The 72,089-nt window shown below is 37.6% G+C and overlaps 4 protein-coding genes across 5 annotated transcripts; 1 reads left to right on the forward strand and 3 right to left on the reverse strand.

Annotated features, from left to right (window-relative positions):
• Positions 1-4,661: 4,661 nt before the first annotated feature.
• Positions 4,662-11,452, reverse strand: si:ch211-153b23.4 (uncharacterized protein LOC335392 homolog). Its single transcript, XM_066648717.1, has 9 exons — positions 11,269-11,452; positions 9,731-9,844; positions 7,814-9,493; positions 7,613-7,712; positions 6,405-6,553; positions 6,199-6,311; positions 5,986-6,075; positions 5,610-5,732; positions 4,662-5,521 (listed from the first exon to the last, which is right to left on the reverse strand). The coding sequence occupies exons 1-9, from the start codon at positions 11,450-11,452 to the stop codon at positions 5,294-5,296; spliced, it is 2,781 nt and encodes a 926-aa protein (XP_066504814.1). The 3' UTR covers positions 4,662-5,293.
• A 1,002-nt stretch (positions 11,453-12,454) lies between these two features.
• On the forward strand, positions 12,455-16,050 carry si:ch211-153b23.5 (uncharacterized protein LOC321177 homolog). The gene is made up of 5 exons (XM_066649685.1): positions 12,455-12,573; positions 14,049-14,161; positions 14,572-14,743; positions 14,917-15,118; positions 15,746-16,050. The coding sequence occupies exons 2-5, from the start codon at positions 14,054-14,056 to the stop codon at positions 15,936-15,938; spliced, it is 675 nt and encodes a 224-aa protein (XP_066505782.1). The 5' UTR covers positions 12,455-12,573; positions 14,049-14,053; the 3' UTR covers positions 15,939-16,050.
• Positions 16,051-18,851: 2,801 nt separating this feature from the next.
• Positions 18,852-24,225, reverse strand: zgc:174917 (uncharacterized protein LOC565650 homolog). 2 transcript variants are annotated; one of them, XM_066648424.1, is made up of 7 exons: positions 24,143-24,225; positions 22,347-22,617; positions 20,889-21,144; positions 20,510-20,601; positions 20,090-20,229; positions 19,221-19,325; positions 18,852-19,120 (listed from the first exon to the last, which is right to left on the reverse strand). In XM_066648424.1, exons 2-7 carry the CDS (start codon positions 22,477-22,479, stop codon positions 19,028-19,030), a joined length of 819 nt encoding a protein of 272 aa, XP_066504521.1. In that variant the 5' UTR covers positions 22,480-22,617; positions 24,143-24,225; the 3' UTR covers positions 18,852-19,027. The 2 variants fall into 2 exon arrangements, with proteins under 2 accessions (XP_066504521.1, XP_066504522.1); XM_066648425.1 differs by having other exon boundaries at positions 22,347-22,517; positions 24,143-24,179.
• A 7,926-nt stretch (positions 24,226-32,151) lies between these two features.
• Positions 32,152-49,767, reverse strand: si:ch211-153b23.7 (TNFAIP3-interacting protein 1). Its single transcript, XM_066649856.1, has 7 exons — positions 49,399-49,767; positions 41,692-41,842; positions 40,405-40,548; positions 38,501-38,635; positions 37,781-38,011; positions 34,459-34,584; positions 32,152-33,548 (listed from the first exon to the last, which is right to left on the reverse strand). Exons 1-7 carry the CDS (start codon positions 49,500-49,502, stop codon positions 33,339-33,341), a joined length of 1,101 nt encoding a protein of 366 aa, XP_066505953.1. The 5' UTR covers positions 49,503-49,767; the 3' UTR covers positions 32,152-33,338.
• Between the last annotated feature and the right edge of the window lie 22,322 nt (positions 49,768-72,089).

Below are 72,089 nucleotides of genomic sequence, written 5' to 3' on the forward strand. Positions count from 1 at the left end.
CAAATTATTTATTATTTAGCATTTATTAGCTTGATAGCAGAAGGAATAAAAGACTTTGAGTAGCAATTTATTCTTCTGTACAAAGTTACCCTGACCTGATGGCATTACCACAAATTTAGATAGATAGCTATTTAGATAGATAGCTAGACTTTAAAACCACTGCTGCACATTTAAAAAAGACATTTACACACTTTATAGCTTTAGTAAACAATAATTTTCCTGTTCAGGATTCTACTCTGACAGTGTATATTATAAATAACAATGCTAATGTATCATATTTGAAAATAACCTCATTAGATTGAATGTGAATTCAACCAAAATGATAACATACAGCCATTGTTTTCATGATCAGTGTTATTATTTTTGTATGTGTAATGGTTGATCTCTTTTAATATATACAGTAGAGATTGTGATTGAATTGAAGTGATTGATTATGATTTTTTTTTCAAATTGAGGAGCAAGTATAATGGATTTTTAAAATAATTTATTTATTTATTTATTTATTTTGCTACAACTATAAACGGGTGACTACTATTCTAAAATGATCCAAAAAACAAACAATAAATTGGTACCACTTTAAAATAAGACTACACTTAAAAATGTTTATAAAGGTTTTAAAAACCTGTTTATTACACTGCTATTGATTAGGTTGTAAACACCTTATAGTAATTAAAGTAATTAACTTTCATTTGTAACACAGAGATAGCAAGGGTGACAATGACTCTTTTTGCCTAATAGTCTCAGAGAACTTTCTGAAAATGTCAAGGTAAAGAATAGACAACGACCTGAGAATGTGAAATTAGTTGTTCACATGTTAAGGCACACACCACATTATCATTATTGTATAAAAAGTCATCCTTTTGGTGGCTTATTAATTAAATGGTTAAACTTATTAACAAGTATGTGATGAAGTTGTCAGGCTTAATGTTGACTGATGGGGAAGACAAAGTAAAACAAAGTCCCATGTCCAGTGACTGTCTGTTTGGTTTCCCCATCCACACAAACCAAACAGACAGACACTGGACATGGGGCTATTACTGGATCAGCTGAGTCAAAGTAATAAGTCTTACTGACAACTGTGTTGTACCCCAAGAAAAGCAATAGAGTGTGTAGGGCCCCTACATCAAAGGGTTCTGGTAGATCCATTATGCTGATTCTTAACAAAGAGCAAATGCATGGGTTCTCATCCTGAATTAAAGTTTCGCACTCTATCTGGGTCACTGAATGGCTTTATAAGTACGACAATGATGTAGGTCATATGCTGTGGCCTTTGCTGCCGCCCAACTGTGTACGTGTGTGTGTGTGTGTGTGTGTGTGTGTGTGTGTGTGTAGAATAGTCATACAAAAACAGAAAATTCAACAAATGAGCAAATATTTTGCTCATTGCAATTTTATAGAAAAGGACATTTTACAACAAAAGGCTCTTGTTCTTGTGAATACTTTCAAAATTCCAGCTATTAAAAAAATAAAACTCATGTTTTGAGAACAGATAAGATGGATGCTGAAATGCTAAATGATAAAAATGGATTTCAACAGGTCTACATATCCTAAGCCTACATAGCTCAGGTACACAATGCTGTTCCAGGAAACTGAGCCACCCATTTTTACAGTGTCCTGGTGGAGGAAATGGTGATAAAATGTAATCAGCAATACCTGCTCTGTTGTAGTATCCCATTACCTCTCAATGCACTTCCTTACAGAAAACTACATTATTTCCAAAGGAAACCATTGTAATCTAATTAGTCAACCTGGGCTGATGAGAAAGATGTACGTTTCTAAATAATTTGCTTTTATATAACTTTTATTTTCAAAATCATGTTACCTAAGAGTTATCTAACTTTAATCAAAATCAAAAGTTCACCATGACAATATGATTATGTAAGAGAAAACCTGTTCATGAGTAACACATGCACAAACGAAACAAATGGATCGAATATCATGCAATGATTATATTAAGGGTGAATCCCATTTTACCGCTTAGCCCTGCGACTTTAACTAAGGGTAGGGGTGTCTTAATTCTTGTTGGGAAAAGTGGTAGAGCTACATGGCCCTTTAAATTACAGATTTTCAGCACCCTTCAAACAAAAGGCTATGAATGCCTTGTGAATCATGAGCAAGATTGAGGCGCAAGCAACCAAATAAAGACACAAATGTCAGTAATTTCTCCTTTAAAAACAATGATAAACATTATATTATCTAATTTAATGTAGTTGCAATTTATTATGACCCTTCATTACATTGTCACTTCAAAACAAGAACATTGCCAGCAGTACCCTGATGTCTTGGTAGTTGACTAGTAAATTTTCTGTTCCCCATTATATGGTGAAACAAACACATTAGAGTGAATCATGGGATGGGCTCAATGAGTAACCGTAGTTGTGAAGTTTGTATGACGTATTATGTGTGTATGGCATGTATGTGTTTATTATATTATTATATTATATATATGGGGGCGGCACGGTGGCGCAGCAGGTAGTGTCACACAGCTCCAGGGGCCTGGAGGTTGTGGGTTCGATTCCCACTCCGGGTGACTGTCTGTGAGGAGTTGGTGTGTTCTCCCCGTGTCTGCGTGGGTTTCCTCCGGGTGCTCCGGTTTCCTCCCACAGTCCAAAAACACACGTTGGTAGGTGGATTGGCGACTCGAAAGTGTCCGTAGGTGTGAGTGTGTGAGTGTGTGAGTGAATGTGTGTGTGTCTGTGTTGCCCTGTGAAGGACTGGCGTCCCCTCCAGGGTGTATTCCCGCCTTGCGCACGATGATTCCAGGTAGGCTCTGGACCCCCCACGACCCTAAATTGGATAAGCGGTTACAGATAATGGATGGATGGATGGATTATATATATGTGTTTATTATATTATATGTGTATGGCGTAGTGGAGTATTATGTAGGATGATTCCCTAAATTTAACTTAAATTTAAAATCTAACAGCTGTCCTCTGATATCACTGCAGACTGACAGCAGAGCACCACTGAAGCTTGTGGTGTTATGATTCAGGCTCTTGAAGGGTTGTTTTTAACTACTACACCCTGTAACTCAGCTCCAAGATTGTACACATAAAGAAGGTATAGTGGTAACATTAAAAAATCGGTTTCACCCTAAATATTAAGGGCAAACTAAATTATTCCTATGCCCAAAATATTAGGTATAAGCCACCAGAACTGATTCTGCGGACCTTGGTGTAGATTTGCAAATATCTGGAAATATAAATTAAATAAATATTTTGTGCAACATGATCAGAGTCATGGTCGGTCTGAAGTCTACCTGAAATCATTGGGCAATATGCAGGAATACACCTATATATTATATATATATTATACCCTATATATGTATATCAGCTGGCAATGTGCTCGGTGTTAGGGGAGAGGGATTTTTAGGTAAGTATTAAAATAGGTCGGCAAATAAAGATTGAATACAATGTTGTGCTTGTTCTATGGTTTTGGACCATTTTCAAAGTGAGTGACAAAAATAATCCAATAATCTCTAAAGAATTTGGAGAAGGTAAAGCATTTAGGGATGTACTGTTCTTTATGTGTAAGTCTCAAAATATCTTGAATGCAAATTGAAGTGCTGTCAAAAGCCAGGTTAAATAAACAGATAAACCTGTCACTCAGGACACGTTTAAGCCACTCAGTCAGTTCCATGGAAGTCTTTTTGTGTTAGGTTCCTTTTGGTCACACTTATTTCTAGATTTCTACCTGAGCTTCCTTATAGCGCCCTGAAACAAGATGAATCGTATTAACTTTTCATTTATTCATTCATTCATTCATTCATTCATTATCTGTAAGCTTATCCAGTTCAGGGTCGCGGTGGGTCCAGAGCCTACCTGGAATCATTGGGCGCAAGGTGGGAATACACCCTGGAGGGGGCGGCAGTCCTTCACAGGGCAACACAGACACACACACATTCACTCACACCTATGGACACATTTGAGTCGCCAATCCACCTACCTACGTGTGTTTTGGACTGTGGGAGGAAACCGGGGCACCCGGAGGAAACCCACGCGGACACGAGGGAGAACACACCAACTCAGGCTCCTGGAGCTGTGTGAGCCCTGTGCCCATATTAATTATATTATATTTTATTATACATGGCCTCACCAAAGATATCACTGTAATATTGTAGTATACATATTCAAACATTTGGCTGGTACTGTATATATTATTATTTATTATTATTATTATTATTATTTGACTCATTACTGTATTGTTTAATTTAGATTTAGATTTTAATTAATGTTATTAATAAATAAACTGCCCTGTGATGGTCCAGGTTGTGTTCCTGTCTTGTGCAGGTTAATTCTACCTTTTGATGATAAGCTGTTACAGATAATGAATGAATCATTTAATTTATTTAACAATATTAATTATATATGTAATAATATTTTATGTATATGTAATTATATGTTTCTAGAAAACTTTGCTGTTTATCAAATTCTACTGCTTCTGTACCATTTTTGAGCAGGACAGGTGTGTTGTGAAACACAAATGAACATAAAAGTTTGAAATATTTTGGTTTAATATAAATGTTTCATCACATTGATTAATCAGTTTACTCAGCCTTTAGCAGGAATTTCATCGTTTGTAAAGAGGCCAGCTGTTGAGTTCCATCTAATGAAGATGGAACTAAACAAACATTATGTATTATATATTTATTCAGACGTGTTTATGGGGGGGTATGCATTCATTTTAATGAGGAGACATTAAACTTTATTGTAAAACACATACATTAAAATTAAAATAAACAATGTACAGTACAGGACATAACAAAACCGATCAAATATGTTCCAGTGAGGCAGGCAAAAAGCATGAGAAAAAGAATTAAGCCATGTACTTTGTCATCTCTACATTATAAACAATGTATTCAACTACACATGAGTATTTTACACAAAGTGCAATATACAAACCAAACATATACAACATAACATTAGAATAAATACAAATATAATATCTGTCCTTGCATTGAATCACAAAATTGTCATTAACATAACATTGATATAATTCACTGAAAGACTTTGTTGCAGAGATATTTGTTTAAGTTTAAACTATTCATTCATTCATTCATTCATTCATTCATTCATTCATTCGTTTGTTCGTTCGTTCATTCAAATGTGCACATGCCAAGTATCATTTTCCCAGGTGCATAAGACGTCTTGCACAATCCTTTGTAGTGTAAATAATATACAATTCCTTTAATTTTAATGTGATTTATTATCTTCTAACAGTTATAGGGATTGTACAGTAGCAAATAAATTGCATAGATTTTATTGCAGCTATTATGGTTACTGTTTGACATCATTTATAAGGATTCATCCCCACTGTCTCTGTTGCTGTGTTGGCTGAGGTCCAGCGAGCTCAGAGACTCGGCAGGAGTTGGCTGGCTTAGACCGGAGTCTGTTTCAGGATCTGATAATTGTGTCTGAGATTCAGCAGGGTCTCCTTCATGTTCTGTGATGTCTGTTTCAAAACCACCATTGACCTGTCCGTTCCGATGTCTCCTCTGAATCTCCTCAAAGATTTGTAGGACCTTGAAAAGATCACAGAATAAATGAAGGTGTTTGGACACAACTAAACTAAAAGGTCTGAGATTTGTACTTGGACAGAATAAGCATTACCTGTGACTTTGGTATTAGTCCTACTCTGAAAAAGCCGATTTGGCCGCTGTCAATCTTAGTGCAGTCCACAACAGTGGAGGCAATGTTTTCTGGGGAAGGCCCATCACACAGCACTCCATCAACCTGAACAGAAATATACACAGTGACTTTTATAGCTTTTTGGTACCCAATTTATAGTTTTTAAGTCTTGTTACAGAATGCACTGTTAGACATCTCACAGATCATGTTGGTATAAGCATTGTATTTCTACACAAGCTGGGAACTGAAGCTGATCTATTACGCAATATCAACTGCTATAATATTGAATATGATACTCATTGCTTAATATATTCATTTCATTACATTTATTTAATCTACTAATCACGATGAATATTACCTTATCTCCAAGCTTGGCATAGACCTGGTTATGATGTGTTGTATCTGCTTCACCTGTGGGGTTGGCTGATGTAACAGCAATAGGACCGACCTAAAATGCACAAGGGAAATAACACAATAATAAACAGTCAAGTAGCTGGCAGTGCGTTTATTAATCAAATCCCAGTTCTCTTAGCTCCACAAGTCGACAAAAGCAACAAAATAAATAACATACCATACTAATAAGATGTGTGGCAACAGTGCAGTCTGGATTTCTGATGGCTATGCTTTGGGGCGTGCCGATATATTTGGACGAATCCCCCAGACCAAAGAATTCCATCCATGGTGCTGAGGAACAGATGTATATTCCGTTCAAATAAGGCTTTTTTTTTAGCTTTTGTGATGACAAACACAACATTAAAGACTACAAAGAAAACCCACCTCTTGGAATGACCAGACTAATGGATGAGGGCCAAGCAGCCTCCATGAAGTCCCAGAGCACTGGATTTATCTGTTGTCTGACTGGCTCTAACTGCTTAATGGAAGAGATCCATAATGACATGGGGCGCTCTTGGGCCTGCTTCTTCACCCTACAAAAATATGTCCAAAATCAGAAGAGAAACAGGTTGATTTTTTTCCCAATGGAAGAGTTCATTCAAAATGTGGGCATGGCTAACAATGACTAATGATCTTAAAGAAACACTAGATTTGTTCAAATTTTTTATTTTTTGCCCCTGGGCTCCCCCTGATGACTGTAGAGTGTCCTGAAATTAAGGGGGAGGTGGGGAGGAAGGGGTTTGTTTATCTATCCTCATCTAAACATTACATACTGAGCCTGGAGAAGCAATGATTGTAGGTTTCCATCCACCAATTTTTGCAGTTATGAAAATGTGCATAAATAAACCTGAATGGAATAGACCCAAAATATCGCTAAATATTTTTATGCTTGGATCAGATGGAAACGTTAATTATGGCCTCGGCACCACACAGCACTGGACTGCACAACCACTGGCTTTTAAGGGACAGCCCCAATTTTCTTTCCTCTTCTCTCCTACCCATGCTTTAAAACCACTCAGTTTTCATACCAGCACCAACCAAACTTTTTATTTTAGTATATGTATATTATTTTTCACATATTCGGCACTGTGCAAAAGTCAGAGACCACACAGAATTTATATTTTCCTCTCAAAACATTAAGAACAAGTTCAAGATCAAAGCAAAAGCCTACTCAAATCTTTCCATATTGCTCACAGGAGCCTACGTCATGTGAAGTTTACTTGCAAAAGTGTATTGGATGGTAACACAAATAATTTCACAATGGTTTTCTGCTGATATTTCTTTATTGTGCATAACATTTGTAACATTTTTGGTTGAAAACCTAACAAGAGGCTTTATTCTTCCTCTTGCAATTCATTAAAGCATCACAATGATTTTGAAGCTGTTATTTTAAAGTAAAAATACTACATACTTGTCCTTTATTCTGATTATATGGCCATTAAATGTCCAGGACACTTCTATAACTTATTAAAATTCTATATAAGTAGTTAATGTATCTGGGAATTAAAGGGTTTATCCTTATTCTGTTGTGTTTACATTGTTTTTGTCAGTGTTCACATTTCTTCTCATGTTAAAATGGGAATAAGTCTTACTTATAAGCTTTCTCCACTGCCTCTGGCCGATTGCAGGCTGCCACAAGCACGTAGACTGTGTCAGTGGGCATTCCGCATATTCCTCCATTCTTCATGATCTCTAGAAATACATAAAAAATGTTGTCAAAATGTGCCCAACCACTGACTGTCAGCTATTTCAGACTTTAATATGAATTCTTGCTTCTGTGATGAGCATCTCACCTGCAATCTGCTGCACAGATGTCGCCTTCCTCGCTGGAAGATGAGGACAGCTGTCCCTGCCTCCTCCAAACCCACTCAGCTTGATCAGAGGATCGCCAAATGGAAGTTGAGGAGTCTGGAAAGTGCAGTTGAATATTTTGGCCAGGAAGAAGTAGAAGCTGACCAAGCCAAAGATTATGGTGACGCCAATGTCATAGCCGTAGGGCAGTGTTCCTACTGCATCCAGCAAGAAGCTGATGAGAATGAGCTCAAATGACAGTGCATATATGAACCATGCTTTATTGAGGAACAGGGCTCCTGCTGTCACTAGAACGTTAAAAAGCATGAAGCTGATGATCCCCACAGATACGTGGAATCCTCGGGCATCGCCATAGAGGCCGCCGAAACGGGTCAGGCCCCAAACTGTCCACATAACCCCATAGAGAATGAAGGCCGTGCTTTCTAGAGTCTTACCTCGAGCAAAGGCCACTGATCCACACAGAAGCTGTAGCAGACCTCCGGAAACTACAGCCCATGGCAGAATCAGGATTGCCAAGGGAGCTTGACTGGTTGTACTAGCTGTTATTGCAAAGGCAGCCAGAACACTACAGCCATGTCCTAACACTTCGGCATCTGCATATTTGGAGTATCCCAAATAGGGAGCGTGGAGATCTTTGTCCTGTGTTCGTAATGTGAATTTGGCATTGTGACTAAAAAGTTTTTTGAGCACACTCGCACCCGTGGGTATCTTCTTTTGGGATACCTGGTTGTAGAGGGTTACAAAGATCACAAGGGTAGATGCCACAAATATTGCTCCTTGGACACCTTGCGTGCCCCCCTGGAAGAAACCCCTGGGTTGGGCAGCGATTGCTATACAATATGCTACAAAGAAGAGCAAGTAAAAGCCATCAAGTAAACTCCTGTGGCAGCTAAACAAAGCCAGGACAAAAAAGAGCACTGCAAATACAGTAGGAAAAGGTACAGGGGAATAGGGTTCTTGGTCTGTTAAGTCCCTCACTAGGACACTGTACCCTTCCGCAAACTTCAAAATGGCTGTGAAGCCATAAAAGGTGGCAGCCAGAGTGTCTAGGGCTCTGTAGGACAGAATGCAGACCCCCAGCTGAAAGACCCCAGCTGTCCACAGCCATGGAACGTGGCCAGAAAAGAGTTGAGGGACCACTCCAAGCAGGGGACAAGCTAACACACTGGCTGACAACAGGTTCATCACCAAGCCTACAGCACCTACATCATTTGTTTCTTGACCTGTTGTTGAATTGAAGCTGGTCTTATTCTTTAGACCTGTACCTGGGGGTTGGATCTTACCGTGGGTGATATAGGACAACAAACGTCCACCCCCAAAGTAAGCAGACACAAAACAGACCAAAAGGTAACAGGCAGCAGTGGCTGACTGACCAAAGCTTAAATTAGCAAGACCAGCAATCTGATGGGCACAAGCCAAACATATGGAGAGTGCAATGAAGGAGAGGACAACCTCCCTCTGCAGGGCAGCTGCTACAGAAATGATAAGAAATGCTAATGTAAAAGCAGCAAGCCCTGGCACCATTGCATTCCTCAGCTCATTTGGGCTGATTACCCCTTGCCCTGTAAGAATATGAACCAGCCCAGAACCACACCACAGAGCTGACACTGTCAGACACAAACTGGCAAAGAGGGAGCTGTGAGACAAACTCCTCCGAACTCCTGCAACACATGAGAAAGAGAAGGAAAAATTGTGCTTTTTATTACCACAAAAAATTTCATTGACACTAAGAAAAAGTGCCAAAATAATACACACAATTATTTACTACTTTAACAAAGGTAAACATAAATGACTGATTGCACATTTAATCAATGAGTGTACTGTGTATCTGTGTATTTCTCATCCACCTCCTATTTTTAGCTCTATGTATCATCATATATACTTTTAAAGGAGCTTACCTGCATATGCCAACAAGGCGGCGATGATGAGGAGCTGAATCCCCAGAGCAGTATCAGGGATCAGGGGTTTGCCTGGAGAGCTGCCATAGTTATTGACCACCAGTAGCAAAGAACCTGTTTTTAGAGATGTACATGTTGTAAAGCATTATTTTTTTATTTTTGACCAGTGATGTTTATATTTAAAAAACCCATAATTCATCATCATTGTTGTTTTACCATTTCCAAATAAGAATTGAAATATAATTATATGCTTTAAAGTAGCTCCCAATGATCTATTCAATATCGTTTTTTTTTCACATGTTTTTTTCACATGTCTACGTGGTGTTTTTGGTTCTTCTTCTTTTTTTTTCTTTTTTTTTAGTTGTTCATGAGTGAAACAACCAGTCAACACCATGGCTGAGCATTTCCAGTGAGCGTCTCAAATTGGCAAAATCAGCCAGCCAATGTTTCTGATGTCATAGACCTAGGGAACCTATCTTGTGAGCTTGTTGGGCGGGGTTTTCAAGTTGCAGGCCAGCGGTGGAGCAGAGCTGAGATTGAGGTGAGTGCATATGGCACATTCACAAATCCATACATAGGCAGAGATGTAGAGTTATATCTAAGCCACTTTTACAGCATTAGGGTATAACTCTAAATTTTCAAAACATTTGACCACTTAAATCTCTTAATTTAATTTAATTTAATTTAATGCGATTTAATTTAATTTAAGGATTGAATTAAGGACCAAACTGGACTTTTTTGTTCTAAATAAAAGCATTGTTTTTTTAATCTATTTATATTTTTGTTATAGAAATGTATTTATATTTTTGGACTATTTCCTTTACCAACAAACACAAACCAGAATTCTATAAAAATGGGATCTATATTTATATCGTTTACATAAACGTTATATGACCATGTAACTTTCTGACTGACTAACCTGTTTCTTACATGTGGTAGAGTGTTGTTAAGCGCCCTCTTTTGGTGAGATTTATGCGAGGCATGTAATAAAATGATTGTTATGGTGTGCTTTTTACAATTATTTTGAAAACATAAATAACATTATAAAAAAAAATAAAGTAGATTCATTATAACCCCGCCCCCCCCCAAAAGATAAATAAATAAAAAAGAACAAACAACACCAGCAATATCAATGTGATTGTTGCTTTTCAGATTTGCCCAATGGACAGCATCGCCTTATTTTTACATTCATCATTACCATATACTCTTTTAGCATAACTCACTATTATAATAAGAGATAAGCAAAATAATTTACATTCAAGTAAAACTAAAAGCTAGTTCTGAGCGGAGTGAATGCAAATGCCTGGAAGTACATAGAAAGAACATGTAAAATTAAACTAAAACTTAATCTAACACTTGCCTTACTTAACAGCTACTGGCGATATTTAAATATAGCATTATATATTATACTGATTTGATTTATTTGAGTCTTTAATGTTCTCAGTTTTTATGTTTATATATTTTTTTATACTTTATGTTTTACAAAATTGACTTTTTCTGGAGTCTGCAATTTTCTCAAAAAGTTATTTGAAACCTACCTCCAGAGACCCCCAACACCCCCACAGAGAAGTGCAGAGAGTCAGCTTCACACGGAGCAGCTGCCATGGTAACAGCACCAAGACTGCGCGCGACCTGCATTTTATACGCGCGCTGTCGGGCTACGTCACCGCCTCTCCAGCCGCTCGCGCCTCTCGCTGTACTTCCTCTCTGGAACTTCCCCATAGTCCTCAGAATAGAGACCTGGCGCAAATGTACACAACTCAGGAGGTGTGAGATGCTGCAAGACTTCCTTACATAAGCGCATGAATACACTCTACGCCGAACTTTTTTTTGCTTCGAAGGCTCATTCGTATCCTCTCAATCCCCACTCCCTTCATAGTGAAACTCTGCGGGGAATGATATGACAAAATAAATACTCTTCGCCCAAGCAGAAGAGAAAAAGTCTACCAGAAAGCCTTTTATATTAAACTGCAAGCTGCAACCACCCAATTTTAACGTCTAGTGCTTTGTTTTGGAAACAGAAGTAATGACGCGACTTATGCAGTGCAACAAAGCATTGGGAGAAATTTCAAACTCTTTCTGAAGTAGAAAGCGAAAAGAGGGTGGCCGTGAACAAAATTCACAAACGTGTCCAGTTGACTCGTCTTTAACGCTGCTTAAAAACACACATTTCTTATTTAAACGGACGAGCACTGTTAAATGTTTTTGCAAATTTGGCAAGTAATCAAGAAAAAAAACAAGAATAGGCTTAACATTCCCTCAATTTGATAGCCTTTATTTAATATACAGGGTCCCTAATTTAATCATTCATTTTCCCAATCGAGTATAGGTTTACATCAGTTTAACTGTGTGATTCCAAAATGTCATAAACTATTCCAGCAGTTAAATGTTACTTAAGATTGTTAAATTGTTCTCTCATTTTAACAAAGCAGAACAGGTCCCCATTCCACCTGGGAGGGGTTATTTATAATTCACGAGCTTTTTAATTCCTACCACATTTTCAAAATAAAGGTTCTAACATGGTTAAACACTGTGTTGGATCACGTTACTCTTAAAATAATAATAATAATAAAAAATCCACAGTCATTATTAATACAGTCAGATTGTTGTCGTGACTAAGCTTTTTCCCGGTGAACTGAGGTCATTTCTATTCTGTTTCCTTCATGGTATTTCTAGCATGGGACTCACCCAAAAGAGGTGTGTCTACACTGGTCCTTGGGGGAGGTACCACAAACCTGAGAGAATATAAAGGACCTGGCCGTCTGTTGAGTGGTGTGGTAACCAAGAGTCTTCAAGGCTTCAGGGTGCAGTTCTGTGACCTCATATTCTTCCTCTTACTTACGGTGAGTAATATATTCCCTGTGAACAGAACTCAGAATGCTGTAGTTTGCAGAGAATTAACCTTAGTTAAGCTTAGATGTGTTTTTATCTTAGATTACATTTGTCTAGAATAACTACCACTATGTTTCAAAACGTCTCAATAGTCAAACATACTGTTTTAGGGACATATATACATTCGACATGATGACAGAGTGAATTGTGATATCTTGTGGTGGGTGTACGTGGCCACAGCACACCTGTGTTGAACTTGTTTACGTGAGCCACCTGGATACCGGAATTGTTAGACGTTACCTAGATGTTCTCCAGAGTCTGCCAGCTCTATTTGAATATTTAATATTATAAAATGCTGAGTCATGGCAGCTGTTGTTTGCCTTTGTCTCGTGTCTTGTCTGTTGGCCTTTGTTTTAGCCTTATATTAAGCAAATAAAGAACAAAATGAAATCAACATTTGAGTAACAACATACAGTTGATGGGATACCCTTTTTTGCATAGTGTTTTTTTTTCTAAGTGAAAATATACACATTTTTTTCCTTTCCTGGTTTTAGTTAATATTTTATATTCCTATTTTATATTTAGAAAAAAAAAAATTAATAAATAATTAAAAACAAATATTTTGCAGTGACCATGTCTTATGTTCTTTATTGAGGATATTGTCTTTTATCGTTTAGGAAAGCCACATGTGAACTGACCAGAGGTGCCTAAACTTTTAGCAGTAACATTGATGCAATTCTGCATGCAAGCAGATATCATAGTCATTGTAATATATTATGTTTAGCTTTATAATATTGTGAGGGCGGCACGGTGGCGCAGCAGGTAGTGTCACAGTCACACAGCTCCAGGGGCCTGAAGGTTGTGGGTTCGCATTCCCACTCCGGGTGACTGTCTGTGAGGAGTTGGTGTGTTGTCTGCGTGGGTTTCCTCCAAGTGCTCCGGTTTCCTCCCACAGTTCAAAAACACATGTTGGTAGGTGGATTGGCAACTCAAAAGTGTCCGTAGGTGTGAATGTGTGTCTGTGTTGCCCTGTGAAGGACTGGCGCCCCCTCCAGGGTGTATTCCGCCCTGCACCCAATGATTCCAGGTAGGCTCTGGACCCACCGCGACCCTGAACTGGATAAGTGCTTACAGATAATGAATGAATGAATGAATATTGTGAGGTTATTAATAAAGTATACATATGTTAAAATGTTTGAGTACATTTATATTAGGACAAATTAGTATGCAATATAAGCACTTATTACATGAAAAAAATACAATTATCTCTTGACAGTTATATCATGACTAGTCATGGCAGAATATTACATGGCATGACATATTTATGACAGCCCTATGTCAAATTTATACTGGTTTTTAGTACAGTTTACTGTTACCTACTTTTTTACGTTGTCATAAATTGCTAGATGATGTTTTTTTCCCAGCTTTTTTCATGAGGTAATTCAGTTGTTTTCTGCTGATCATAAATTTTGGACATATTTCACAGGTACAATGGCAAAGCGTGCAGCTGTGATCCTTGCTGGCTGTGGAGTGTATGATGGGACTGAGGTCCATGAGGCCTCTGCTGTACTGGTACATCTTAGCCGAGCTGGTGCCAAGGTAAATTTGGTAAATTAAATAAGTGTAAAATGTAACAAAAATAATTAATGCACAAAGCATAGTATGTATCAGTTTTCAAATGTGGGATATCAGTTCTCCCATTTTTGGCAAGATATACTGGGTGCTGTTTTGTAATATTGATGCTGAGAGAACTGAGCCAAGCAAATCTCTTATTACATAGAAACTACACAGTGAGCATGAACATGGAGTGAGCATTATGATGATATTTATGTAAAATATGATAAATTAACATTCAAATTATGTTATATTACATGTTAACAAAAACTGACCAACTGCATATTTGTTTGAGCACAATTAAAGTCCTTGTTGCGATAGTTCATGTTTTTTTTTGTCTGTTACAATTTTAAGGGATGTTACTGTAATGTATATAAATTAATATTCTCCTCCAGGTCCAGATGTTTGCTCCCAATACTGAGATGATGCATGTAGTGAACCACTGTGAGGGGAAACCGATGACAGACAAGCGGAACGTTTTGCAGGAAAGTGCCCGCATTGCTCGAGGAGAGGTCACTGACCTGGCCAAACTGAATGTAGCTGACCATGATGTTCTTATTATTCCAGGTCAGTTCAACAGTTTGGGACACAGATGTCAATAATCTCAGATGTCAAGCCAATAATCAATAGCTTTTCATGAAGTCATTTAAGCTAAAACTATACCTTGCCTATATATTTATGACATTTCTCTTAAAGCAGATTAAACTGAATTCAGTGCTGATTTTTATTTCTCTGCTCAGGTGGGTTTGGAGCAGCTAAGAACCTTAGTGACTGGGCCACCAAAGGCAAAGATTACTCTGTGAAACCTCTAGTGGAGAAGGTCATTAAAAGTTTCCACCAGGCTGGTAAACCCATCGCCATGTGCTGCATTTCTCCAGTGCTTGCAGCTAAAGCTATCCCTGGCTGTGAGCTCACTGTAGGCCATGACTGCGAGTGTGAGAAGTGAGTACCTACATTTCATCTTATATCCTAGCGGGCACAATTGGCCTTTCTCTTTGGGTGGGTAGAACTGCCCTCTCTCCCCTATCAATACTATAGGTGCCTAGCTGATGTGATAGGTCTAAGCGGTTTTCGTTCCCCTGTAAAGCACGTTCAATAGACAGTTAAAAAAAAAGCATGGTGGCGATTCATTGAAAACGTAGAATTTTAATGAAAACAGGCAAATGTATGTGGAAGGTATGAACCGTGTAATTTTGAAACTTGTTTACCTACTCCATCATATTCCTTTAATTGGAAAGGTGAGTGAAATTTTAGTCTTGGAGATTTTCTAATAGGTCTATTTTAGAAGAAATATCTGAAATATTTTTTAGAATTAATTGACCAGACTCATGTTAGTTTATAATCTGTAGGCTTTAGCCCTATAGCCTGCAGTTGACACTAGATCTGGTAACTGTAGGCACATGTGCAGTTGCTTGCAGTAACCCTGTTAAGTCACCTACAAAATTTCCCAATGTTGTTTTCAGATGTTCTTGGTACAACAGCACATTTGACTTATACTGATACTATTCTGAACAAGAATACAGGCTGAACTCTCTGCACTAATGAGCTCTTTTTCCACTGTCTTTGTAGGTGGCCATATGCTGGTGTAGCTAAGTCAATGGTGGAGCTGGGCTGCAAACACGTCAATAAGAATGTTGGAGAAGTCCATGTGGACAAGAAGAATAAATTGGTGACTACTAGTGCTTTCATGTGCAATGCCCCTGTACATGAGATTTATGATGGACTTGGTGTAATGGTCACAGAGGTTCTTAAACTGGCCTGAATTGGTACACATTTTTATTGATTATCTGGTCATAACGTTCTGGAATATTGCTGTGACTATTTTACATATGTATGTGTGTAAATGTTTTATTTCTTTGCTTGTGTGTAATAAAACTCCAATAAAAAACATTGATTAAACATATTTCTGTCCTAAACAATTTGTGAAACAAATATATTTATATTGTAACAAATTGCAAATTAATTTATAAGCAATATGTAATAACACTGCCATTTTGGATTGCGCAGTTTTGCAAATAACCGTTTGAGTCATGTTGCATTGTATATATTTACTCCTGTTTTATGAAATAATTATAAAAACAATTCTACAATATTATGCTAGGGTATTAGGTGCTATGTGGACCAACATCCAACATTGACAAGATTTTGATAGGAGTGTCCCCCGTTTGTTTAAACATTTTCTATTAATCTTTAGATGCCTTACAAATCTCATTCAAACCAGCCAGACTTGATTTTCTATATCCCTCAGGAGAAACAAGAGTATTAGTATTTTTGCTACATGTTCACTCTACATGTGCAATAAGATTTATTCTTCATAATGGATTTATTCTTCATTATTTTATTCAGAAAGGATTTAGAAACAGATTTCTATTGGAACAAAAGCTTATGTCGCCATAAGTTAATATTTCTCAATTTCCTCTTTTGACATTATTTTAAAAAGTGCTGCCATTTATACTGTGACATCATTTTATGACCAGGGAAGATTCTGAACTACCTTAAAATGATTTAAAATAATATTTTGTTTCTTTCCTAAACATTTACATTTAACAAGAGTTAAGAGTTGTGATTTCTAATCATTAGCTTTTAGGTTTCCAAAAATGCAAATTTTTAACCCATTATAACTCTGAAGCAGTTTATTGAGCAGAGTTTATTGAGAATGTTTTATGAAAAGGACACATCATTTTCATCTCTTGTACTCTGTAGCGAGTCACTAAAATATGTTTCAGGTTCTAATTCTTCTACCTTTAAAACTATGTTAAATGAAGATAGAAGAATATATCTATATACTTTTATATAGTAAATGATTATAATTCATCATTTTAAGGTAGAAAGACAATTTCCTTAACGTTAAAATATCATGTTTAATACAGTGTAAATTTATGATTCATTTGATTATGGTATAAAGTGTATTATGAACAGTTTGACAATTAAATTATATTCTCCTATAGGAAATATATTCTCATTTAGGAAAATGATTTAATTATTAATTATTTGAGGGCAGCATGATGGCAAAAGAGTGCATGTTGCCACCTTGCACCCAGTGATTCCTGGAATAGGGTCCAGACCCACTGAGACCCTAAACTGGATAAGCAGTTACAGACATGAATGAATAAATGAATGAATGTATATGAACCCAGTTTGTGTCTTTATGGTTTATGACTTCAGTGGTCCAGCACACACTGCCTTCATATTATATTTTCTTCATTGTAATAGCAAGGGGACTTGCTGCTTATTTGAAAGCAAAAAAATTAATTAATGCATCAATACAAAAGACATGGGTTTCTAGCTTTGCAGGATGTTTGGAACATAGCAGCCTCAGACTAGTTTGTCACAGACATAATCAAGTGTTAAAGGCTTTAGCGTGTTTGTTGGACAGAAAACACCAAGAGGTCAATGAATTGACGAGTGGCTGTAGTAATAAAATTATTAGGTAAGGGGGAGAGTGTGTGCAGGCTATAATATTGTTAGATGGGGTGAAGTACAAGATTGGAAATTGCTGGTGGAAGTAAGTAAAAAACTGCAGGTCTCAGAGTGCATTGCCCTAACTACACTGAGGTCAGACATGGTGCTCTACTCTGAAAATAAGCAGATTTTTTATTTAATAGAGTTAACAGTTCCATTTGAGGATACAATTCATCATAGAAGAAGCATTCAAAAGGAAGAAGATGAAGTATGCAGACTTGGCGGCTGAGATGAGGATATGCGGGTTGCAGACACATGTTAGACCGGTAGAGACAGGTGTTAGGGGATAGACAAATCTGCCACACTTGTGCAGTTCGGCATCAGGAGCCAGAAAATAAGGGCAGCTGTGAAGGAGTTATCAGAAAGAGCTGAAAGGTCTAGCCAGTGGTTGTGGATAAGGAGAGCACTGGGGTCTGGGATGCCAGACTTCACTGTTGAGTCTTCCAGAGGTGTCGTGGGCTTAATGCAGCAAAACACAGATGAGGGGATGTGGCTACCTGATGACCCCTGTGAAGAGCTAGTGATGTAGAGGGTGGTTTGGCTACTGATGTGCTGGGCTCAATGAGTAACTGTAGTTGTTAAGGAGAGATGGTTGCTGATCAGATCAGATAATGGCCACATTAGTGTTGAGGTGCAGAAATTTTGTGGCTAAAGGTAGGAAGAGATTCTGTTGGGCCCTATATGAAGCTCTAATGGATTAGCATAGGATATTTTTCATCTTATCCTGTGTATGATTATAATTAAATGATTAAAAACATATTCAAAATGTAATGTTCAGAGATCACACTGCTATAGCTGGACTGGAACAATAGCTTCACACTCTACAATCATGTTTATTTACAGTGTTAAACCACAAGGTTAACTGCAAATTCCAATGCTAGAATTTGAAGAATGTTTATTTTTATATTATTATGTTTACAAATGACTTAGACTACAATAGAAATAAGGGTACAAACATTTGCGGAAATTGCCATGTTATAATTGCACTATATTATGTTTGCACTTTTTCCACATAACATAAATAAGGCTGTTTGTGTAATGGGTAAATCTGATTTTGTGTGTGATGGCATAATGTTAAGTATATAAACTATTATGTTTTCATAAAGAATGAGATCACACTGTATATTTCATTCTAAAAAATTTATTTTAAACTCAAGTAAAGGAACATAGTGCAGGAAATTTAATGCTTAAATGATCTCATGGAGACACACAGTAAAACAGAACATAGGTAAATGAATCCTTCATACTCCTGTAAAGAACAGCAGCTTCATCTAACAGTAAAAAGTAAAAGTAAAACTTTGAATATATGAATTATACCCTTTTTACCATAAAAATGTAAGTCACTTTAGATATGTATAGACTTCATTCATATAGTACAGAATAATGAAACTATATTTCAGGCTTTTGGTTTGTGAAGTGGTTGTACTTGTCACTTCCACTGACAACTACAGTGGCCGGGAAACTCCTGGGTCTTTCAGGGTCCTGAAAAAGGGCAAAGAAGATATTTTCATACTCTTGTCCATTGAAAATGTAAGTTACATTACTTATGATTTTGGTTAAAGGCAGTATTAAAAATATTCACCTTAATGGGGTAAGCTGCAGTGGGGATGTAGCGAATCACAAAGCCACAACGCCTTCGTTCTGATGTGTTGGGATCACTAGCATGAACCAAGAGTCCATCATGTATCTGCAAACATCAGTGAAGAAACATTATCTTACAAAAATCTGTAAACATTGTTATTCTTATCTGCTATTTTTATGATCCAGTACTTAGGGCAGTGTTTTATGTGTCTCAAAGCATTGAGAATGTGTTACAGCACTTTTAGGACTGCTCTATTGATGAATGTAAAATGTAATTTTTTAATGTACTAAATTTACTTGTAGAAGTTAATGTAAACTTATGGTTTCCCGGCTTAAGTTAGGCTTAAATTAGCTTTAAAACATCTTCTAACCCTAAACGTAACTTAATACAAAACTCTAATACTGAGCTGAAAAAAGATTATTAAAGTGATCAACACTATCACGAACACACCTAACCCTAAACCAGACTCTAACCCTAATCTTCAACTAAATTTTATCTTTACCCCAAAAGTAGCTGTAAAACTAGCACTAATCTCCAAAAGGCCACACACAGCAATGTTTTGTTCTTGTTTAAAGTTATTGCTAACACCTACAATTAAACCTAACCGCAAACGTAACTGTAAATCTAACCCTAACCTCAAAAAAGTTAGCTATCGCTAACACCTAATCTTTACTAACCTTTACTAACTTTACTAACTCACCTAATCTCTAACACTTCTCTTAACCCTAAAGGCAAACATACAATACATTGTATTAACATAAAATAACTTTGGATTTTGATGAAGCATAACATAAGTATTATGAATATCTGACATGTTATATACGACCTGCACTTGTCTTTGGAGATTTTCAACATCAGCTTTGACTTACAGACATCTGTCCAGCCAGCAGAGGACAGAACACAGTGTTTTCTTTCTGGACCAGCTCCTCTGGAATCTCTTGATTGACACTCAGCATGTTGCCGGCACGTTTGGCTTGACGGTGAGGCAATAGACCAGAGCAGTGACTTCCTTTGGGAAAAACAGCATAGCTTACTGTTAAACCATATACGTCACCCAGATTCCAGAGTGCTATTTATCTGGGAAAGTGTGTCTGTAACTGTGTTTGAACTGGCTCACTGGAACCTTTTTATTTGTAGGACTTACGGAAGCTGGGAATATATCATTAAGGTAGAACTTCCTCACTGAACTCAAAGTTGCCTTGGTGTGAGAATTACATTTAGACTACACAAAGAGTGTTTTGCAAAACTGGATGGGGCCAGAAGAAGGAAAAGAATTTGTAAATGTGCACCTGGAATGACTTGCAGGGCACCGTTGTCCTCCAAAGAGTCATCCAATGCAAGCCACACGGAGACAACTGGCCCTCCATCAAGCCCCCAATACCTGTGAGCAAATATTAGTTCAAATTAGCCCTGAACTCTACTTTAGAAATTAAAAACATGATTATAACAATGTATTTACTCAAAATTATTAATTCCAAAAAATACATGTCCATTAAAAGAGCACAGCAATAACTCAGTATCAAGTCTAAATCAGCATAGATGCTGTTTCTGCAGCAAAAGAGGATCATGCTCTTTATTAATACCCTAGATTTCAGAAGAAATTTAGATCTTATAAATATCCCACAAAGCCCTTGATGGTGTTTCCAGTTTCTGTCACATTGCACTTACTTCATATCCTGATGCCAGGCCACATAGGGAAGTCCAGGATCACTTTTCTGTTTGTCTTCCTCTGTTTCTCCCTCTTGACCGGCAGGGATTTGTTTGGTCAATGGATATTTACAGATGAAGCGAGAGTCCAGTAGAATCACATCCAGACCCAAGACAGCCGTAATCGCCTCAAGAACTTTGGGGTGTTTAGTGAGTGCCATTACCCAGTCGTATTCCATGTGAACATTGTGCAGGCTGTAGGAGGTATAGTCTACACCTGTACCGACACAGTACAAAACCTTCTAAGTCATAGGCCTGGATTTGATTTGAAATATACCTTTCAAATTCTAGTATTTTGTTACGTGGTGTCCACATTGCATGATGAATTCATCAACCAAAATAGTCCAGTATTTGTTGCAAATACATTGGTTATGCTAACACTTTTTAACAGTAAATGGTACTTTTCATTGTATAATTTTAAGCTGAATTGTTCTCACAAATCCCATTCCTAATCCAGAGTTTAATTTAAAGCTGTTCCATTATAAAATTGTTTAGTATTCAATTTTTCTTCTGGAGATAAGTAAATAAAGTACCTTCAGAGTACATGTCAGTAAACTATTCAGTGTACACATACTGGAAGCTAAGTCTAATTTAATCATATGTGAGAAAACAAAAGTCAAGTTATAGAATGCTTTTGTGATGTTTAAAAACTAATGCTTGTTGTGGCAGTTGCTTTCACAGATGCTCTGCTGTCCTTTTTCAGTATTACATTAAAATAAATGATTTTGTTCCATTTAATTAGGGGCTACAAAAAATCTACACCTAAAGGTTTGAGCAATGATTCATAATGTTTTCTTAATGGCACCTGGGCTTCTGGCATTTGTAGAGTTTTAGAAAATATTTTAAGTATTATAGATTACACTCCTAAAGATAAATGTGCTGCAAAGGGTTCTTTGAACGATGCCATAGAAAAACGACTTTTGTAGCATAAAGGAATCTGTGAAAGTGAAGAATGTTTTAAAGTTTAAAAAATCCATCACTCTACCTTAAGGTTCTTCACCCATTTAAATATTATTAGAAGAAATTGTTCTTTATGGAACCAAAGTGGTTCTTTTATGGCATCACTCAAATAACCTTCTGTAGCACCTATATTTTTAAGAGTTTCCTTGAGAAAACTATTTGCATTTACATATTTCATTAGTTCTAACCATTGAAAAGTTCTTTACACTGAAAAAATTACATTTTGGTTATTTTAAATAAAATTATTTAACATCTACATCTAGATCTAAAATAAAATCATCTACACCTAGAAATATAAACTGAGTAATTATATATCGGAATGTAGATTATTTAATTTCATACAACCTTTTAATGTTAAAAAAATATTTTAAAAAGTCAATTCAAAGTAAATTACCCATTGGTTATTGTTGTATAAATGCAAAAAAATTCTTTAAGTCCAGTTAAGTGGACAGAACTTACCAAATTGTTTCTCCAACTGGGCAAAGGCATCTCTTGCCTCCTGTAGTTCCTCAGTGCTGAGTATTGGGATTCTGGTGAGATAGCCCTGCTGATTATATAGGGCCTGGATCTCTGCTGCTGTTTTTCCATTCATATCTGCAGGCACTGGAGGACTTCTGCTGGTTTTGGAAACTAACACAGAATTGCAGACACTCTTTTATGTTTCTGAGCTGTAAATGTTGGCTGTGTCAAGCTGACAAGGGAAATGGTTGCTTTTCTGCAGTGTAGGCCTCTGGAGAGAGTAAGTAGGGGGAGAAGTGTCAGTCCAAGTATTTAAGAGCCATTCTGACATAGGCATTTCCTTCTCTGAAAAAATCGTGTCTAAGGCTGTCTTCATTACCCCACCTTCTCAGCTTTTTTACTCCTTCAAAAGCAAATTTATTCTAGGTTGTTTATGGAGCAGTAGAGAGTCTTAATGGCTAAACCCTCTCACTATTGCGCAAATGGGAGGAAGAGTAACTCCCCTGTGGGACCTGTTAAACACTGGCACCAGCCATAGAGTCATATCACTAGAGCAAATTGTTTCCTAAAAAAATCCCCAAAATATTTTACTGCATTACAACTGCTAGGAATAGCAGCCACCTGGTGCTTCAGGTTGGACATGGCATTGTCCACCCTTGAGACTCTTTATAAAGAACAAGGGCACTTGTTTTTAACTAAATGGATGTGAAACACCACCTTCATGGATCAGCATGAAGAGCCCAGACTGTATATTAACCCTAACCCTAACCCAGTACCTGATCTCACTAAATATCTCAAGAACAGATGCTAAAAAATACATTCTGATATCAATGTTCCAAAATCTTTTTAATACGTTTGATAGGATAATATTAACGTTGGATTAGCAGGTGCCCCCAAGTGGTTTACAAATTAAGTGTCTACATATATTTTGGAGTACATTTCAGACACCTTTTGCTTATCCATAAAGAATATCTAAAAAACAACATTGGTTGGAGATCCCCCCAAAAAAGAGATTTCTCTAGTTCCCTCACAATAAAACCCACCCTAATGTGTCCTCTCCTCCTCATAAGTTTGTCTCCAAATTTACTTTTGCTAACAGTAAAAAAATAAGTGCATCAAAATGAAACTTATGTTTCAGTTAGTCACCAGGTCTGACCACTTCCTTAAAGAAGTTCTTGTTCATTTCTTAAGATTGCAGTCTACTGCAAAGCACAAGAAGCTATTTGTTCCTGTCCTAGACATTAATTAAAGGTATTGACAAGATTACAAAAAAGGCCTGTATTCATGAAGCTGTACAATTTTTTTTACTAAAGCACAATATGGCACACAAAATAAAAACAAAACAGGTAGTGATATTCTGTGAGTGAATGTGTGGATTTAACCCTTTTTATATCTCTCCTTTTGGCAGTCCAGTATTATATAAGGTTATCATTCAATACCTAGATTTACCGGTTATAAATATCTTATTATGTTAAATCTAGTGTGCGGTTGATTTAACAAATACATACCATCTAGGAGAATATTCTTAGGAAAAATAAATCCTTTTACATTTACTGCATCTATATGCACATGTATGCATTTTATAGTGCTTTAACATCATTCCATTCACAGTTCTTATTAAATAAAGTCACTCCACTCATATACATTATAACATGTATATAACATGTATAACATTATAACAATGAATTTCAGTAATGCTCCCTGTAATCCTATATATAGAAACAGGATTACAGGGAGCATTACTGAAATTCATTCTTTCCCATTACCATCACAGTAAGAAACCAAAGACATAATACCTGCTTGAAGTCCTTGAAGAAGTCTGAGGCAAGAGAGACTTTGCTGTCAGCTTTAGAAACCCTCATATTTTTATACTCTAAGTCTATTGGAATTTCCATAGTAGCACACATTACCATAAGAATGACCCGAGTACATGCCCCATGTGGGAGGGTTTTGTTTGTTTGGTCATGTGGGGTGTTCAGAGAAAGGGTGTTTTTTAACTTGAAAAAAGTCTACTACATCATCTATGACACCTGAGTCATTGTTAGTGATGTAGGTGGAAGCCAGGACTAAAAAAAGGTTTTTACCTATCAGGCATTGTTTGAGTACATTGTGGAGTAACCCAAGAAGGTAAAAGTGCCTCCCAGAAACACACCAGAAGTTTAAGGAGACGATATGCTACAGTGACACCTACTGGTCAAATATTGGCAAATTCGCAAACTGCCTTGTGTCCAATGATATTAGGTAGGCTGTGGATCCATTGCAACCTTGATCAGGATAAATGATTACTGAAGATGAATGAATGAATGAATGAATGAATGAAATGAGATACCCAGATATTCCTTTAGACAAATATCAGGCAAACAAATAAAATAGCCTTAATCATCATTCTCTGTTGTGTCGTTTTAGTAGGTCTGAAATTCTGAATTATCTACTAGTTAAATTAATTGCCAAATCCACTAAGGTTCTTATCAGTTCCAGGTAATTTCTCCATGACATCACTATGACCCTGTTGGTCTTTCATTCTTGTTGAACTAAATTTACCAGGAGTTCTTTTCCTCATACTGTAAATCAACTGATTTACAAAGAAAGGAATCTATGAGACCAAGAGCATAATTTCTTCACTTTTAGTTTTTGTTCATGTGAATAGCATGAAATAACACAAAGCAGCCTATTGTTCTCCCTCAGTTAAGCTGTAATAAGCTGTAATGTTGCCAAACCCATATTCAGGTAGAAGCACTACTTCTTCACACAGAAAAAAAATACATTTTTATGAATGTAAAATATTTCTTATGTTAATGGAACATCAGTATGGTCAGGTACTGAAGATGGAGGATTATACCTGCATCATAAAAGCCTTTCTAAATGATTCCCACCCAACCATTCCTTTCTGTTATTTGAAATCATGTTAATGGTAAAAGTGAATACATACATCATTATATGATCAGTATTAGTGAATGTTAAAGTAAAACCAATGTTAAAAAATTGCTGAGAAATCAAAAATCAATGAACAGGCCAATGAATATAATATTAAATCAAATAGTCTTCACCCATCAGATTTTTGTAGATTCCTGTACAGGGGCCTGGAGGTTGTGGGTTCGAGTCCCGCTCCGGGTGACTGTCTGTGAGGAGTGTGGTGTGTTCTCCCTGTGTCTGCGAGGGTTTCCTAAAATATAAAAATATTTTAGCTTAAAGCACAGAGTCCCTGAAAATTAGCATAACAATGAATGCTGGTGTGACTGCAAATACTCTTTTTTTATTCAAAACCTTAGTTCACAGATATAAATTGACAGCATATAAATACATTAAAGTTAAATTAAAGTTAATATTCTGAATGTGCCCTGGTATTTATGAGGGTCATATTGAAGAAGGAAGCTCTAAATCTGGAACAAAAGGGAAAAACCCTCCTTGGGGGAAATTTTTATCAATGGCAAACAAGAAAGGACAGAAGTGGGGAAAAATCACCCATAGTTTGTTCCTGAGCTACTGGCAGGTCATATATCAAAAAAAAGAAAACTTCCTTCTAGTTACACTAAAGTGACTAAGGAGGAAATATAATGGCTATGTATGTCATACAAGTAAAGAATGTTGGGTCCACTTGGTAAATATTGACTAAGTAAACCATTATCTACTGTTCCTTGTTACTAAATTCATTGTTTTCATCACTTCAGTTTATTCTTACATTACATTGCATTCTTATTATTATGGTTTAATATTTGAAAGTTAAAAACGTCTCATCATTTGTTGCCAAATTTAACCGATACTGTATATTATTAGATTAAATGTCTAGAAGATAATATGCGATTGCGTTCTGTGCCATTTTCTAATTGTAATGTGGAAGTTTGGACTATAAAAGTGGGTCTCTGCTCTGAGCAAAAGAGAGAAACTTCATTTATGTATTTAGCTTCTAGTGAAAATAAGCATTAACTGGCATCAGCCATGAATACATACATCACAGGGTCAAAGGCTTGTACTCATCTAACAATTCTTTAGAAATTAAGGATATAATATTGAATATTGTCCTCCTTTACAGCATTAACCATCATCAAATCAAATCAAATCAAATTTATTTATATAGCGCTTTTCACAACTGATGTTGTCACAAAGCAGCTTCACAGAATTCCAGTAAGACAAAGATTTGACATCAAATGTAAAAACAAATGTAAAACCCTCAAGTGAGCAAGCCAGGGGCGACAGTGGCAAGGAAAAACTCCCCCAGCTGAGGAAGAAACCTTGGGAGGAACCAAGGCTCACAAGGGGTGACCCATCCTCCTCTGGTCAATCTACTGGTGATGGTAGTTAGTAGTCCATGAGAACTTCAGTGTAGGGACAGCTTCAAGGCACTTGGTGGTTGCTGGAGCATGGGCAGCTGGTCTGAAGCGTGGAGGAGGGTCTCGACAGTCATCCATCAGAGTCCAGACAGACAGGTGGGCAGTCGTTTACTCGGAAAGATGTAAAGGGATGGAATTAGTTTTGAACTGTTTTGTGTTTGTAAAGTAGAAAATATGAAAATTTCCAGAGTGTGGCTAATGACTCCGGCAGATCTGACTATGACAGCTTTAACTAAAAGGAGAGAACCAGGAGGACACACAGACACGGGAGCATCCTGAAACACTGGCATCCCTCCGCTCCACCGTCAACAAACCTGAGTGATCGCGAGAAGCGGCGGGACGACAGCACCAGCGTCTCAGTTTACTATAATTCCCTGTGTCCATGGACCCCCCGGATCTGCCGGCTTTATCTATGGGGGAGCATTAGCTACAAAAAGATAAACTAAACAAATGTGTTTTTAGCCTAGATTTGAAGATTGCGACTGTGTCTGAGTCCCGAACATTTTCTTGAAGATCATTCCAGAGTCTGGGGGCTTTATAAGAAAAGGCTCTTCCCCCAGCTGAGGCCTTCTGAATTCTGGGAACAATTAAAAATCCAGTATTCTGTGATCTGAGTGAACGTGGAGGCTCATAATAGGAAATTGTATCTTGAAGATATTCAGGAGCAAGCCCATGTAGAGCTTTATATGTTAATAACAAAATTTTGTAGTCAATGCGGAATTTAACAGGCAGCCAATGAAGTGATGATAAAACTGGGCTGATATGTTCAAATTTTCTAGTTTTAGTGAGGACCCTAGCTGCAGCATTTTGAACTAGTTGAAGTTTTCTTAAATTGCTGCTGGTGCATCCTGACAGTAGTGTGTTACAGTAGTCAAGCCTTGAAGTAATAAAGGCATGTACTAATGTTTCTGCGTCCTGGAGGGATAAGGCATTTCTAATCTTAGCAATATTGCGAAGATGTAAAAAAGCTGTCCTAGTGATACTACCTATGTGTTGATCAAATGATAAATCCGGGTCAATTATGACACCAAGATTTTTTGCTGCTGAACCAGGTTTAACTGGAAAGTCAGCTAGATTTAAAATTAAATCTGATAATTTATTTCTTGCCACTTTTGGACCCAAAAGCAGGACCTCTGTTTTGTTGCTGTTTAGAAGGAGGAAGTTACGCAACATCCAGCCTTTCACGTCTTTTACACAGTCCTCTATTTTCTTTAATCTGTGTTTGTCATCGGGCTTGGCTGAAATATACAATTGTGTGTCGTCTGCGTAACAGTGAAAGTTAATGTCATGGTTTCTTATAACTGTGCCTAGCGGTAACATGTATAATGTAAATAATAATGGTCCTAAAATAGAGCCTTGTGGAATTCCAAATCTTACTTTAGAATAATTTGAATTTAGATTGTTTACTTTTACGAATTGGTAACGTTCCGTTAAGTAAGATTTGAACCATAATAGGGCTGTCCCTGTGATTCCAACCATGTTTTCTAACCTTTCTATGAGAATATTGTGGTCTATTGTATCGAAGGCTGCACTTAGGTCAAGAAGCACCAACAGGGATACGAGGCCTTGATCAGAGGCAAGAAGAAGATCATTTGTTATCTTGACTAGAGCTGTCTCTGTACTATGATGTTGCCTGAATCCAGATTGGAATTTTTCATATATATGATTCTTATGTAGATATGAACTAAGTTGTTGGGCCACAGCTCTTTCTAAGATCTTGGACAGAAATGGCAAATTAGAAATAGGCCTGTAATTAGACAGTGTACTAGCATCAAGATTTGGTTTCTTGATCATAGGTTTAATAACTGCTAGTTTAAAAGCTTTGGGTACATGGCCCAGACTAAGCGATGAGTTTACTATAGTTAAAAGAGGATCAATAATAGCTGGTAGTACTTCTTTGAGCAATTTTGTGGGAATTGCATCAAGTGTGCAAGTTGTACAGTTTGCGGAGGTGATAATCTTCTCTAGTTCTAATTGTGGGAGTGGGTAAAAGGTTTCAAGTCTTTCTTTTACAGTTATATTATGTTTTATATCGTTCACATCGGGTGGCAGCCAGGATGGATTTGATCCTGTGGCTTGAGTTTGTTGTCTAATATTCTCAATTTTATTATTAAAAAGTCCATAAAATCTTTACTGGTGAGAGTTGCTGGAATTAGTTGTTCAGAACCTGCTTGATTTTTTGTAATTCTAGAAAACACACTAAACAGTGCTCTCGGATTATTTTTATTATTGGAGATCAGCGAGGCCAGATATGCTGAGCAAGCTTTAGTGAGGGCATTTCTATACTCTATAAGGCTGTCCTTCCAGGCAGAATGGAACACTTCAAGCTTGGTTGATCGCCATTTCCGCTCTAGTTTTCGTAATGTTTGTTTTAAAGTACGGGTCTTATCATTATACCATGGTGCGAGCTTTTTCTGTCTTATACTTTTATGTTTAAGTGGTGCTACCTTTTCTAAAGTAGATCGACAGGTATTTTCTAGGTAATCAGTTAGTACATCTAGGTCCATTGGGTCTGATGGAGTTGGAACTGGGGTTGATAGTTCTGGTAGGTTTTCTATAAATTGTAGGGCGGTAGATGGTTTTATTATACGCCTTGTAGAATAGCGAGGGTTCTTACATATATTATGGCTAAAACGTAGCTCATATGAAGTAGCTGCAGTAGTGTGTAGGCCCTGTTACATTTTGAGTAATACCAATAGAGTCTAAGATTGAGGTAAATGCCTTTTTAGTGGGTCACTTTCCTTCTCAAAATGGATATTGAAATCTCCTACAATTATAACTTTATGATTGCACACCGCTAGGTTTGTAGCAAAATCGCTGAATTCTTTCAGAAATTCTAAGTAAGGCCCTGGTGGTCTGTAAATGTTGCATAATAAAAATGCGTCCTTTTTTGTGACCGGATTTGTAATAATAGTGGAGAGAACCTCAAAAGAAGAGAAGGTGTCACATTGTTTAAGACTAATTTCTAGGGTATTTTGGTAAATTACACATACTCCACCTCCTTTGCCTGATATTCTTGGGCTATGTGCATAATTATAGCCTAGGGGGGTGGCTTCATTTAGTGCTAAATATTCATTTGGTCTAACCCACGTTTCCGTGAGACAAAAAACATTGAATTTATGATCACTTATAATATCATTTACGATGAGTGCTTTTGAGTTTAGTGATCTTATGTTGAGTAACCCAAATTTTAGTTCTGAGGTGTTGCTGCTAGGTGTTGTGTATGATTTAATATTGATTAGGTTGCTGAAACAGGCTGATTTTGTTTTTCTACTTTTACATTTAGTTCGGGGGAAAGACACAGTCTCAATACAGTTGAACCTGGGTGACGCCTCAAGACAGTTCGCAGACGGTCGGTTTAGCCTGTCTGTCTGCGGCCTGGTCCCGGCTCTGGATTGTCAGCAGCTATCTACACTACTCTGCTGACTAACTAAGAGACTATGTGCTATGCTGCAAGAAAGTAAGGCAGCACCCTCCCGCGTGGGGTGGATACCATCCCTACCTATAAGACCAGGCTTGCCCTCAAAACGTAACCAATTGTCTATAAAGCCCACTTGATTTTCGGAACACCACTTGGACATCCAGCAGTTTAACGCCCAAAGTCTGCTGTAAGCTTCGTCGCCACGCCACATTGGTATGGGGCCAGAGCAGATTACGGCATCGGACATCGTCTGGGCCAGTTTAATCACCTCTGTAATATTACCCTTAGTTACCTCAGACTGCCGCAGACGAATATCATTGGCCCCTACATGAATGACTACCCTCGAATATCTCCTATTAGCTAACAGTCTAAGGTTGCCACTAATATCCGGCGCTCTGGCTCCCGATAAACAGCTAACTGTTACTGCCGGCGCCCCTAAAGGAGTAGCTAATTTCACGTGTCGAACAATAGAGTCTCCTATAACCAGAGCACTCTTAACAGGCTCCTCAGCGGGTGCTTCGCTGAGCAGGGCAAACCTGTTTGACACGCGAATCGGAGGAGCGTGGTGTTCCGGTGGGCTAGCTTTGGCCTCAGCGTTAGCATCAGCCTTAGCTTTCCGGCTATGACGCCGAGACGTCACCCATTCACCCCGCTGTGAGGGCTCTAACGCCAGAGTCGTGGGGGTGCTAACTCTCCCTAAGGCACCCGGAGTTGCTAACACTGAATCTCGCTGTTTATCCCTCAACAATAATAAGCTCCGGATGCACACTTCTAACTGGTCCACTTTATCCACCAGAGAGCTAACTAGCTGACACTTAGTGCAAATACAACCACTATCTTTATCGCTAGAGGTGGAAAAGGGGGTTAAACTAAACATGCCACACTCTGAGCAGGCAAAACAGCCAGTAGTAGCCATGGAATTGCAGGTACTTACCGCTTTTAGTGGATTTTAGTAACTTACACCAAGAACGTTACTCCAGGGTCCGGTGGCAGTTTTAGTGCCTCTGTAATGAATATTTCTGCGGAGACAATCTAAAAGATAGATCTATGGATGGTTAGTAGGTTATAAAAACAGATATAAATATAGAAATAACAATGGAAACGAGTAAACAGGAAAACCCGAGCGATCAAAACAGCTTCCAAACGAGTACAGAAACAGCCAAACGGGTTGCCACAAACATAACATAAACATGAGTAACATAAACATAAACATAACATAAACATGAGTAATGTCAGGTTCTACTCCCCAGCTCCATGCCTCTTTAGACAACACTTGGAATGATGACAGCTGAGGCTCATGTGCGGCTCCAATACATTTATTGTTTCACCTTTATCTAAGCGGGACATATTTCTGCGGAAATATCTGTGAAATGTTATTGCCAAAATGTCAGAACACATGACGTTTCAGCACCTGATCCTTTAAATGACCATGAGTCACTCTGATTGGAGAAACTCAGATGAGAAAGTGGGACAGTTCTGAAGTCTCCATGAGCTCAGTCTCTAGGTGGGTAGGCTTGCCCATTCTCACTGCCAATAGTGCCATCTAGCACAGGCATCTGTCAGCTGATGTGACATATCTGGACAGTTTGCATTCTGCTCCAACATGCTAAACTGTTTATTGGCATCAGCATTATTAAAAATAAATAAACAAACAAATATATTTATAATAAACAAGGTGCTGGGGTTCTATGTGTCATTAGGAGACTCACTGAAATAATAATAATAATAATAATAATAATAATAATGCATTAAAAAGACTTGAACAGCCAAGATGTCATAAGTCATAATCCTGAAGCATCATCCTGTCAACTTACGGTGGGGCTTTTGAGCTGTAGCGGGGAAGTGGAAGGTGTGGGGAAGGTGTGGAGGTGAATATATAGAGTTTACATTCAAGGTATAAGGGGGTTATGACTAAATATGTAATTCTGATTAACAGAGAAGATATTAGGGTTTGATCAATAATGGCACTTTATGAAATATAAATAAATAAATAAATAAATAAATAAAGTACATGGCCAGATGTATGTGTACAAATATAGATTTTATTCTGTTTAAAATCTGTGTCATTTTTTAAAAAACAAAAATACCATTTTTGGTACAAAAGTGCAAGGATGTAGAAAAGGAAATGCATGATAAAAAATACATAAAAGCATTAAATAAATACAGTAGGAAGTTTTAAACATAGTGAACTGTAACTTTTATTGCTACACAGTTTAAATACCTGCTCTTCTGAAAGGAAAAACATAAAAGGTGATATATATATATAGTCTCCTTACGCGAGAATCTCCTATCTCTCCTATCTCTCTCTCTCTCTCTCTCTCTCTCTCTATATATATATATATATATATATATATATATATATATACAGGTTGTGGGTTCGACTCCCGCTCCGGGTGACTGTCTGTGAGGAGTTGGTTTGTTCTCCCCGTGTCCCTGTGGGTTTGTGTGTGTGTGTATGTGTCTGTGTCTGTGTTGCCCTGTGAAGGACTGGCGCCCCCTCCAGGGTGTATTCCCGCCTTGCGCCCAATGTTTCCAGGTAGGCTCTGGACCCACTGCAACCCTGAATTGGATAAGCCGTTACAGATATTGAATGAATATATATATATATATATATATATATATATATATTCATTCATTATCTGTGACCGCTAAATAAATATATATTGGAGATTCTCATGTAAGGAGGCTGGACAATTCTCACACCGCTTGACCTTGGTGGTCTTTTTTTTTCACAGTTTGTGTTTTGGAAGGCTCTAGATGTCTGCATTAATGTGCATACTGAAAACGTTAATAAAGAGTTAGTGCCTTCCTTGCTGCAGTATCGGCAGGTGTGATGTCATTCAGGCTCGAGAACATTAGGTTATATGCTGATCTTGCAACTCCAGCTCAAGCTAGGTATTGGATGGAGCTCCATCACTCCAGAGATCACAGTTACATTTCTCCTTGGCCCATTGCTGTGACACTTTATACCCCACTAGCTGAGGTTTGGCAGTGGGCATGGCATTCTGGAGTCCCATTTCATTTCATGCATTTTAAGTAGAGCTTCTAGAAGCTGTATGTGCACAGTTGAATGAACTGTATGTGTCCACACACCAAAGTCACTGAATTCACTAATTATTAGAAGGGTCTAACATTTGCGGGACATTTGATGTTCATTCCTGGCAGCGTGGACATGAGTGTGTGTGTGTGTGTGTGTGTGTGTGCATGTGTTTGTATTTGTTTATCTAATGCATACTAAAGCTGTCAGTGGTGTTCACAGTGTTTGGGACATATGTAATCCCCTCTGTGCTGGTTAGAGGGTCTCCTATTCTCAGCTGGGGGTCTCTCCTGGTCATTGTTGCAGCGGTGCACCAGAACAGGGTCCTTCGCTCCAGGTGCTTTCTTCATCAGCAGCCTCTGGAGCAACTGCTTATCTGAACGCTCTTTCTGGAAATCATCTTCATAAACTTTCAGCTATGGGTGGGGAGCAAAATACAAAGACCCTTTCAGTCATTGAGTACATTAGTAACATTTAGAGAACAACCTGATTATTATTATTATTATTATTATTATTATTATTATTATTATTATTATTATAGTTTTATTTTAATACTTTTTATTATTTTTTTAACCATAAGGTCTAAAATGTGGTGGCTGGGTTCCAAACAATTAAAGAACTAATATTAATGAATTAATAAAATAATAATTACTTTTGCAGGAGTGTTATTTTTCTATTATTTATGCATTTGTTTCTGTCTATATATTCTACAGCTTGGTCCAATCATCATGACATATTCCCATCTCCATCTTAGCATTTTCAACTTTTTACCATGACCTACAAATGGCCGCTGTATTTACATAACTCATTTTTACATTGATTCAGTTATAAGCAAGTAGTGCTTGTCATTTACTCCCACACACTGGACAAATTGTGCATAGCAGCTGATAAGTTCAAAGTTAACACTGTACACATGCAGAAGGCCCTTATATTGGAAAAGGTAATGCAAAAAAATCATTGATGATTTAGATGTGTTCAACTACTTGCATGAATATCAATATTATATGTAATTTTACAGTAACACTTTTCACTACACATACAGTATGATGTCACTTTATTTCAAATTCAACCGCCGTAATGTACAGTGTTCAAGGATTTAGATAAAAGAACATAGGACAAGGGTCAATGAATCAGTAGGTTGTTTTTGTATGTGCAGCTGAGGCTAAAATATCACAGACTGATGTAGATGGCTATGTCTATGATGGTATAGATATAAGAGATGGAACCAGTTAATGAGCTGGCTGGTGTTGTGGGAGCAGCTATAGATACAGTATCTAAGAGCGATGTGGATAAATAGGACTCTGTTGGTGTTGGCCTGTAACTCACTTGCTCTTGCAACAGCGCCATCTGCTGCCGCATCTCTCCCTCTCGCCGCCGCAGCCTCTTATTCTCTTGCAGCATACGCTCGTGATCCTTGTGTTCAGTCTTATAGTCAGCCTCATAGATCTTAGTCTGGAAGCAGAAGTTGTACTGGTTTTAATTCATGTAGACTAGAAGTGCACCCCTGATCATTTCTCACTCAGACATCCCATTTACTTTCGAAGGTCAAGGAGAACACCGCCACCATTTTGATTTACTACTTTTCCATTTCTCAGAAGCTAAACATTTTTTTCACACATAGCATTTCATAGTTTTCTTACAGGGATGGATAGATCCCCATCTGAAAGAAGAGTACAGCTCAGTTGTATTCTATCTTGCAAAAATGAAACTTTTAAGGATAGTTTAGCTCATGGCTTTGCTTCTCTACTTTAGTTGTTACACAGCAAATTCACCAGTGTTAAATCAACACTATTACTGTTAAATTAACACTGAGTGTTGACAAGTTTGCATGTTTACAGTAATGGTGCTGATTTAACACGGGTGAACAAAGGTTTTATTTTTCTTTGTCATTGTCTTCAGAAAAAAAAGAGATTAACCTGTACTTGAATGGCTTTTTACTTGAATAATGAAGGGTTATTCCACATTTCTGTATATGAAACATAAATAGGAAATATAAATTACAGTGAATATGACCTATGTTTATCAAGGAAAAGTAAGATGTATGAAAATAACAGCTGCTTCTTCCATATCACCAATAGCCAATGGACTTTTTACAATGAATAAATGTTTTTAGAGCAGAACAAGGTGCAACAGGTGGTGTCACTAATACACAGCACCACTCGGGTCTTGATTCTCACTTTAGGTCACTGTTTGTGGGGAATTTGGTGTGTTCTCCCTGTGACGGTGTGGGTTTCCTCCAAACGTCCACAAACGCATTAGGTTGATTGCCTGAGTGAAAATGTCAACAAGTGTTTGTGTGTGTGTATGGGTATGAGTGACTGCGTGAGTGTGTGAAATTGTCCACAGCTGTGAGTGTGTGAGTGGCTAGATGAGTGTGTGATGAAGATTAACTGGTGCCCTATGATTAATGTATTTTGTTTTATGTATATTATTATATTTGTTAAGTTTCCTTCTGATATTTTAAATATTTAATTGTTTAATTATGTATCATTTAATAACATTTGTTTATTCCCAAAGCCACTTGCTAAAAGCATTTGAAATGCTTTGGGTTTGTCTTTAAGATAAGCTGAATTTACATTGTCATTCCTGAATGAAACAATTTATCAAATTGTCATATGATATTTGAAGTGTTTCTAAGCTTTTGAAGAGCACTGTAGGTTTTTATGTCGAAGGGTCCACTGGGTGGTGCTGTCTGTTCAATCAGTGGTGAGCAAAGTGTTGCAGGATTCAAGTCATTTTAAGACAAGAGTGCAGACAATTATCTTTGACACAATCCCATCTGTTTCTAATGGATGAAGTGTGGCCCTGGGTGAAGTGTCCAGACCCTTATTGCCCCTTGTACACCTGACACTCTCACTGTGGTGGCCTGGCTGGTGGGACTTTTATAAACTTGTCATCACACCTGCATGCTACTTTCATAACAACTGACCCTAAAATAAATAAACATATATGAAGACTTATTCCAAGAATCTGTTTTAGAGTTTATATTTTTAATTCATTATTTTTTTTTTATAGCTGAAGTGAAATATCCAACCCTCATTTAAAAATGTTACTGGTAACACTTTCTATGAACCCTGTGTTTTTAAAGACTTTATAAATGTGCTAATAACTCTTAGTAACTTGGTAATAATGCTTTGTAAGCATACATAAAAACTCTAATAATGCCCCATAAGACTTTTATAATGAGTTATGATTAACTATTTTTAAACTTATTAAAACGTGTAATTATTCATGCCTTTAATGCCGTTTAAATGGATAATGACATGTGTATGATTATAAAACTCCCATAACATGTATTAACAATTAAAAATGGATTATAATTGTTTAAATAATGGAATATAAAGTATTTAAATAAAGTGACTGACAGTTTAGACTAAGCACTCAGTGATTTATTACGTGTTTAAAATCGCTAAAATAAATTATTTTAAAATTATGCACCATCATTGTCCATTTAAAAAGCATTATGATGAATATTGACACTTATATAACTATGTTTATAAGACACAAATAATACAATTATAGCTCTTTATAACAGCATTATGAGGAGTTTAAAAATATGTTTACAAAGCATTTTTAGAGTTATAACTGTACCTTTAAAGACTTATTAATATGGGTTTCCTAGAAAGTGTTACCCTTTTATCTGTTTTGTTAATCAAAATAACTCAACAATAAATGGTTTATCCAAATTTAACACAAATATACATTTTAATGACTACTGCATTCTCAGAAATGCTCAACCCATTGAATAGCAGTCCTCATAAAAGCCAGCAAATCTGGTACTATCCCAAGGGCTTCATTAGTTGGATCAACACATCAAATACCTGGGCTGGCTAAGGGTTTGTTTAAACTAATGTTTGACTGCAAAAATGCTTCCTCCGGCACTTAAAACATGCAGCAAGACAAGATTGAATCAAGTCCTAGGATAAAACTTCATGCATTCTGTAAATAAACTGAAACTCTGGTGTCATTAAACCTTCCAACTGGACAATGATCCCATGCATACCTCAGATTTCACCCAGGCTTTGTTTCCTGGAAGACACCTTTGTGGCCATCACAGCCGACAGACTTGAATTCCATTGAAAATCTTTGGTGGGATTTGACGAAAGCAGTTGCAACAGGCAAACGTATGATATTATTTATGAGCTAGAGGACAGGAGAGGATTCCTCAGGAATGCTGCCAAAAGCTGGTGTCTGGCTATGGATCAAATTTTTACAGCAGCATGAGGTGCAACAAGTGCTGTCACTAAGGCACAGCTTCAGGGTCTCAGGGTCCTGGGTTTGATCCTCACCTTGGGTCACTGTTTATGAGGAATTGATGTGTTCTCTCTGTGTCTGTGTGGGATTCCACCGACAGTGCTGAAACGCATTGTTAGGTTGATTGGCTGTTGGAAATAGAGTGTGTGAATAACTGGATGAGTGTGCGATTCCCTGTGATGGACTTGAACAGCATAAGGGTTCTGTACTAAAGTACTAAAGATAAGTACTAAAGATACATGTCATTTAGAGGCTAAATAATTCTGAGACCGCAGTAGTCATTAAATCTGGCATTTTGAAATACACCAAATACTATCTACAATGTCAGTTGCCACTGTCTCAAGGTAAAATGTCCAGCTTGTTTTGACCCTCAGACTGAATGACCCTTGCTCACCTGACACCGCAGAGCCTCCAGCTGGTCTTTCAGGTCTTGTACTTCTTTCTTAGCACTGGCATGACTACTGGGGGTCTCTGGAGACTCGCAGTTGCTCCTGTTCCTGTGGCGGGAGTTTGACCGCAGGGTTAAGGACTTGGGGACCCCCAGGGTTGACACATGGCCTGTGGGGGGCTTGGAGGTTTGTTCCAGGAGATTCGACTCTGGAGATAAGACTACAGCTGATGTGCTCTGGAGAGAGAAGGCAATAGGCAAGAGTGTCCAGGTTGTTATTTATATTTCAGTAGCATCATCATTGACATTTATGCATTTGGCAGACACTGTTATCCGAGCGTGACTTGAAATTCTAATTATGTTACAGTGCTAGGCAGTTTTTGTTTTTGCAGTGATCCTCAAAAATGTTGTGTTAGTGTTGTGAATACCTGAGCTGAGAACTGAACCCTAGTCTGCTGCACAGAACTAGTATCAGAAATAAGTATATGAAGAAATTTCCTAGGCTTTTGGGAATAGATCCAGCCCTATGTCTCAGTGTCTGGTACTACAGTCTGTAGCATGACCAGAACATGGTATACTTTCAATATTCAATATCTATAAGATACCAGAAATGTGTATAATTTTCATAAAAACTTAGAGGGCCTATATAACTAGATGATGTGGCATTGCTTTGAGGATATTTTTCTCTGAAGAACCCTAGGCTTTAGATTGTAAAGAAGATGTTACCTGTGACCCTAAAGCCCAGTCTTTCAGAGTGTCAGTACGATGTAGACGGCTCTCAAGGAGACGGATGTATTCCTGAAGATGCTGATTCTTCTTCAGCTCCTGCATCAGGCTGTGTTCATAGTACTCACTTTTATTCTGCAAACAAACACATATAGATGTTACTTTAAAATATCTATAGAGAATGTGCTGTATCTTTAGGGAACACAACTGGATTTAAAAATCACTGTTGTACCATTAAAGGTACATTTACTCTGTTTGTACCTTCAGTGACCAATAATGAACCTCTACTGTACCTTTTATTCTGAGAGTGTAGAGTTTGTCTTGATGGATTTGTTCCCATTTATCAGCATTAGCTTAGTGCTAACATAAGACTAGACTCCCATAGGGAAAATAGCACTGTTTATTCGTTCATTTTCTGTACCAACTTTGTCCTGTTGAGGGTCACAAACACTGGGTGCAAGATAGGAACACGCCTTGGACAGGGTGTACAAACAACTGTGAGAGTGAAGGTTTTTGGACTCTGGGAGGAAAATGTAGCACCCAGAGGACACCCACACAGACATGGAAAAAAGCACCCACACAGACACTGTGAGAACACACCCACACAAGTTGGTCTCAACTGAAGGCCTAATTTCAGTAGCAGTGTTGAGGTAAGTCCCACATTCAAAAATTATAGTGAGCTATGATTCTGTAATCAGAAACTGATAAAACTGTCCGATATTTGACAAACTGTGCATGATGAGTGCTAGGTTAGACAATGTATTGTACACAGTGTATACAATGTACAATATGTGTAATATTCTGTATAAAGGAGCCTCAGACAGAGTGGCTGCTGTTTTCTGTTCCATTACAAAAACAAGCCATCCATATCCTGCCACATGTACAGCAGGAAGCTCAGTTTTAAAGCTCCGCACAACACCTGATTCCTCTAATGTCTCTCTTCTGTAACAAAGCAGGATTCCTCATTAGTGAAATCAAGTGCTGCTGTGTGTGGCTGAAACAAATACCTGCAGTTACTCCAAATGCAGTGGAATACCCTGAATCTACTGATCACACATCACAGTCCCTGTCACTCCTCCAAAGACCCAAAAGGCCCAAGCCTTTGTAATAATTCATGTTTTATCATTCATTCATTCATTCATTCATTAACTCATTCATTGTCTGTAATCACTTTTCCAGTTCAGGGTCAGGGTGGGTCCTGAGCCTACTCGGAATCATTGGGCACAAGGAGGGAACAAACCCTGGAGGAGGCGCCAGTCCTTTGTAGGGCGACACACACTCACACCTGTGGACACTTCTGAGTCACCAAGCCACCTACCAACGTGTGTTTTTTGGACCGTGGGAGGAAACCGGAGCACCCGGAGGAAACCCACACAGACACAGGGAGAACACACCAAAGTCCTCACAGACAGTGACCCGGAGCGGGAATAGAACCCACAACCTCCAGGTCCCTGGGGCTGTGTGACTGCGACACTAACTGCTGTGCTACCGTGCCGCCCCATGCTTTATCAACCAAGTAAATTTAATAAGCCTGAACGCTGGGTCAGCAACTTGTGAAACACAACAAATCTCTTTAGCTGCCTTCTAAAGAGCATGTACAGGTGGGCAACCAGTGACCATGAACTCCTATTTACATAGTAATCAAGCGTGGATGAAAACAAGCTACCCTGGATATGGCACTTAGCGGCTTGTCCAAAAAATAACCCGGAACATTGTATCACAGACTCGTTAAGCTCAACTTTCCAGGTTAAAGCACTGTGAAAAAGTCAGAGACCACTTTCATTTGTTTAATTTCCAGTCAAATGGCTATTGTTACTTTTCAGGAGAAGTTTTCTGAAGAGATCCACTTGTATATTACTACTAATAATTTAATACATTTAAATACAGTTTGTGTGAGCAAATACCTGTTCATGTTCTACTTTGAGCAGGAGTCTACCGTTGAGCTGCTTAACTGCATTACTCTCCTGCTCCAGAGTCGCAACACGCTGCTGTAGCCCTGCACTGGTGCTGCGGTAGATATGGTCCCAGTCCTCATTCAGTTTCATCAGCTGTGTGAGACACACACACACACACACACACGCACAGATGCATTACCTGGAAATTAATCTATAGGAGTGAGTTTCGCAATCTCATTGATACCTGCCCCCCCCTGCACCTCACACACACACACACACACACACACACCACTGCAGTGGCTCATTGTATACAGAGGAGAGAGTCTCATTGATAACCCTGCCAACACACACACACTTAAATTCTTCCTGGACTCATAAACTGAAAGTAGTCAAAAGCTTTTGATTCTGTTTGGTAGCACATAGGGGATTAATTTCTGTATTTATCATCTGTATATATGTGCATTTCAGACACAGAGCACTTCAGAACAACGTTAGTGTCACTGCAGGGATGAAAATGATCCACCGCCGAAATGACACGGCTTCTGCGGTGGTCTTGTGGAGGTCCTGGCCATTTTAAAGCTGGGTGAATGAGGGCTAACAAAGTATGCAGAGCATCACATGGACCACAGTTTTGAACTACAAAATGCACCTGTATGGTAAGTGGAGCTTATAACATGGAGAATGAGTGTAGACATAGGGAGGCTTTAAAACTTTCCTGTTTGGGTGAATTTTAGGACCAAAAATATGAATAGGAATGTACTTAAAAGCAATGTCTATGATTCTGGGCAACTGCTGCTCTCTCCAGTTTGTTTACGTTCAGAAGCTCTATGTCTTTTAAGGTGGAATGGTATGTTTAAGGAAATAAAATGACTGTTTAACTTGTCTGTACTTTTAAATTATCACAGAAACTCATTTTCTACTTGTTTGTGTTTACTCTCTTGCAGTTAGAGTCAGGTCCACCTTAAGTAATTTGAAACAGCTAAGATTTGTCAGTGTTACCCACCTATGGAGCAGGAATAAAGTTAATTCCTCATTTATGATTTATGTTCATGCTATTCAATAATTGAAGGTTTGTCAGAAGCTGTTTCTCTGCTGTGAGAAGAGAGAGAGGAAGCCTAGCATACCATACTGAGACCCTTTGTTTTTTATATTTTCTAAACACTTTAGACCTGTTTCCAGAGCGCAAACAGACTGGAGAGCTAGCAAATGATTTAAAAAAGTGTTTATTTATTTATTTATTTATTTATTTATTTTAGAATTGTGAGTGTTGCCTTTAATGTAATAAATGGGCTTTACCTCTTTGTTGAGTCTACGAAGCTCTGTGTTTTTGTTCAGGAGCTGAAGCTTTTCTTCATCTGCGGAGGTGATGGACATGCTCTCTGTGATAAGGGTCAGCTGCTCCTCTCCAGACATCAACCGCTCTCCTTGAGCCAGATCCTCCACCTGTCTACAACACACACACACACACAGGTTGCAATTACAAACCTGGCCTTCATCATGGTTCTGTCCTAGAATGTGTGCTTTATTGGCTGACAATGAAAAGATAATCCTGCGCACAGCTCTGTACACTTTTCTACAGTGTGTTTTCAGGGTTGATCAGTTGAGTCTTTTCAGAGTAGAAATCACTCAAACTCAGGCAGTTAACTGCAATGTTTAGAAACATTGGTTAAACTTCAGAAACTATAATGAATGATATGTCAGAAGAAATTGAAAGCATCTGTCATTATCATCTCAAGTGAAAGTGAACATCATTGTGAAAGGAAAAACACATATAGATATATCTGAACTTAAAATGTAGGTATTTTCATAAATACAGAATATATTTGCTTAAAGGAACGCAAGGTAAAAATTGGGAGTTTTGCTCCGGGGGTCAGTGAAAGCTAGACGCCATATATACATGCATACTTACAGGTCAGTGAAACATCACAGTGATTTTAAAGCTGTCATCTTAAAGTAAAATTATTATGTAGTGTTACTTTAAGGTAGCAAAAGCAAAATTCAAAACAAAAACAAATGAATCCAAAACCAAAACAAAAAAAAAACCATGTAATTTAAACACAGTAAATTCCAAACCAGACTTTTTTGTAAAATACAGTAAATCAAGAATGTGTGTTAACATTTATTTAACAGAAAGAATTACAAAGAAAATACTTCCAATGTATACACTTGGCAATATTTTAACTAAAAACACATTTCGAATGCAACACACATAAAAAACAGTTAAGACAGAGGCATATTTACCACTGTGTTACATCACCTTCCCATTGAACAATTAGAATACTTCTTGTTGAAGCTTTGCAAGTGGAAGTTTTGCTCGTACTTGCTTGTTCATACAAGGCTTCAGGAGGTCAGCAGTATGTGGTTGCTGATAACAATCTGGATGGTTCCTTTCAACTTTGGTACAGACAACTCAACCTCAGTTTTTCCAGAGAACAATGTAATGTGAACTAATCTGACCTCAGCATGTTTCCACAGCTGTTCCAAGCAGCTGAGATGAGCTTCAGCCTAGAGAACTGAGTGGTGTGGATGTATGACTTTCTTCCATCTGTAATACGGTTTTAGGCTGCATTTCTTGATGTAGCTTTAGATTGTGTTCAGTGACAACAGATTTCCCTCTTATTTTGAAGTTGTTCCTACTTTTTTTCTGAATGGGTTAAAGGCATCATATTCAAACTTTGTTCATATTCACAAAATATTATGATATAGTTCAGTGAAAAAAGAAAATGTGTTACTTTTATTATAAATGTATTTATTTGACGGTTAAATATATGTCCAAAACACATTGTTATTATAATGATTATTAGTATTTTTAATTTTTATTATTATTTAGCATTTTTTAAACATCCAACATTTCTAGAAATGTGGTTTATATATACATATATATCTTAAATTAAATTACTATCTACTACCTGCTAAACTGTTATTTGTTTGAACCAAACAATTTTTTCCCCATTTGTTGACATAATTGGAAAGAGTCCTCTGCTCTTTACAATGTGGTAAAAATGTGTGACCCACAGAAATCCTCAAAAATCTTTTAAAAATGACTGTTCAATTGGCTTTCAGCAAAATTTGAAAGGTTCTTTTTTCTCATATAAAGCTATTTTGAAGACATTGATGCTTTATCATAAACATGAACCCTATATTTCGCACAGGCCTCATTTTATGATTTTCTTTTTTCTTCATATGTGTTAAATTTACCAAACAATCATTAATTATCTGCAGATAATTGATAAGCAAAGAGTGTAATTTCACCAGAGGTGCCTACATTTTGTAAGCCAACTAATGTTGTTTCTAGAACATTGAACATAGTGTGACTTTGACATAAGCTGTGTCGAGGGTGCACAGACATTCAGAGAAGTGAATGCTTCCTCTAAGGACTGTTGTGCGATAAAGTATCAGAAAGTGATAAACAGAAAGAGGAACTGGGTCCTGCTATTCCACAGAGACATAGAGATAAAACACTTCACATACTGTTACACTAACAGAGATACAACAACATTGACCTTTTTCATTGTCCAAGCAACTTTCCACAGATAATAACTACTCTTATTGAACTCTACAGTTAACCTCACATTGAAAGATTATATTGCCTGTCTTCATAACTCAATAAATGGTTCATTTACACACACGATTCATATATAACAGCAACTGACAAAATCTATCTCACCACAGCAGCATCATCAAAAGTCAGTAACCCTCTGGGGACCAAGTGGTTTAGAGTTGCTTTCAAACACACTTGCTTTCAAACACACTTCAAATATTCAGAACAATCCCAGCTCCCAGTTTGAGACCCCATTTGACCCAGAATACTGTGAAAAAAAGACCTAAAGAACTTTTTCATGTCTCTTTAGAAAGGATACAATTAACATAATTTTAATTTTTATAATTATAATAATTAATATAATGTTAAGCAGTAAATGTACAGGTTTGAGCTTTACAACAGACCAAATCCAGACAGATTTTGATGTCTTAAAAAGACCCCAACCAACTACCCCGAAAGTGGAAGCATCTTCCCAGCTTGGAACAATCATAAAGTTCTGGAAACCTACCAAATGAGTTAGAATTGGAGATGAGTACATTTAGGAAAGGACCTGTAAACATCCCCCAAAAATGGCCTCTCATTACTGCTTTTCTTTCAGTATGTTACTAACATGTTTATTTCTAATTAAGGGAAATAACTTCAAGTTTGTGTTGTGTTTTATTTGTATTAAACGTTCAAGTTGAAACTGGTTTCAGATGGTTAGAGAAGCAGGTTTGGGACTGAAAACTGGTACCATACTCATGGCTGGCAAGGCACCTAAGGTGGCCCAAAAAATGCTCCAGTTGTGTGTGTTGATTGCCCCAATCACTATTTTGTGTGTGTGTTCACTGCCACAGATGGGTTAAATGCTGAGGTCAAATTCCAGTTACCACCAAGCACGATTTGACTTCATTAAGCATCGACCTTAAACAAAACCAATGTGCAGCATCATGATGCAGCCACAAACATTTCACACCGGTATGCTCACCACACATCAGCTAAAAGAGGGGAGACTACAGGGAATGATTTGACATTATTAGAATTTGGGGATGATTCAGATGCCAGAAATGACCATAGTGTTAGACTTAGCTGGACAGTATGAAGATTTAGCTGGACAGTAAGAGTTGCATAATAACTCTTTTTGAGGAAATGCCCTGGGATCTTTTCTGACTTTAGAAAGTCAGAACCTCTTTGTTAAGTCATATTCAATAGAATTTTTTCAACACTATGTCTCCACAGGGACAGACCCCTCACCTCCACCCCTTGCAACACCACATTCAGCAGGAACCTAAGTTTTCCTTGGAGGTCCCCATCCAAGGTACATGGTCTGCTAGATATTTATATCATGAATGATGAGATGCAGACTTTTTTTGCATCTCAAAAAAGTTTGTTGAGTCTGTTACTAGCTGTGGACATCATGGTGTTTTAGTAGGTGACTGATTTTTAATGTGTTCATGTTTTTTTAACCGAATTCTTCACACAACAGCAGTTCCTAACAAATATGGAGAGGAACATATTACCTACAAAGTGTAGCCTTTTAAAAATTCTGATGTTAATAAGCTCTTCTTTCATATTGGCCACTGTGTTGATGATGATGGTATGGAAATACTATCATTTTCAGCAAAAATCCAAACACTCAGTTTAACACAGACATTATAAAGAATGGCTCAATTACAGCAGTGAGCTGAATAATTTATAAAGGAGGAGGGAATGAGGTGAATACGCTTTAGTTATGGTGTTGGAATATTTTAACTAGATACTAGCATTGCATACTATATCTATGATCTGTTCAATAACTATTACTCTGTAGTAGATATACATCAAACCCTCACTGGGGTGAGTGCCTGTGTGTGTGTGTGTGGATTCCTGTGTGGATGTGTCAGAGTATATATATTCATTGTCAACAGGAACAAATACATATGCATTTCATTTATGTAATCGTTTTATAAGAAGTCATGGGATCAAACCCATTTATGCCTATTATGTTTATGTATTACAATTGTATATACCAGTGGTTTTTAAACTGCAGTACCAATACCACTAGTGGTATGTGAAGCAGCAAGAGGTGGTACGCCAAATGGCCTCGAAAAATGTACTACTTAATTAAGGAATTTACTCATAACTGAAAATCTAAAAGTTTTTATGCGTAAATTACATAATGTTTCACAGTTTTCATAATTATGCCCCAATGAAATAAACTTGTGTTGTAGAAAAATACAACGTGCTAAGTATACCCCGTAGTTGATTACGTCTAAAAGGAACGGCGGGTGGGTGGGTGATCTTTGTTCCAGGGAGGGAACTTGATCCCCCTAGTTTCAGTTCCTTACTGGACGTAAACAAAGGCTAGAGACAGATGTGAGCAAATTATTTTACATATTATTTCCCACAAATTTTAGGTTTTCATGAATGTATAACTGTGTTTAAACATTTTTTATTAAGCAATTCAATTAAGAAATTAAAGTAAGATTTTGCTTTATGCCCCCAGAACAGAGGGAGATCTACTGGTATAAATAACACACACACACACACACACACACACACACACACACACACACACACACACACACACATGTAGGCGTTGAACCAATGTGTCAGGGTTGTGTTGTTATGCTACTAAAGCATGAAATGCACACACTGCTACCAAAATTACACTAATGTCAACCCCTGCCCTCATTACTAACCCTGTGATGTAGGTTTATAGTTTAGGTTTAGGCTGATTCCTAGGCTTTAGTTTAAGTTTAGACTTAGGGGGATGTTAAGGGTTAACATTAGGGCGGGGGATTTAGGCTAGGCTTTGCATTTAGCTGTTTTGTAGTGATGGGTGCATTTCATGCTTTAGTGGCACATAAACATGACACTGACTGGTGCAGTAATGTGTATAACTGGTGTTGCTAAGCCTAAATAAAGGCCTAAATCTAACTCTTAACCTAACCCCATTAGCCGTAATCCTATTCACCACAGAATATAATTTGTGGCCTTGTAAGTTTTTACAGAAGGTGAGGACATTTTGTCCTTGAACCCCACCCCCAACACACACACACACATATATACATGCATATTTATACATGGGGATTTCTTTGGGTGGGTGCTAGTACTTACATCCTCATGAACTGTTCCTCTGCTCTAAACAGACAAAGTCCTATTATGTATAGCATAGTTCTTGTTTGATTCCAGCTTCCATTTGGGTAAAATAATGACACGCGTCAGTGCAAAACTACAAAAAGCAGGAGCTCCAAAATACTGAGTAATGTATAGAAGAGCCTTGGAACTTCTTAGAACAACACAACTTGGAACAACAACAAAACATGAGTACAGAACCTGAAATGTCTATGCTTCACTTGCTGATGCAGTCCTGTTTTAAATCAATCAGTTGTGGGAACAATGCCAAAGCAGGACAAATGCTATCACAATGGTAATATACTGGAAACAAACCTCAGAAAAGGAAGTAGTAACAAAATGTTAGTGAGCAAAAGTTGATTCACAATGAAAAAAAAGATGTATCACAATTGGAAACTTCTCAGGAAAACCAACCAAATTTAGGTTAAAATTAGGTTAGGTTGGTATTCTAGGACACATACTAGAGCAAACTTAACTAGTTACTGCCCAGCTGAACTGAGCTCTCAAGGATGATTAAAAGGCTACGCATATACAGAGGTAGAAACTCTGGTAAGGAAATGATAACCAATAATATGCTTATAACACATAGGCTTGTCTAAGGTGTTAAAACATCAATAAGACTAGACTGAAGCTAGCAAGGGTTCAGATCTTTTATTATCACAAACAAAGGCCTAAAATATGAGTCTCCGTCCTGGAAAGTTTTCAGTTTTGTGACTGCTTTTGGAAGGACATCAAAATGTCACATTCATTTCACTAAAAATGGACTGCCATCACGGCTGAAAACAGGGTGGAATAATGTAAGTCTGACTCCTGAAGTTCAAAGCTGAGGGAGGTTATCAAAATAATCTATCACCCAATATTTTATACCGCACTTCTCTCACAAGAGACCGAAGGAATTATTACATAGTTTCCACCACAGCGGTAAGAAAAGAAAAGGCTGATAAAACTCTGTCAAAAAGTCATAAACTTTAAGGCTCTGTTCTCACTTAAAATTCGCTTACGGCTTTAGGTGTTTATGCCAGTATCTCCGGAGGACATTGAGCCTATGTGTGTTGTAATTTTTCCAAATTATAATAAAGTTCAAGGTCACTAGCCTCTGTTACCTAATGTCACTTTTCCACTGTATGGTACCTACTCTACTCTACTCAGCTTCTATTTGCTTTTTGTCCAGAGTTCTGGTTGGTTTTCCACTAGCACCATTTCATGATACCTTAACCCAAAATGTAAGTGTTGTTGTTGCAAAACCACAGACTTTGTAAGCCACAATAATGGTGGTATAATAACGGGCGTTGTTTACATGTCCTGTTTTATGTGTTGTTATTGTATTTTGGAACTGAACACAGCTCTGCAGACCAGGTCAGACAGGTCAATGTAGTTGCACAGTCTTGCTCTCGCTGAAATCGCTCATCAGGCTCACTGGCCAATCAGTGCTGTACAATGTTTACACATCATGATTAGTCTCTACTTGGTTTTCCTGGAACAACAAGTGAGTGACTACTAAAAAAGGACTTATTTCCAGGTACCAGGCACCAAATTTACTTAATGGAAAAACAAAAAAAATCCAAGTTGAGTATAGTGGAAAAGAACCATAAGATAAAAAAAAAAACTGGGGAATTTGTGTTCTCCAAGATATTGTGTTAGCTTTGTATACTTTTTAAAAGACACGGAAATCTTTATACCCTCAAATAAAATGTTAATTTGAATATGCTTTTTTTTTTGTCAAAAGGTTGCAATGTATTTAAATGTTCTACATCCAGATATATAAGTTAAGTAACATGTACTCATTGTCAAATTCTATATTTTGATGTAGATGAATGAATTCCATAAAAACCTTTTGATTTAAAAATAAAAATAAAATTAAATTAAAAGTAAAGTTTTTTGCTGTTGTTATATATAAGACTTTTACTTTGAATTTTATTTGATTCTAATTTTATTCATCAAAGGCTGTATATGTATATATATTATTATACACAAAAACAGATTATGTTATGTTTGTCTAATATTTTTCTTTCTTAACGACCTTGGAAAAGGGAGTAATGGGTCTTTTAACATTCGTTTTTTTCTTTATTTTTTTTAATTAGTCTATCCAACAATATCTTTTGTGTTTATGCACTCTTATAGACTTCACTCCAAAAAAACAAATGTTGTACACATTCAGGACAGTTCTAAAACATTCAGTTGGTCACCATTTAAAAATATTAAAATGGTGAAGTTTTCCAAACCATTCCTAATATGTTACTCATGCATAATCATGTTCCAAATCACATTTTAAGGCATTTTTTTTCTTATTCTGTAGTGGAATGCATTTTAAAAGTAACCTTCCCAACACTGTATGTGTGTGTTTAAGACTGAGAAGCTCTACTTACCCTGAGTCAATTGAAGTCCTCTGTTCATTTGTGTCCTCAGGGAGAGAATTCTGTTTGGTTGACGAATCCTCTTCTGACAGTAAAGATAATGAGCTTCCGTCCATTATACACTCGCTCTGTTTGATTTATCCTGCCAATTAAAGCTAGTGTCCGCACACACTCCACAGTCCACACAAAGTAACCAAGCAACAGTTAAGCAAATCAACAAAAAGGGTGCATTTAAACCTACTTTGTAACCAAGCAGGAAGTCCAAAAATAAGCCTCTTACTCCTTCATGCAAAACATCTCAAAAAGGAAGTAGCACTAACAGCAGCGCTTGGGCAGAGCTCAAGGCTCTCCTCATATACTGCTGCGTTATGTAATGAGGTAATCTTCCACAGACTACTGCTAGGAAAGTTGATGTTCCAGGGACGATTTGGTTTCTACTGATCTGGAGTCCACAGTCTGGCTTTTTTACACCCTGGATGTGATGGGCAGTGAATTGTTGTTATGGTTACTAAACTGAGAGGAAAATGAGGAAGTGTGACGTTAAGAGCCAAGGGAATTTCCTCTCCCCGAACATGTGCTTTCTGTGGGGTTTCTATGTGTAAACTTTATCTCTCTTTAGCAAAACCACAAGTCAATTCTTTGCAGTCTCTGACATACATGCAGAAAAAATTAAAACAAGAAAAAATAATCATGGAAAGATAAATGTAGAGAGGCCAAGTCATGCGGTCTTGATCATTTAAATGTGTGGGTCATTGAGCTCCATTTATTTTGATGTTTAGTAGGCGCCACAGAGCTGTGAAACAGGTGAAACAGCTCGTGACTCTGAATAGACGCATTCATAAATGCAAAAGTGACTCATCAGAAACCCAAAGGTTAGCTATAACTTACTCCTCACTACAAGATCCAAATGTCTTCTGAATGGTATCAGGGAGTTTCAAATTTTGCATTTATAATAAATGTTGGGAAATTTGTGTGATCATTTGATAACATTGGGTCATGAGAGCATTGCTGTAGCTCTATTTCAGTCAGTCCTTCACATTTAGGATCAGGGTAGAAAAGGGACTCATGTGGTATCATTGCCACACGACTTCAGAGTCCAGGGTCCAGAATGCTGTCTTTGATACTCTGCAGTCGACACCCACTCCAGGGTGAGTTCCTGCCTTGCTCAAGATGACACAGTTACAGAAGATGAATGAATGAATGAATGAATGAAGAAGATTTAGGTCCATAAGAATAATAAGAAGAGAAGATCTGAGCCTAAGAACTGAGCCGATTTAAGGTGCACTCAATGTGAAGACAAACGTTTAGTGAAACTGACGACATACAAAGCTTGTATAATCTCTCCAATTTCTCTCCAAACATCGATTAGATGGATAAATGAGGGTGATTTAATGAAGATTTCTCCTTTTTACCTTCAGTCCATGCCCACATGGGACTTCCTCACCTCATACACTCCACTGACAACTCCTTACACCAGAATGATGTCATTGAAATGTTTACAAACTGTAACAATTTTATCTACTCTGTCCATTCTGTATGTTTTCACTGCAGCTCTGTATCTGTGCTGAATTCCATCAAATCCTAAATATTAGTCCAAAGCCTAACTAGGAGATGTTACTATTAGAAAAGTGAGACACACTCCTTATAAGTACCCTTCATTTCAGAGGAAATGTTGAACAAGTGAGTAGCGAGTACTTGTACTTGAGTGTGTATTTAAGCCTCTGCTGATATCAAGTGTTTAATGATACACAAATCCTTTAAGACTTCCAGTGACTTTGTTTGAGGAATGTGATTAAATGGACAAGGCTACATTTCTGAGCTGTGTAATAATAATACAAAAAATGGATTACTGCGTATTACAATGACTCTACACTGTCAGAAAAACTTTGTCTGTGGTGGTACTTTGAAGTGTACATATTTAAGTCCTTCAGATATAAATGTCCTATAGATAACTCTGTATAGCACCTTTTAGAAAAGGGTTCTTCTTTTATAACAAACTTGACATCGTAACAATAGAAAAACCCCTTTTGGTGCCATATATCTATAGCACATTCTCTATCAATCTAAAGAACCCCTTCATGATGCAAAGAGCCCTTTAACCATGCAAAGTGCTTTTAAATTGCTTTTATGAATGGTTCTATAAAGAAACCTTGAAGAACCATCATTTTTAAGAGATATAGATTTTAAAGTTTTGTTGATTTCATACAACAGTTTGAAATCTCCAGGACTATGTTCTTTATTTTTACTGTTCTATAAGGGAATCTTTCCAAATTTCTCCTCTCCTTCTAGAGAAGAGAATGTAATGTACTTTTAGGGAACACAACTGGACTTTAACATCACTGTTGTACCTTTAAAGGTACATTTACACTGTTTGTACCATAACTTTTGTTTTCTGTGAGTGTACATTGAAATCTGTACATGCGACACTGTGTCACTCTGTTGCTTTAATAGACCAGTATATGAGGCCTGTGAGCTACAGTGGACTCTTTTCCATGCAACTTTCTTGTGAAACTTGGGTCATGATGTATGTCAGACAGTTCCTGCCAATAAAATTACATTTAGACCACTAAGCCTTCAATCATACAACATAACACATATCCCTAATCAATAATTTCTTCTCACTTTAGCCTGGAGTGTATATGACAGGATATCTACCAGTGCCAACATAATTTATCACACAGGATAATAAATCATGCTGTACCTATATCATGGCTATACATTTTCAAAAAAGAGTGCCAGTAGTTTTTTGTTTGTAATAACTGTGCAGTTACACATTAATAATGCATGCAGCTATATATCTACACTTTCAGAAAAACTGTCCCTGTGGTGGTACCTTCAAGGGTACATACTGAGTACCTTTAGTTAGGGAACAAAATTGTACCATATTCTATATTAATTGTAGATTTTAAAGTTGTGTTAATACCCATTTGCACCTCCAGGACTTATATTCTATTATTTTATTTTACAGAGTTCTATAATAAAAGATTACACATATTAACCTCTCCTCCTGGAGAAGAGAATGTAACATACATTTAGGGAACATAACTGGACTTTAACGCTACTGATGTACCTTTAAAGGTACATTTATGCAGTTTATGCATTTAGTGGACAATAATGTACCTCTAACTTTCCTTTGTTATCTGAGAGTGTACTGAGGACTCATTTATTAATATACATGTAAATTCAAAGGTATTTCAATGGATTTCTCTCTTCATACATTAAATTCAAAGCAAGCAACATATAAAGTGCATATGCACTGGCTTTCTTTGTCGACATGAAATGTCAAATTGCAGCATGAAGCTTTAGACTGATGTAGTCAGTCTTGCATTCCACATGTATGTCACATTTTCTTGGCCAATACTCAGTCTGGCGGTCCAGCACAATGCTGGAAAACCCAGCCCCAACCTGTTTTTTTTTGTAAGTGACTCAGTGGCCATGCTTCCATTATTCGTCATGCCCCAGTGCTGGTCAGTGTATTGCTGTGTCTAGCATTAGCCCACTAAGACTGAGGAAGGAGTGGTGTGGGGCAATGGCTTTATTGACCCAAGCCTCTGTCAAAGCCAAGGACAAATTACATGCTGTTACTCCATGGATTGATTTCTCTCCCCAAACAGCAGATAGAGCCGAGTGGGAAAAATGTGGATGGACAAAAAGGAAGTACAGTTTACTGGTAAGTCATGGTCTACTGACTGCCGTCTTTTACTTGCAACCCCTTATTATCGACAGTGTCAATAATGTGAGTTTTACCAAGCAATTGTTTAAGATTTGAACCACTGAATTTAATATCAGAAGAACACTGACAGCTAACAAATACTATTGACTAATCCAGAAGACTCTATTATATTTATTAACGGGACCTTGAGACCTTTAGGGACCAGAGGTGTGAATTTCTCAGAATTTAATGGCAAGGGTTTGCATTTAGGGGGCCACTCTTGCTTTTGCTTGGATTTTCTTCTTCTTATTATTATTTTTCTTCTACGCTTAAATGGTTTGTGGAGCCCAAACCATAAGTCATCCAGACCCCACATTTGGAGGGTAGGTGAAGGTGTTTACTCAGGCAAGTAAAGTTACCCCAATCAGCCTGATGGAGGCGCTATAGAGCAAAGTTTTGCCTTTTGGCCCATATCTCTTTAATTTATGATTATGTTTTTAACATCCTGATATCCCAGTTAAATAAGAAAAAAGAGAATGAATTCTTAATCAGAATGAAATACATAAAATATCGATAATTGAATTTGAAATTATTTAAAATATGTCTGGAACAACATACCAATGAAAACTTTAATAATATTTGTGACATTTTTCTAACACTTTTTATTTCAGATTTTAAATAGTAACCAATAGAAACATCAGTCTAACTTCACTTAATATAGAAGCATATGCTGAGTATGTAGAGTTCTGCTTATGATAGTATGCCATAGTAATTTTAATTTTGTCTCTTTGTAATTCCGGCCCACGCTGACTGAATCACATGGTCTGTAATGCCCACACAGACACTGCCGTGTTCACAGCTCTGTGTGCTTCATGTTCTCTTCAAATGTGCCCTTTCCTCCCACACAGTCCTGCCCTGTTCAGATGGTGTTTGCAGTGTGTCTATGTTCAGGTGTGGTATGCTTAGCTATAGGTACAGTTCTCTATTATAGGTTTCCACATTGCTTAACACTGACCCTGTGACAGATCTACAGCTCCCAGAAAAGGTTTTCATCATAAGTGCAGGAATACGAAGAAATAGAATGGAAATTGCAGCTGGAAATAGAATGGCACACACTGAAGCAGCTGCAGAAGGACCTAAGGCCAACATGACCAATGACAAATGCTAGTTTGGTTTAAAACACTCTTGAGTACTAGGCTGAGAAGTAGTGGAATTGTGGTCTCAGGGGTAGCTTACACTATCCTAATTCTAGGATGAGTTTGAGTGAGTTTTAAGATGCAGAATTCAATTTTCAACATCAATATCTGACATCCCTAATGTTCTGTGGCACCCATTATACTTATATACATATACAATATACATCAGTGAATTAAGATATAAAGTAGAACTAAATATTTTTTATCCAAGTCAAGTGTTATACATTTGTTATTTTAATTAAAAAAATAATAATAATTTAGAATTATAATTCAGATGTTACCATTTGCTAGCTCTCCAGCCTGTCTGCGCTCTGGAAACAAGTCTTATGTGCTTATGAAGCTCTAGTGTCAGTAAACAGGTAAAAAAACAAAGTGTCTTGGTCTGAAATGCTAGGCTTTCTCTCTACTCACAGGAAAGTAAAGGAATCTGGAGGTGTTTAGATGGTGGCGGGAGACCTCCAAATGTTGAAAATCATGAAAAGAGATGGAAATTGCCTTATTCCTGCTGAATATGTGGGTAATATTGACTTATTTTTGCTGTTTCAGATTACTTGGAACTGATTCCAAATTCAGGATACTGCTAAGTGTATGAAAGTAGACATAGACCAAAAGTGATAGAAACTAAACAACTCACGTTGCAGACGAGTTTCTGTGGTAATTTAAACACCGAATAACAACTTACAGACAATTTAAATATTGGCCCAGACTAACAACAGTCTGTTTTTTTCTCCTTATCAATAATATCCTCCCACACAAAGCTTCTTAATGTAAAGAAGCCAGAGGGAACAGTGTTTCCCCTCAATCATACTAATAATACTTTAATCACACAATAATACTTTAACAGTATCGTATACCACATGGCATCAAGCAATGAATGTTTTCCAATTTTAGTTGAATGGCAGCATTTTTTCTTAACCTTTTTAGCCTCTTTCAGTGGAAATGTAACTAAACGTGGACATGATCCAATATAAGACTAGTCTTAACATTAGAAACATTAACAATACTGACTAAGTATATATATATATATATATATACTTAGTCAGTATTACCAGATTTCTAATGTTAAGACTAGTCTTATGATTGCACCAACGAGGTATGCAAAAAGGATCTGATATCATTTATGAAACACTTCTATTTTTGGGCACTGTATTTTATTTATACCTTTTTCTAACTTCAAGATGCAGCTGTAGCCATCTGCAGTGACCAATTCAGTGCAATTTACTGAAAGTGGAATTTATAGAGCCTTCTAAACTTTAATTTCATGTGTTCTGTGGCGGGAGCGTCTGCTGAACCACTGGGTTTTAGTATTGGCTCTGTACCAACCATTAACTATGATCCAGGTGAAATGTCACAGGACACTAAGGTCTATCTGTGTGATGGCAACAGCATTCTAGAAAGCTAACAACAGGAACAGCAGACATTTAAATCTTCCTAATTGGGTCCATTTTATAGCTAAAAGTCCAACAGTAACCACAGAAACATATGAGATTACTTGACAAAGCAATATGTTTTGAAACAACGAATGTATGTAAGTATGCTGAATAATGAATGCAGTTTGCACAATTCCATTAGCTTCTATTATTTTCCAACTACAAGGCCTTTGTGCTTCCAGTGTAAGATTAAAGTAAACTTTAGGTACTAAACATGTCTTGGCTGACATTAGGGAGAGAATAGGTATTCTCAAAAGAGAATATTTTTTTGATTTATGGCCAAGCAATTTCTTTAATGGTAACCCCATATCACTAGACATTCTGACTATGCGAGTGGATGCATGCTAATGCTAATCATTTTTCCAGAGTCACATCCAGGCTTTAGAGAGGCTTTATTTTAGACTATCTGAGAGAGAGAGAGAGAGACAGAAAGAGAGAGAGAGAGAGAGAGAGAGAGAGAGAGAGAGAGAGAGAGAGAGAGAGAGAGAGAGAGTGAGAGAGAGAGAGAGAGAGAGAGAGAGAGAGAGAGAGAGAGAGAGAGAGAGAAAGAGAGAGGTGTAGGTCAGCTCCAAGGTGCATTAGTTGCTGAGTCATTTAAGGCCCATTGCTCCAAGTAGCTTCAGACATCATTTATTGTTGTTTCTTATACACCCTTAACCACTGGAGTATGGCCAACTGCAGTTTATGGAAACGTAAGAATGATTTATGATAAGAATTCTCCTTAAATAAACATAATGAGCTAGGCTAATCACCACCAGATGAAAAAAGTAAATAAATAAATAAAAAAACTCTGGTTCTTGAACCGGTTCCTGCACCTGTTTCTACCAGTTTTGATGGGAATTAAGGATTCATCATCAGATGGGGATGTTGCAGGATGTTTCAGCATCACTGTGGCTAAGTTTTTAGCTTTAATTAAGGCTCTGTGCTCTTTCTGGATCTTTTTAAGCTTAACATGTCCACAGACACTTTCACAAATCAATACTGCTATTTCTTTGTAAATCGTCATCTACCATAATTATGTAAAAAATATTCATGATTTTCTACAGTATTCTTTCTACAATACATATTTGCAATACACAAACATGTAAAGAAATATGAGTGCCACATGCAGGCACACAGTTCCTTTGTTACATGAGGATAAAGCATGTCATAGAGAGCAGATCTGGAGCTAATTCTATTTCATTTAGGCACAGATGAATTTGGCTAAACATAACAGGATGTTGTTAAAATATAACTGTTGTGCCATTTAAGGTAGAATGGCAGTGCCACAACATTTGAGTTCAGCAAAATAAGGCCAATTGCTGGTGAAACAACATACAAAGCCTCTGATATATAAAATTGTTTTCTGGTGTGTAGACTTCAAGGACGTCTTCAAAATTATTTTAGTACAAATGAAAAAAAAATAAATAAAAAAACAACACTAAGTTCTGAAAGTGCAGACTTCTTTTTCTACTGATATGCTCCATTTAAGTTGGGAATGTTAGGAAAAGAACATAAATGCTACACTATTTAGTGTTCAATGGCTGCACATCTTAACGTAGACCATTAGCATGTAACTACTGCATTATTTATGATGGAAAGAAGGCATCATAATGCTTCTGTTCAGACAGTCATTCTTGTATTTTCCCCTCCCACTAGGACTTGAAAACAAGGTCTTGGTCATGGCAAGTGTTGTAGATGCTGAGCCAAATCATAACATCAAGGACACTTAGTCTCCCACAGTCTCACCCGGTCTCACGGAGTGCATGACATTTCCAGCTCGGCCAGAAAGGAAGGTCTCAGTCCTTCATTTGCATGCACTTGGACCTGGTGGATAAATAACTGTGCCCTGGTGGATGACGGATGAGTTCGCATGAGTTCACATGCACAAGCCTAGCACCGAAGGTCGCTGTAAATACATGCACTGTCAATAATAAAAGGGCTTTTAATTAAACATTTAATATGCCATGACCGCAATCCCATCCCGTTAAGGGAGACTGAAAGGCCGCACAGGGCTCGTGAACCAACTCTTGCATCTCTACACGTTCCAGACCCTTTTTAGCAAGAAAAAATACAAATATCCCCGAATGTTTTTGCTCAATAGTAAGTGCTCATTGATGTGCACACAAAAGCTCCATGAAATAGCGTTGACCAATGTTATTAGAGTCTCTTTATCAAACAAAACCAAATTCTTAAACCAAACATCAGCCTAAGTTCACTTGCCCAATGTTAAACATTGTCTGAATGCATATAACATGCCCCCGAATTAGAACTAGCCTTTTAGTGCTAGAGTAGCATCTGAAAACCTGAACTTTTTTAAATAGTCAGCATCAATACCTGACCTCGCAATTAATTAAGTTGCTTAATTCTTTCTTTAACTTATCGTCTTTGCTGCTTCGTCCTGACCATGGTGTGTCTGTAGCTTACCCTAAAGTACTCAGGAACTCACTCAGGACAGACTGCCAGTCCGTTGAATAGAATTACATACACACCCAGTCACTCACACCTGTGGAGAATTTCACAGAGCCAGTCCATGTACAAACAAGTGTCTTTGGACTGCGAGAGGAAACCCATCCATGCAACCCATGAAATTTCCATGTAAACTGTAAACTGTTAGGTATACAGGAAAAATCCCTCCTGTTTCTAACCTCATGGTTAGGTTCAGGGTATGATTAGGGTCATGGAATCTTTGTGTTAACTTTAAGTAGTTATTACAGAATTTTAACAGTCAATGCCAAGGAAGTGGGAGAATGTTTGAATTACAAAATTTCCATTATACATTACACAAAAATTACTTTAAAACTTAATTGTAAACCAAATAATTATTGAGGAAAATCAATGTATTAATTTAGGTGGTATTTGTGTTTGTTTACAGCAGTTTAAGCATAGTAAATATTATTTATTATTACTTATTATACCACAGTTAGTTCCGACCCTGCAATGTGATTGGCTGAGAGACATTCCAGGCGTGCCGATAGATAGATAGATAGATAGATAGATAGATAGATAGATAGATAGATAGATAGATAGATAGATAGATAGATACTTTATTGATCCCCAGGGGAAATTCAAGGTCTCAGTAGCCTACAGACATCACATACAACAAGCACTAACAGCAATGGACTAATATAAAATAAATAAATAAATAAAATTCCACTGTGCATAAGAGACAGTAGAAGATAGAACATGATACTAAAATACTAAATGCTAAAAATACTTTATAACCTAAAACAAATATCACAATTGACATAGAGTACATCTATATATCAAAATATCAAAAAATCAAATACCAAAATATTAACATAGTGTGCTTAAGAATGATCAAACATAGCCTGGCAAGAATCTGTGATACAGTGAGCAGCTGAGGATGATCTCTTGAGTGCAGTATAAAGTTTAAAAGTTGAAAAAGTGTGGATAGTGCAAGGGGTATGGAATGTGCAATATCAGTATAGACTGAGATTTGGAATTAGAAATAAATATAGTAAATTAAATAAATAGTGCAAGGCAAGGCAGTTCAGTGCAATGATCCTGTATTAAGTATAAAACTACTATTGTAGCTGTCAGGTTGAAGTGCATATGAGGTAGATGAGTTGGTTGACTTGTACAGTGGTTGACTTGTCTATTGTCCAGTTAGGTACACATGTACAAATATAGAGGAGGTGGATGGGCAGACAGACTATGCAGAGAAGTCCATCTCTCCTCTCCCCTTGAGTGAAGCATTGAACAGCTCAATAGCCCTGGGAACAAATGACTTCCTCAGTCTGTCAGTTGAGCCTGGCAGTGAGCGAAGTCTCCAGCTGATCAAGCTCTTCTGCTTAGTTATGATACTGTGGAGTGGATGGCACTCATTGTCCAAGATGCTAATCAGTTTGTTCAGGGTCCTCTTGTCTGATATGGAAGTGATGCACTCCAGTTCAGCCCCCACTACAGAGCCAGCTTTCTTAACCAGCCTGTCTAGTCGCCCAGCATCTCTCTTCTTTATGCTTCCTCCCCAGCATACCACAGCATAGAAGAGGACACTGGCAACAACAGTCTGGTAAAACATCCTGAGGAGCTTACTGCAGACATTGAAGCACCCCAAACTCCTCAGGAAGTACAGCCTGCTCTGCCCTTTCTTGTAGAGTGCTTCAGTATTGGCTGACCAGTCCAGTTTATTGTCTAGGTGTAAGCCCAGATACTTATAGGTGTCCACCACCTCCACATCGACCCCATCAATGGTGACTGGTAGCAGGGCAAGCTTTGACCTGCAGAAGTCCACCACCATCTCCTTGGTCTTTGAAGTGTTCATTTGGAGGTGGTTCAGTTTGCACCATTTCACAAAGACCTCCACCAGGCACCTGTACTCCTCCTCCTGCTCGTTCCTGATACACCCCACAATCGCAGTATCATCAGAAAACGTCTGCATGTGGCACAACTCAGTGTTGTAGCAGAAGTCAGATGTGTACAGGGTGAACAGGACTGGTGAGAGCACAGTTCCCTGTAGAGCTCCTGTGCTGCAAATCACAGTTTTGGAGAGACAGTTCTCCAGTCTCACGTACTGTGGCTGCTCTAACAGATAATCTGTAATCCAGGTTACCAGGTGAGCGTCCACACCCATCTGTTGGAGCTTGTCTCCCAGTCTGAGAGATTGGATGGTGTTGAAAGCGCTTGAGAAATCAAAGAACTTGATTCTCACAGCACTGTTCCCCTTGTCCAGGTGTGAATGTATCCTGTGTAGGAGATAAGTGATGGCATAATCCACGCCCACTTTCTCCTGGTATGCGAACTGTAGTGGGTCCAGTGCATGGCGTACCTGGGGTCTCAGTATGCATAAGACCAGTCTCTCCATTGTCTTCAATATTACATGATAATGGCACCCTGACCGAAGCTCTTCAGGTATCACTCTGCAAAATACATGTAACCTAGCAGCGATGCCAGAGCTGTGCCTGGACTTTTTCACCCAATGGCGATCCGGTTCATTTTTCCATTATTTGGAACAGAGTAAAGGGTTATGGCGCAGTGGACTGTTATCTGCTTTCTGATTTGTAAACAAAATCAGCAGTACGGCTCTGGAGCGATACTCCAAAATACACACTTTTGACTTAATCAGAGAGAACTTGGCATCGTTTAGCGTATGATATATATCACTACGATCTGAATCCGCTGTAAACAATGGTTAAACCATGACATTTTATTGACTTGATGCATTTATATCTGCTTCTATCCTGATTTGGACAGAGAGCAGCTCTGAATAATGCAGCTTTGTTTCCCAACAAATGTGCCGCGAATACAGACCGGCTACTGAAGAGAGCCAAAGATGAGAAATCCTGGACGGGTTCAACATCGCACAAGTTAGGTAAAGATCCAGAGTTTGTTGAAAAGAGCAAAAAGGAATGTGTGATGGAATGGAACTATTCTACCTCGTGGAAGGTTGATAAAAAAATAATATAAATTTTCACAGTGTTCTTTATCTTAAAACCTAATAATAAACAGCGATAACGAACTGTGTATAATGTGAATAATCGAAATAATACACACGAGGTTCATACTATAACGTGAGATGTTGGCACTGGTGTACTGATCTTCATGTTATTGCACTCCCTTTCGTGTATTATTTTGTAAATAAATAACACCATGTTTCATGTGATTCTACAGCCTAGAATGGATATACAATATACAGTCTCAGAAAAAAAAAATCTTAAAGGTACATTGTGAATGTTCCTTTAAAGTTAAACTGGTTTTAAAGTCCAGTTGTGCTCTCCAAATTTACATTACATTCTCTTCTTCAGAAAGAAAGGTGAATATGTGTAATCTTTCATTATCAAACAGTCTAAAATAAAATGACATAATAAAAGCAGAGGAAATGAAACAAGGACGTATTAAAATTTTCAAACTACAATTATAATAGAACAAGATACAAATATTTTCCCCAATTGAAGGTACAGAATATGTAAACTTGAAGATACCAACACATATATACAGTTATATATACTCACTTGTTATATATACTCATACTTGACTGACTACTACTGTAACTCACAACCCTGAGCTTCTTGTATTGTAACTCCACTTTCCAGTGTCACAGAGTGTGAGAAGCCCTGCTTGAAATGCTGATGTGCTTAAAAACAAAGCATGATTTCTTATTTCCTGGCACTTAACGCTCCCACCTTTCTCAGTTCTGGCTCCACTTTGACTCACAGTAAGTGCTCGTTCATCACCTCATTTGCAAACCCTCTCAGGGAGTTTTCGTCATACACTTTTGAACGTGTGGGTACATACTGATACATGTTTACATATGCATGACAATATGTACACTCAGAAACACCAGCTGGAAGTAAACAAACCAAGCAATGACCAATACAATGGGACTGCACAGGAGCAGCTGCGAACCTCCTCAGGCCACCATGGCCTTATGCCAGCTGTAGGCTGGAGGGTTATAAATGTGTGCAGCATTTGGCTGTACAGTAGTGGCTCTGTGTTAAATGGAGTGATGTTGGCCCTGGTGATAAACTATTCATCCAATAGCAGTACCTGACCTAAAGGTGCTATCAGATGTTTACAGAAATATTCCAGCAACTAGTGCAAGTGCTAGTAGTGGTAATGTTAGGAAGTTTTGTGCTGGTATGAATGGATCAGACACAGCAGTGCTGCTGGAGTTTTTAAACACAGTGTCCATTTACTGTCCACTCTGGTAGACACACCAATCCTGTTTGTCCAACTTGTAAAGTCAGAGACAGCAGCTCATTTGCTGCACAATGAACCCTATTTTTAGTCCAGCAGTGACACTGAGGGTTTTGAAAACTGCAGCATTGCTGTGTCTGAGCCAGTCATACCAGCGCAACACATAAAAACACATTACCACCACCACATCGTGTCACAAAGTGCTGAGAATTTTCAAACCTCGAATCATACCTGGGGGTCAATTAGTGTTCCCTCCAAATCCAGAGCCTGGTAGCCTTTAGCGACTGTTTGAAAAGAAGCAATTGTTGTCTTCACATATCCTGGGGGTTCCAGGGCAGAATTGGTGGTGAATAATGGTTAGGGAAGAAATTGAGAATAAAATAATTAAAATAAACATCTGCAAGACTGAAGTTTTGATGATGATTCGACCGGGGTCTGCAAATCTATGCATGCCCACATACCTATAGCCCTAGACCTGTACAATCTAATTCATGTGCACACACACACACACACACACTTAGGCAGGCACCCTGAGGAAAATTAATAGAATCTGAGAGACAATGAGGAGGCATGAATTATGGCCATCTTACCATTAGCTCTTGACAGACAGCAGCTCAGCAGCTGAAGGGAGTATAATGAGAGATAAAGAGGGTAAGCCCCGCATCCATTAATGCAGAGCAGAGATACGAGAGACAGGCCTACAGTCCTTCATGGCTGGAATGAGGGAAACCAATCAGACTGTGAGATGAGGGAGAAAAAGCAGGCCGACTCTAGGATGACGGAATGACTCATTAAGGAATGGAGCTGGAATCCGAACCATCATAAAATACTCAGTGTCTTGATGCCTTTGACACAGAGATGGAGTTGTAGTGTATCTGGAGATATACAGAAGGATATGGTGCTGGATATAAATACATTGCAGTATTGGACTATATTTGCTGTGTAATTGAGTAGTTTGTAGCCAATACTTCTTGTGTTCAAGTACACAAGCTTCAGAAAATCACAGAGCACACTACCTGCATGGAAGCAGACACCCACAAATACCAACAGCAGTGGCAACACATTTTGACATAAACATTGACGTTTACTTGATATTCAATGTCTTCCATCCAGCAACCTTCGGGAATCACTGTGGTGTCAACCAGTCCTCAGCACGCTCTCTGTGGTCTTTATAGTGGTGTTCTGGGACACCTAGGAGAATCACCAGGAGGAATCACACTAGGAATACACCAACATGCATTGCATAAAGATGTGGACAGCTTGGGGAGGACCAATATAATCTTAGCAAGAAAGCATGCATGGAGCAGCTGCACATGAGCCTAAGGTCACCATGCCACTGGCATTGTTCAAAACACTTTAAGAAGCACTTTATTTTTAAGAGTGTAAGTGTTGGCTAGAGGAATATGAATATGTATATATAAAATAAATCTACCTGTGTGGGTCTGTGAAGTAGTGGAACTACTTTTAGTAAGCTAGAAATGTTCCACAGTTTACCCAGAGAAGCTGTATGTCTGAACACAAGCACCCAAAACATTTGTCGCTGACTTTACGCAGACTTTACCTTGTTAGCGCTCTAGTGTGCTATACATGCTACTCCCCGTGCCTAAAGCACACAAAGAAAGGACCACTCTCGTACATCTCCAGTCCTGACACTCTGGAGTTTCTCTGGAGTTCATTTATAAAAGTTACAATAATGTATCATGCAACATTACTTCTTGACCTCATGTTTATGCTGAACACCATAAGGTCCTCACATAAATGCTCCAATATACAGGCTATTTAGTCTCAGAATGATATATTTATTAATTTATTTCAAATTCCACATATTAGAACTCACCCAATCTCCCACAGTGTCCTCAGACTTGAAGGGTGAGGTCAAGCACTGCTTCAAACTCAATGCAATTAGACAGCTCAAAAGAGTTGCATGCTAACCGTCTGGGATCTGTTTTGCCATCCTACCCACCCTGAAAATTAAGCCAGTTGTGCTCTCTTGGATTCCTGAACTCAGATTGCTGAGGCAGATACAAGGTACGAATCTCCTGATTAAAGGACCAAATGATTGCACTACTGCACCACTCGGGAGGCCAGGGTGGTAGAATGTTTTTTACCCTCAGTTCCAGAAACCTGGACGAGCTTGTGTATTAAATTCTTTGTTTTTCAGGCACTGCTCCAGTCGAGTTTGAACACATTGGTATTCATACAGCAGATAAACCGACAACCTGACTTGTCTTTGGTGTGCACACAGCAATCACTCAGTGCTGCTCCTTTCCTCCTTCACCGATTCTATTTGTCCGTTTCAACAAGGTGCCACACTCTTCTGTATAGAGGACCTTAATGAGGTCAGCTTAGTTTAATGTGAAATTGTGGCTCTATTAATTCTCACAGTTCATCATGTTCAGCGCTCACCGTTCCACATTAATTGCTCTGTTTAATGCCCCTATAAATGTATTAATGTGACCTCGACTTGATATTCAACACCAGGACATTCTGTAAAGGAAGTATCACATAGCCTCGCAAATACCAAGCAAAATAAATGTGCAGCGATTGCATATTTTATATACTGTAAATGTACAGATTATAAAAATGTTTTACAAAGTGCAGTAACACTTTAATAAGTTTCTATGTTATATCTTCATCTGTTATAATGCTTTCAAAGTGCACCAAATTACACCATGAACACATCCACTGGAGCTGTATAAAGTATTTTTTTTAAGTGAAAGAAGTTGTGTTAGTGACTTAAGAGAAAATAATTGCTAAAATATAGCGTCTTTCTTCTTCTGCGAGTCACTCTGTAAAGCCTGAAATATTCACTTAATACTCAGAGCTGTTGGGTTGGATTTGGCAGCTGACATCTGTTGTATTAATATCACATGCACAGCCTCCAAAAAAAGAATATTTCCAGCTCCACTGGGGAAATAAAATGCATAACTCTAGTGACAAAATGCACATTATATTTCCACTAGAAATGTTACCAAAATTTGAGAAACTGTACAAACTGTAAATAAAAATCAGGATGCAATGATGTGCAAATCATTTAAACCCATGTAATTTAAATAAAAAATCCTTTTGCAAATGTTAAAAATGAGAAAGTTTATTGTTGTTAAAAAATGTATTATTTGATGCAACAAACACATTTTAAAAAGGTACAGGGACGTGTGCTCAGCAACCCTTAAGCTCTGTTCCTAGAATGACCCCTGCTTCCTCATCTATACATCTAAAGAGCTCTGAGATGCTCTTTTTGAACACAAAAATTATTACAAAATTTGTACCAGTCTAAATAATATTCAGACAACAGGGTCTTTGTCTTTATTTTCAATCGAGAATGGGGTTTAAGCGATTTTCACATAATTGCTTCCTCTTTTAATTCACATATTGCACAGCATCTCAATGTTTCTTAAAATGGGGTTTATACATAATGCAGCTTTCAGTAAAGTGGATTATACTCCTGACCCTCAGTTCAGGCAATACATGTCAAAACTCATCACGCAAATGGGAACAAACACATATGCAATAAAATTCCTAATGTTTCTCACATATGCAAAACTTCCTTTTGTGCGATTTTAACAGTATGTTAGCAGTAAGCTAATGGTGATTCACACAAACTGCTCCAGAAATACATGACTCATGCAGCCATCTGAAGCTTGTTACTGAAAATCCATTTCTCAGTTGAAGTGTGTAATGAAAATACAGTTTCCCTTCTATTAGTTTACTGTGAAGGTCCCTTATTCAGATCACATGCTGTGTTCAGTTCCCCACAGCTGAATGAAGCGTACAGGCCACCAGTGGACTTCTGTAGTTCAGAAAGGCATTTATTAGTCATTGGCCCCCGCCATTTGAACTCTAAGATATCTATGTAAATCCACCGTCAGTACGTAATTGTTAGAAACACTAAGCCTGGAGTTCAGCTCCTGAAGTCCTAACCAGTTGTATTATAATATTTTTCCTGTTTTTCAAGTTTAACTCATTTGTTTCCTCTTCAAAACGTAAACATTTTTTTACAACATTGCCACATTAAAATAATGAGATAAAAATAAATAAATAAAAATAAAACTATCCCTTCATTAAGCATGTTTAATTTCCTACAAAGTAAATCTGTGAATGAATAATCAATACCAAATGTTATCAAAATGTATATGTATTTTTTCCAATAGTGACTTTGTTTATTTATTTTAGATCATGTAATGTGTTCACTATGAGCTTGTACAGCTTGGTGGCCATTATTTTCAGCCCTTTCAGGTGTTTCTGCTCTTACTGGTGAAATGTAATGCTGAATATATACAGACCCAAGTCACCCTGTTGACAAGTGTTTTCAGCCTAATCATGACTGCCTCTACAATCAGTAGTAAGTTTCTGGCACTTACTTTAATTAATATTTTAGCCATTTAACCAGCATTTGTTAAATATAATTTTTGTTTGTGTGGTAATCCATTAGAGCACTACAACACATTTTATAATCATACACAGGATAAGGTGTAAAATAAACTATGCCAATCCATTAGAGCACACTCTCTTCCTACCTACAGCAACAAAATTTCCATTGTTTAAATTCTACACCTCAACAATAAGGTTACTGTGGCAGTTTAGGATCCGATCAGCAACCAGCTACATCTAGCAACATTTAATATATGAATAATGATAATATTATAAATATATAGTCAAATAACAAAATATTATTACACATGGTGACACTGATTCACTAATCCATAGTAATGGTGTTGTGTACCAGAAAAAAAAAATGACAGAAACAGCTCTGGAGAATGTTGTTCAGGAGAAATGCCGTCAATTGTAACCTTTTGGATTTTACACTTAGAATTAAGATTAGGTCTAGGGTTATGGGTATATAGGTATATATGTGATTTTATGTTTTGACCAAGCTGATATAGAGCTATGTCTAATTGTTTACAACTGTGCCGTACCTCATCTTGGCTGCCTCTAAAAATACTTCTAGGTTATTAGCACCAACATTCAGTATTATTAGCCATTTGAACATCATTTTAAACTTATGAATTATGTTGTAATCCACTTGAGCGCTACGTGCCAGCTCAGTATAGAAAATCTTGTTTTAATACAGGAACATTGCTGTTGTAAAGCTGTTTCAAACCAAATACACCCTTAAAGAAGTTAACGGCAAACAACACAGTTCACAGCAACATTTATTATTCAATTCAGTGCTGAAGCCAGATTGAACTTCGCCTGCGACTGAATGGGGCATTAATTCCCACAACCTAAACTGGTCAACTGTTTCTCATGGTCGCCGAGGGCCCTTTTTTCTTCAATCTTTTATTTATTTCTTTCATAAAAAATTGTAATAAGCAATGAAAGAAAAAAAGTGAGGATGAAAGGTCTGATTTCAAGCCTGGGCCGTTTCAAAGAGCAGAGGAACTGAAGCAAATGGGAATCGCAATTATGGCGGCTGCTCCAGGCAACAGACAGCTTATTTATCAAGCCTCTCAGACGGGAAGCAGCACAGATTTCATTTGGAGGCTTTATATGGAAAATCGGTCCAAGGCCATCATCCTGTTGAGGGGGTGGGGGGAATCAACTGTGCAAGGATTTTGTCGTCACTCATTTCCCTTTCGTTTTTCAGAAAGTGTGAGGGCTTGTAATATCACAGGAGCCTAGATAAGAAGGGCTTCAGATGCTATATTTGCCTGAACATGTGCAGTGAGCAAGAGACTGAGAAGTGTGAGTTTTGAGTAAAGTCAGACAGACGCCTAGTCAGTCAATTGCCGTATTCAGTGTCCAGATCACTAATTAAATGACTAAAGCTAAATTTGCTAAAACACTGATGCCCCCAAACACATGTTGCATAATTTGGTCATTATATATAATTATGAGCCAGAAAACTATACCTAGCAATTACATTGTTGTTAATATTTGAATACAAAGTTATTTATTTAACACTAAGCTCCAGTTCCAAACTGAAGTTTCAAACATCAACCACAATCACACCATCCTCATAATCATCATCATTTGCCTTCAACCTCATCTTCACACAGCTTCATAAACCAATTAAGAGTTCATTTTTTATTGCATGATATTTATAAATAGCCATGCATTCCTGAAATATAAATATAAATAATGCCATATGTCCAACATTCCAAAAACCTACACCTTAAGAGTTAACGTAAAGTGAGACTGATTGTGACTGTTACATCCAAAACAAATATTCGATTTGTTAGATTAGATCGGGCACACAGAGATTTAGTCTTTTCTCCAGACTTTCATCATGAGAAAGGGCATGAAATGACACAGCATTATGATTGAAAACCAGCTCATATAAATCAAAATACTAAAGCCATCAAGATTTGCTCCCTTGAGAGGCAAAAATGAATCTTTAAAGCACTAATACATGAACAGCACATCTACTCATGGGCTGGGTAAGATTCTAAGGGGCTAGAAAAAGCCATGGAGGGAATATTGAACCAAAGATGAATCACCGAGGTGTGGGGAGTGATGAATGCCTTAACTAAGGGGATCCGTGAGCCACCAGTGTGAACGCATGACTAGCTGAGACCAATATCACATCTATCACATAGATATATTCTTACCCAGATGAGGTCATCAAGCTTTGGCAGGCATGATGTCGCTTCTGTGAACCTGCCTTACCTTGCTTGGGCTTGTTTACAGCTCATATGCTGAAGAACAAGATTTGCTCATGAGTTGTGTAGCTCAACAATCTATGTCCAATGCCTGCGATGTATATAGGACCTATAGGTGATGTTCACTATGTTAATCCAATCCAATTTTTCTAAAATACAAAGAATGCTTCCTCAGTATATGCTAGCTCTCTTTTCTATCTGTATGCTGGAAAAGGTCCAGTGTTTATATGCAACCCTGGCTCTGTAAATGGGAAACAAACTCTTGGCCTTGGTCTGAACTTGCACAGCATCTAGATGCATTTGGAAAGGTGACAGATTCCAAATGTTCAAAAGCATGAAAAGAGACGAGGGAGTTGCTCTATTTCTGCTCTATAGATGGATAATATTAACTTATTTTTGTTGTTACCATTACTTAAGGTGGAACTAATTCTAGACTCAGGAGACTGCTAAATGCATTGAAGTAAATCCATAATGAAAGTGCACAAAACTAAACAGCTTGAGTAACAAATGAGTTCACAAATTATAAGTGGTAGTGGTGGTCTACAAACCTTATTTCTATCATGGATTTTGCATTCCTGTGTTACTGCAAAATCAAGCATACAAAATCTTCTTTGCCGTATTTACCATTTCCATCAGGTCATTTTTCTTCAATAAGTCTATGTCTGTTGACAGGAAGCCAGTTATTGTCTCAGTGGTGGTTTCCCATCTAAAGGCAATTATCTTCCCTTGTAGGAGGGCAGTATGAGAATGCCCCCATATCTCATGATTGATGATTAACCACATGTAAATTAATTTCAACCTACTCTGAATAGCCTCAAACTAGTCTGAATATAAACACTCCCATATTTCCAAGGCCATGAACCGAGTTTTCGCAAATATCTGTCATGGCTAGGAGAGAAAGTTCACTGTCTATGAGACATGCCTGTGCACTGTGGTAAAAGCATCAGGCGTGGAAACAGAGAAATGAAAGCAGCCATGCTCGTTCCACTTCAGCTTTTTTCTGGTCAAAACGCTGTCAAGCGAGAAGCAGTTTGGAGGTGAAAGCCTACTCCTGGGTTTCTCCATGGTGACTCAAAACTCATGTGATACATGACTCTACTCGTTTTGTCTGGAAGTACACAGTAATCTTTTATCAAATATATATATATATATATATATATATATATATATATATATATATCTTGGATTTTTCATGACATTTTCTTTGATGTTCTATTATTGTTCCATTACTTAATGCAGTATTACTTAAATTATTTTGAAATCTGTCTGTATTAAAACTTCATAAGCAAATGTCATTTATAGTTCAACATAGGCACTGATGATTACATACTAAACATGAGATATGACTTTAAGAAATTATAGCTACTTAACAGCAGTTATGCAGAACTACACCAGGTACACAGCAAATTCACCAGTGTTAAACCAACACTTTTAGTGATATATCAACACGGTTAGTGTAAAAATTTAACACTCTCAGTGTTAAGTTAACACTAATAGTGTTGATTTAACACAGGAGAATTTGCTGTGTATAAATGTATGCCATATAATACATTGTTAAACCTTAATGCTTAAGTGAAAAATAAACATGTAAATCACAGTGCTCATTTATTTCATGTATGAACAGCTAACATTATTATTTTCAAGGTAATAAAAGATAATTTGTGATGTGAAAATCATTGTATTGTGAGGCCAATAAGCCTAATTAAATTGACCATCATATTTTCAAGACTTTTATAAGTTTTATTATCTCTGGAGTCTCTTGCCATAAATATAAATTTAAGTCCATCACATTGTGAAAACCCAAAATTCTAAACTAGAATCTATATATAAAATTATAATGAAAATGATAAAAAATATAATGAAAAGGAGCCCTATAGATGTTTGTAACATTTCTATATTATTTGCTCATTCATTGTCGGTTACCAGCGAGTACCAGACACTAATAACAAACTCACACTTGTGGATACTTTTTCATGGCCAATCCACCATCCAACATGCGACATGTGGTTGTGGTTTGTGGCCTCCTGGAGGAAACCCACACAGACAAAAGTAGAACACACCAAACCCCTCACAGACGGTCACACGAGGCAGGTCTGGATCCCACAACTCCAGAACCCTGAAGCCGTGACAGTGATGCCACCTTTAACTACACTGTAATTAAAATAAATAAATAAACCTTTGTCAAATTTATGGTAAAATAATGGCAGCTGCGATTGCAAGAATTTAACTGTAAAATATGGTCACAAGTTATTAGAGTATGCTTTTGTGGCCACTGCAAATTATATATTCATCCTTTTTGTTTGTATAATCTCCATAATTTCTTATGCCCATTTCACCCTGCCCTTAAAGTGTCGGACCCCAACAGGACCGCAAAAGAGCAGGTATGATTTGATTAGTGTATCTTTCTCAGGGCTGCAGTGACTCTGATGTTGTGGTGGTGAGTTAGTGTGTGTTTTGCTAGTACTATGGCATCTACTATGACATGCTTATAACCTTGTTATATCAAGGGTTTAAGTGTCAACAACATTTTCTTTTATGCCATTAAACCAGGAAACAATGCAATTGTGCAAAGTCAATCTTTTTTCTAAGCGCACACAAGATCACTTTACACCACTTAGCATCAAATGACATGTGTTATGACATATTTATAGTATGGTTATACCAATGTTTGCTAGCAGGGTTTAAGTAAAATGTTAGCAACTAGTTATTTTATGGTACAAAATAGTTATCGATAGTTGTCTCAAAACTATGACATGACAAAACTTTATGACAGTCTATGACATATGCTATGGCATATTTGTAACTTGGTTACATCAATTTTATATAATGTGCTTAAGAAAATTATTGAACGTTCTTGTAGTTGTCATGGAATAGCAATGTGAAATAAAGTCCTACAATCAAGAGACCCTTCAGAATGAGTTCCTTAACAGTGTTATCAAACTCAGAATACCCCAGTTGGTTTACAGCAAGCATGTTACTGAGGAAAAGTGCTGGAAGGCTATTTTCCACAGAGAATCAATCCCCTTCTACTTGCTCCATTCAGAAGCAGTTTGCCTTGGCTTCCTATCAGCTGATTAAAAGCATCGACTGAGCTGTCATGTGAATGTAAAGATAGTAGAGAGGCACCTCCCTCATAGAGATGCATAACCAAGGTGTCCGACTTGACCACGACACACTGAATATG

The sequence above is a fragment of the Hoplias malabaricus genome, chromosome 17 (assembly GCF_029633855.1).
Source record: "Hoplias malabaricus isolate fHopMal1 chromosome 17, fHopMal1.hap1, whole genome shotgun sequence".
NCBI classification, from domain to species: Eukaryota; Metazoa; Chordata; class Actinopteri; order Characiformes; family Erythrinidae; genus Hoplias; species Hoplias malabaricus.

What these genes read in the sequence shown, in the direction of transcription:
- zgc:174917 (XM_066648424.1), bottom strand. Translation starts at nt 22,479, where the DNA reads ATGAATGGAAAAACAGCAGCAGAGATCCAGGCCCTATATAATCAGCAG. An exon ending in GCCTGGCATCAGGATATGAA is followed by an intron (nt 20,602 to 20,888) that starts GTAAGTGCAATG and finishes ATTTGCTCACAG; the next exon opens with GTATTGGGGGCTTGATGGAG. An exon ending in CTGCAGCTTACCCCATTAAG is followed by an intron (nt 19,121 to 19,220) that starts GTGAATATTTTT and finishes GCCCTTTTTCAG; the next exon opens with GACCCTGAAAGACCCAGGAG.
- si:ch211-153b23.5 (XM_066649685.1), top strand. Translation starts at nt 14,054, where the DNA reads ATGGCAAAGCGTGCAGCTGTGATCCTTGCTGGCTGTGGAGTGTATGAT. An exon ending in TTAGCCGAGCTGGTGCCAAG is followed by an intron (nt 14,162 to 14,571) that starts GTAAATTTGGTA and finishes ATTCTCCTCCAG; the next exon opens with GTCCAGATGTTTGCTCCCAA. An exon ending in TGATGTTCTTATTATTCCAG is followed by an intron (nt 14,744 to 14,916) that starts GTCAGTTCAACA and finishes TTCTCTGCTCAG; the next exon opens with GTGGGTTTGGAGCAGCTAAG.
- si:ch211-153b23.4 (XM_066648717.1), bottom strand. Translation starts at nt 11,452, where the DNA reads ATGGGGAAGTTCCAGAGAGGAAGTACAGCGAGAGGCGCGAGCGGCTGG. An exon ending in TAGTCTGGTCATTCCAAGAG is followed by an intron (nt 6,312 to 6,404) that starts GTGGGTTTTCTT and finishes TCTGTTCCTCAG; the next exon opens with CACCATGGATGGAATTCTTT. An exon ending in ATGCCAAGCTTGGAGATAAG is followed by an intron (nt 5,733 to 5,985) that starts GTAATATTCATC and finishes ATTTCTGTTCAG; the next exon opens with GTTGATGGAGTGCTGTGTGA.
- si:ch211-153b23.7 (XM_066649856.1), bottom strand. Translation starts at nt 49,502, where the DNA reads ATGGACGGAAGCTCATTATCTTTACTGTCAGAAGAGGATTCGTCAACC. An exon ending in ACTGGGCTTTAGGGTCACAG is followed by an intron (nt 38,012 to 38,500) that starts GTAACATCTTCT and finishes TTCTCTCTCCAG; the next exon opens with AGCACATCAGCTGTAGTCTT. An exon ending in TGGCGCTGTTGCAAGAGCAA is followed by an intron (nt 33,549 to 34,458) that starts GTGAGTTACAGG and finishes CCCCACCCATAG; the next exon opens with CTGAAAGTTTATGAAGATGA.